A 60,948-nucleotide genomic window follows, 5' to 3' on the forward strand; every position below is an offset into this window, starting at 1 on the left:
TACAGTTATTAATGGTTACTGTTGTTAATGAAATATATGCGAGGAAGGAAAAGAGCCTTCAGTTGATGTTTGCGGCCATCGTCATTTCTAACATTTCTTCTGTTTTTATCATTTGTACTAAAATGTAAAGCACGTTCACATTGGATTATAACTTAACCAACTTATATGTTCAGATCAAATTAAGTTAGTCAGAAACCTTAACCTACAAAACCATGTAAACCTTTATCCTGATAAAACGGATCATAAAATCATACGACAATGGCTTATGTGAGAGAACTGCTTATTTTTGTAATTGTCTCTAGTATTATTCAAACTTAAACACACTTCCGATATTCCAAGACAGGCACATCTCTTTATAATGTACATTCGAAATATGTTCCAAAGAAAAACGGTCACAAAAGGTGTTAGATATTATGTATTGTGGTTTGTTGAAAACTGATCTGAATTTAGCGTGGGAGGCAATTCCAACTCCAAGCCATGCCAAATTGTGACGATTACAAGGCGTTCATACAACCAATACGTTGACGAAGTCTTTTCAAAAAACTCAAACATTATTCTTGGTGACGTTTATAGGTCTATAATAGTTATATTGCCCGCCCTCATGGTAAAAATAAACAAAGCTTTAGATCGGACACACAATCTAATTCGATATTACAAACAATAGTCGAGCCGCGATCTTAAACCGTTTCTCTTTGTGTCCTTTAAAATCTGTTTTCAAAATGAAAGTAAAAAAACATTTTTTATCAGACCACCATCTTCAAGATTCTTTCCAACAAGTACACAGAAACCGATTTCGCCGAACAATTAATTACGCATGTTTAGTACACCCCAGTAACATTGGTCCACCCCGTCTATTGATATTGACAGGTAAGTTATTGGCCGCCTCACCCCCAATATCATAACCCTGTTATATATAGGGGTGATGGACAGGTCAGCGGGAGTCTAGAAGTGTTACATACAGGTATAAACTGAACAAGTTGACAGTCAAAGCACTTCAATGCTAACTATCACTTGGATGATCGATTATTGTCAAGGATAGATTCCCCCCAACACATGACCACTGCTTATTAACTTCAAAATCGATATTGTGAAAAAGTATTAGTTTATCATTAAGTATAACTTTTTTATCTGGGGATCAAGGTGATTGGATAATATATAGTGACCATATCGAACCTGTTAAACGGAGAAAGTCAGGACTATATGACAGGGGCTCTGTAACCTACTTCTGCTTGTGGCTGTATCTGTTGGGCCCCTGTAACTTCAGGGCTCTTGTTTGATTGTGTGATTTCCCTGCTCTTATTCCCTTAAGTCATTCAACGATTACGTCGACTTACGAGGGGACATGATGTTGCAGGATAAGAGCCTGCCGGAAAAAAAGGACGACAGCTAAATTTGAATGTGGGACTGGTAGCGTCGCGAACAATGTGTTTACAACACAACTCTTCAACATTTTCTGGTGTAGGTGTATGAGGACGATATACAGCGGATATCTAAGGGGGGATACTCAAGACGCTATATTCCTTCATTTCCGCAAACAACAGAAGAAAACTCTGCGATAATGACAAATTGTGGAGATTTGAAATCTTACTAGATCTCATATAGTCAGACATTGTTGAGTATGGCAAACAAATCTGTAATGTAACTACAATAACCGTCTGAGAGAGTTGAGGAGAGATGACCGAAAAAACAACGACAACGATACATGTTAGCCTTGACTGAAAATAGGCGCTGAACGCAAAGGCCACCTAAAAAACACGGCTGGAAAAGCTTGATGACAGAGAGAAGTCTTCTACCATGCTATGTCCGGCAAAGAAAAAATTCAAAAGTTTGAAAGATGCATCAACTAGGATCGACGACGGTCATCGGGCACTAGGTTACTTATCTCTGGGATGCCCGGAGATAAAGAAGCCCAATTCAGTTGATCCTGCACTCCTTGGCGGAAGATACTCTAAGCCATCGGTTATATGGTCTGCCGAGGACTACATATACCTTTGTGTTTAAAGAAAATCGGTCGTCGGTTAGGGACAATTTCTTCTGACAATACTCCTAGCCAAAAATTGAGGCCTAACCGGCAAATCGGATAGTCAAATGGATTCCGAGATCTTCGTTCTTAATGGTCGAACAGTTGGAATAAGTTGGAGACTTAACCATTCTGTGAAAAAGATAGCATCTCACGAGGAACCTTTAATTCTACTTCAAAGGATGAGAATTTCAGAACCAAAAAGCTGCGGACAATATTGAAAAATCGAAAACCCGAGCTCAAATTACAGGGTGTGATAAAGATAGTTCTGTATTGAAAGAAACGAACATAGTATTGGTAGCGTTGAAAACAAAGGTCTAACATTTCAGGATGAACAATGCAAGTCTCAGACAGAAATTTCTTCAAAAAAGATTCGAATGGAAATGCCACGGATGAAACATCAATCGCGAATGTCCGTGGTAATGTGAATGGAAATAAAAAGTGATGTTAATGGAGGCCATTTGCAAAGATCATACTGACAACTAAAAAGTCTTAGGATAGATCGCTGAAAAAAAGACAGCTCAAATCCATGTCTAAACTGAGGGACCGAGTACAGCATTCACGACCGTTCTCCTCGAGTGTTTTTGATGGTTAAACCAACAAGTCCTGACTTTTGATACGGACACAACTAAGTCAGAAGGACGTTGCTCAAAAACAAAAAACACAGATTCAGTATTCAAAGTGGTGAAAACGGGATTGCCAGATTAAAGAAGAACCGTCAAAGTACGAGAGGGAGAGGAGATTATATGCTGCAGTACAGGAGTTTGCATCTTTAACCCTGTTCTGAAAATAATCTGTCAAAAAAACGAATAAAAGTGATAAATGAAATAAATACATCTCAGTAGGTTGTGATTGTTATCACTATTCCACCTGATGTGAATCAGAAGCCAAATGGAACGACGGAAAAAACCAGGGGTCGCGAGACAGTCACGCGGCATTGGCACTGAACGACAGGACGTCTCCTACATGAAGCTCTGTTTTCCATTCCGCTAAGGGGAACCGCGTCCATCAACTGTAGCCGCGCGGGGAAAGTTTTGGACTTTTGATAAGCCAGTTGCCGATGGAGAGGACTGGAGTCAATGTCAATATATTTCAAAGGTCAAAAGTTTTACGATATTATGTTCAGTCCACAATAATCGATTATTACAACCAAGACCCATTTGCGGGTATCAAGAACGGCGAGAAAAACTTTTCACAAAGTTAGCAAAGGATTGGACCCAGATATTGTAGAGCAGGTTCGGAAACGAGAGCGTTAAGGTAGAAGTTTCGCCTAATCCAAGGTCTGCAAACAATGCTCGATCAAAGATATTGGCCACAACTCGTTATTGAAAAAACCAGTCAGCGAAGACGAAACAATTTAGAGCACGACGACTCGCACAAAACAGACAAAAATATGACACGGTAGGATCAAAAACTTCATTGGTTCTATATCTTATCTGTGTAGTGAGAACAGATGGACAGAGGATGTAAACAGATGCCACCCGTTGTTAGCATAGCTATGGGCAGGAATTATAATATATATTTTTGATGTGCTATTTAAATGTCGCTTTAATTGATTATTCGGACTTGTTTTAACAATATTGATAAACGAAGCAAATGTGGTGTACTTATTCCATTGTGATTGCCAAGGGAGTGAGGTATCAAGGCTTCTGGGCGGGTTAAAATTGACACCATTGTTCGTGAATATTTATCGTACGCCCTCCTTGCGATATCTCTTGCGGAAATAGCGCACAGGGGTGTGTTATTATCATTAACTTACAAACTGGTTTTTATACAAACTCTTTGTTAAAACGCTATTTACTTCGTTAGCTTTTGATATTAAATAAAAATGCAGTTTAGTTATATCCATTTAATTAAATTTAAAAATATCATGCATGCTCTCTCTTCTTTTCCGATTCTATGACGTTCGATTACTCTAAAGTACAATTTTGTTGTCCTCCTCATCACATTGAATTACACTTCTTTACTTGCTTCTTTTACTGTGTGAATGATGGTAGTCTATTATAACGTTCAGAAATTAAACGATTATGTACTTGTGCTTTTCTTATGTTTGCATTTTTTTATTTACTGCAAAATTCATATTGAGAACTAAAAATACTATTGTATTCTGTATTAGGATATAACTCTTATATTCTTATCTTCGTTTTGAACAAAACTAAGAGTACCTACGGCATTTCCAACATTAAATTCAGTAAGTGCAACAAGGGGAAGGTATTTTGCAGTAACCCAACCAGGGAGGATTATATATTATAAGAATATATATTATTTATATATATAGATATACTATATATATATATATTTCTATATATTTATACTATATAATTTAGCGGTTTCCCACATAATGTTCCCTTGAGAATCATAATTCATTACAGAGTAGTCTCATTAGGGTTACAAAATCATTTATTAAAATTACAGTTTAAGTCAGAAAAAAATTTTCTAAATTTCATGTTTTTCGATTTAAATGATTACAAAGTAGTTTTTAATTACCATACAGATCGTATTGAGTTAAATTGACAAGATCCCAAGGCTTTTGAAAAACCAGTGCGACCTACAGTAAACTTAATCATTTTCTTTCAAATCTCCCTAAACATACAAATAACATTAATTAATTACACTTGAAACGTTAACCAGTATCAGCCTTGAACTCGAATATAGAAAAATGGTACTTATACAATACATTGTACATATTAAATAGTGAATCATAAAATTAGGAGAAAGGTCTAATTAATATTTCTATGAATAATCACCATTAACTTATAGATTTAAAATGTTTCTTTTCTTTTCATTTTTATGAAACGCGTTATTATCTATAATTGTTGCAATTTGGGCTGACAAAACGAAAATTTCTAGATTTCTTTCATTTATTATAAAACTTTATAGCTTACCTTTAACTATGGTGAAAATTGATAGAAATATCCTGTTTTTAAAAACCATACCTCATGTAATACAACTTGAAATACAGGGTTTAATGTATGACATAGACTTTAATTTCTGTCAATAAAACGTTAGACTAAGACATCACATGAACGTTATTTATTATAATGAGAGTACGAAGAGTTATACTACTTTATACTTCAGTCGTTTTATTATGAGGACGATACGGAGCGTGCAAGCTAAAGGTTAGCGTACTCAACTATTCAGCTTTCCACAAGTGGCAACTGGACAGACATGGCGATAGACAATTAGCCTGGGGTCAATATGTTATGACAAAGGAACAACACTATATACCTAACACAAAAGAACCCAACTCACAACCGAGACTTTTGCTTTACCAAATCAGTAAATGCGTCCAAGGAGTTTGGACACTTTATAGTCTGTCTGGCAGAGCATTGAGGATAAGTGTAAAAATATACAGTTGTGAGCTGGATTCATACAGATATCTGAAAAAAGGTTTACGGTAAAAGTTGTTCTTTTTCAAGAATGCGGAACAAATCTGCGTATCAAAATAGACATTTAGTTCTATTTGTGGCTTTTTCAGCTCTCCTCACTACGTGTCTTTAATTACTTCCCTTTTTGGACGAACTCAATCTTAGTCCTTACCGATACAGCGTTTGTTTGATTCTTGTATCTAATCTTTTGAAATTTTGAAAAATAGATCTTTGGCCTGTTTTGCAGCAACTTGTTTGCTCATACCTGTATTATGTAATAATTATTACTTTGTTGTAGCCTTAGAGAATATAATTATAAGGTAACAGAGGACCTCCGCAGTTTTAGAGAAGGAATTTTTTATGATAGATAAACAGAAGGTTAAACGAGACAGCGATGCTTACATATTCGCTCACCGAATGGAGGTGTCTTTGGACGACAACTTTTTTTCTTATCCGGGGTTAGTGCGAGAACATGCATGTTCTCATGAATTCTCGCCCAACAAAGTGAACAATAAAACCTAAGAACAAATGCGGCGTTGGCGGGAGTAGGGAACTTGGAAACATTTAACCCAATTTATCAATTTATAGATGATCTTCTTAAACATTGTTTAACCGAATCGGAAACACCACTTTGTATATACATAAAACAATCCTGAAAAACACACATTTTAATATTAAACGTTAATTGTTTAGATAATACTTTCAGATTCAATGAAATAGATTTCATCTTATTTAGTGTTAACTGATCAGTCAATATATAAATCTATCTATGTCTCTGCTAATACATAAGTGACAGCCAAAGTTTCTCGACATTTCTAAACAAGTGCGAGTACGGTAAACATTTTCGTAAACAAATTTCACAGCATTTTACTCCAGGGTAAGACAAATAAAATCTTTGAATTGCAGCACAACATTTTCGTATCCACATTTGGCTTGATTTCAGCATACATTTGATGACGAACTATCAAAACGTTGCGCCAATGAATCAAACAATTAGCCTGAGTCAATATGCAACTGACATTGAAGTAACCTGGATTAACCTGAGTAAAATATGCAACTGACATTGAAGTAAACAATTAACCTGAGTCAAGTATGCAATGCAAAGGAACACAAACACAAATATTGCTCGAATTCAACATTGATTTGATGCATAACCTCCCCTTAATGTACCTAAGGTTCTACATTGTATCAACTTCAAAACGTCGAATATAGTGTATTTTTTCCCAGTAAGTTCGCTGAGTGAATACACCGAGAAAGATTAAAAATAAGTTTGATTATTTTTGATACATCTCCTGTATCTTTGATACTGTATTTAAGTTGCCTCGTATTAACGCATCTTCAAATTGTATTGGTTTGATGTATTTTGTAAGTAAGAGTAAAATTACTTATTAATATTTTCACCTCGCATCCGAAATGTCATAAAATAATATATGGGGTTTCTGCAGTGGAAACCTGAAGGCAATCTCTAACTTTTTTTTATAACATACCATATTTGATCTCTTGCGTTTGTAAGAGTCTCCTTATAAACATATTTTTGCTATGAGTTGTCTGTTGTATTGATGACAGACTGTATATTTGTTTTAAGCAGATCGTGACGCTATAGAAAAAAGTGGAATTCCTTATGACAACAGAACTTGATATGATAGAAGGGTTATGCACACTTCCATGTTTACGGTCAGTTAACAAATAGCGAGCAAGGCTGTGTCACTAACAGGGTAACATCTTTAGAGAGCAAACGTCAGAATTACCCTTCCTCATCTACAAAATGATGTAACATTTGATTATTGATCCGATATCTTAAATGACATAACGTAGGGAGACCAGAGAACAAGAGATGATCAGAAACAATTCAGCTTAACAAAACGCACTCTAACGTCATCAAATTTCCCCCTCTAAATATCAATGATTGTAATTCGTCATTTGTACTTTTCATGACAGGATTCAGTCCTGGACATCTTCAGGTCTGTGCTGGTGGGCTTGATAAATATCCACTCAGAACAATAACACTTTTACTTGCTTTTAATCGTCATAGTGTGTCACCCACATTACAGGAACAACTACAGTAGGTATATAGTTTTCTAAAATAAAATAAATTGATTTTAACCCTCATCGTATGTGCCTTGGAATTCGCTTTCGTTGATTAACTTCATATAAAATAAGAAAACTATAATAATATTTAGTTAGATAGATTTTAACACTTCTAGAAAGTAAAAAAAAAAATATAAATCAACCAATAAAAAGCAGGTCATTAGAGTTTGCCTCCAGTAGCTATAGTTTGATGGAACGATGGGAGCTAACTCTGATTAGTTAGAATGTAACCATCCTTTTCGATGGATTATTATATGAAGGGGAGCAACTCGTTTAGCTATACATGAAAAGTAATTCTATGCTCATATACGGTAATTTCTCAGTTTTATTGTACAATGCCACAATTATGATAAAATGTTAACAAAGTTAAATTTTCTTGTATGAGTTGTTTTGTTTTGAACTTTAACAGGATCGCGATGCACATTTAGTATTGAGGTTTTGATTAATATTTTTTTTTACCGCTATTGTATATTGATTTTATATATAAAGGATATTAATTTCACAAGAATATACTTGTTTTACTTGCGCAATTGATCTGCAGTTTCATTTAACTTCAATAAAGATAATATTTACCGTGTGAATAACTATGTGCACTATCGGAAAGTCGAATACTATGAGACTGTCTACTGTGGATATGGAGGATATGGATATTCTACCCGAGAGTCACAAAATGCTGTAAAATCATAGGATTGCCGAGGGTTTTACAGCATTTTGTGATTCCTTGAGTATTTTTCTTTCATACCTCATGTCTCAATATTACAATTTTATAATTATGATAGCCCGCCATTTTGAAATAAGTTCGAAGAAAACCGCGACTGAAAATGAATTCTCCATACATGAATGTCATTTAATTATGGTGCGTAGTCTAGATCATGGACTCGTTTTAAGCCCTTTTCTATCTCTTATAATTTGTTTAGCAATATTAAATGCAAAATCGTTTTTCATCTGAAAAAATATTGCATTTTCCAATAATACATAAAATGAACATGATTATGAATATGAGTTAAATATCAATTTGACAAGGGATTGGAATAAGGGTAAATTTCTTCTGGTTCGTGGCTACGTTTTGATTAGAAGGTCCATGGGTTCAAAAGTGATAAGCGTCATCTGTTTCAACGCCGATTCCAGTCATATCAATGTACGTCAAATCCGGGTTCAGTTGTAATATCAAATTATGAAATATGACGATAACAATGTAACTGCTTCACTAGGAATACCCACAAGCACTGAACGCAGGTCATGATGTCAGAATAATTTAGCCAATGGCATAAGGTAGTCTAATTTTTGAATCAGGAATATCTCACTGTACGCCGGATATTTGCTAATTGATACGATATCGATATGCTTTTCAATCATTATCGGGGGAAACTTCGCACCTGTCAAGTGCTATATTGACACATGAAAGATGACACATTTATTGAAACGTTCTTAAAAAGTGCATATTAACAAGAAACTCTTTTACATTTACTCATAATGTAAAACTTGTTATCAACCCACTACCTTTAGACACGTATATTAAATATATACCCCGAAAATATTTTTAAAAGATCAACATGAAAGAGGAAGTTATTTAATTCATAACAAAAGGTATATTGATATATATATGGACACGATTTGGTTGCTAATTTCTGTATGCATTTTCGTCATTAAACTGTTATATATATATATGATGATTTAAAATGCGTCAGGTTTTATTTAAAGAAAACAACATAAAATCCTCAACCACATACACACTACTTTATTTTTTATTTAGAAACTGCTCCATTAGGGTCTAGCAATGTATATTGGTTGACGACGGTCATTGATACATGTAATATCAGCATCAAATTACATAAAGAATAAGAACTCTTAATTGAGAGCAACATTTTAAATTGACTGTATTAACTTTTGATAATTTGTTTTATTTATCTAGCATTTCCCAGTCTTAAACTTCAATTTTCATTCACGTGATATATTTAAGAGTAAACTGTCAATATTTTCAGAGAAAAATCAGGGGGCATCTACACCGTATATTATGGAAATACATCTCTTCCATGCAATATAAGTTTGTACAGTGCTTAAATCATACAGATGATTAAATAATATTTCATGTGAAAATGAATCGATTACGCTTGTCATAGTTGAGCAACTTGACTAACAATGCACAAACTTGGAAAAACGTAATATTTATATTATCCAATCGGTTTATATTGACTTAATAAAAATACTCATTCCATATATTTTAATAAGGATAAACACACAAAGACTTCTTAATTCACTTCCTGTTAAGTTGATACCTGTAAAAGTCACGTGAAATGTGTCACCTTGTTGTAAACATTTAACCTCAGCAGCAGTAGCCAGTGAACCGTGAAGGGAGATAAATCAATAGTGCACTGGAGTGTATTTTGAGACTATTGGGGTGCAGGCTACAATGTATATGTATGTATGATGTGTCCTGTTTACAGCGCTCTGACGTCACTGGGTATACTGACAGGGCTCCGGATGCTGATGTCTGCCACACCCAGGAAGCGATTTGGGATTTAAAAAAAATAGCAAAGTGAGAAAGCGAAAATAAATGAATAAAATAGCATTTTGTGCATTATACAAGATGAGAAGTTTTGCAAACCATCAAGTGCTTTTTGGTGAGTTTTAAAAATAACAAGAAAAGAATACAATAGCTTAATTTTAAATTCATTAGGTTAGCGTAACGACCAGTCTCTATCATGAAAAAAATAATCATAATTTTGAATTCATGTTCAATTGAGGTTTATTCTATTTGATATGTCTGGAGGTTTTCGATCATCTCCAATGTAATAGAATTCAAATGAGCAATATGAATGATAATTTAAATGTTAAATTGTGGTCTGTCTTTCCAACAATCCCATTGAAGCACTCGAAAAACAACTTAAACACCCCAAAAAACAACAAAACTGTCCACATTAGTACTTCAGGGTATACTGGCCGGGGGTCAATAGACAATGACAATACTGTTTAACCCTCTTCCTTGTGGAGGTCATAGAGGGTTTCATCTTCGATAACGAGTAAATAAACAGCAACAAACAGTGTAACAATTCAAACAAATAAATACAGTTGTCTCTGTGTGGCCTCGACATGTAATCGTTAAATTTGACAGTGTAGGTACATTCCATCTCGATAACATACAATTTATGTTACATTTGTCATTTCCTATAAGGCAATTTGTACATAGAGTGATAGTAAGTGATAAACAATTCAAGTTGGTTGCTACATTAGTCCAGATATAGTATACTATGTTTGATTAGTCACAATGAAATATTTTAATGCAGTGTCTCTCTTGGGGATTTCAAATTATTAAAGTATGCACACAAACATGTCTGGTTTTAATTATCTTAAATTTAATATAACAACTATAGAAAAGAAATTTTCTTGCGATACATCCGCGTTTTATTTGTTTATAGTTTCCTTTTGTCAACTCCTGGCAAGCATGCCAGATATTATTTGTTCACGAACACTTACATCATATCCAGTTGATGTCTCAAATTCAAATCGTTTTCGTAAACAATGGAAATCCCCCATCAGGGGTTTCCCCCAACGTTATAGCAGATCGTTTTGGTGAAAGAATTGTCAGCTTCCGATTTATCAAAAAAAAAAAATATAAAAAAAATAAAAATTACATAGCGAGAAAGAAAATAAAATTCACGACCTTATGTACTTTTTTTTATATCAACTATCCGTAATATGTGTTACATTTTAGTATCTTATATGGAATTCATATCAAAATATTGTTCACGAGATATTGTTGGCAAGTTGACAAAGCTACGCTTTCGACACATACACATCTGTTTGACAGGGTGGTGCCACCAGGCGCAATTACACTCTTGGGGTTAAAACACGTGCCAAACTGTTGTATATATCGCATTTCTATCAGTAGTCATCAAGCTTCTTGTTTATTATTTACTTATTGATGTCATCTGAATACAACTTAGTGCGGAAACTTTTGTATTCAATTGTTTAGTATTTGCATTGTCCCGAGCTTTTACAAAAATAGTAAACAATTCAACCAGTCATTCTTAGCGGACATTACACTTTCAGAGCGGATTAAAAAAGGAAAATAGCAATGACCTAAAATAAGTTATCTTTCATTCTTCAAAAGGAAATACTATACTATCTATATTTGTAATCGTGTGTTTATTTAAAAAAAAATCATTTACACCAATATCTAACTAGCAGTAAGCTCCTGGAGTAATCGAGCGAAATTATTACAACAAAACGGAAACCACTAGGCTGTGTCACAAACAGCTGCACAGAACAGAACCTCCCTGGGGAGAAAGGTCACTCGGTACAAAAACTCAAGTTGTGGAAGTCTCGTATGAATAATGACTAGATCAGGTGGAAAACAAACAATGTGACGAGTAATGGCAGTTCAATAAAAGATAGAAAATTTTAGAAACAATACCTTCGGATACACTTTAGTCCGACAGAATACATAAGTGTTTCAAAGATGTTTGGAAGAGGTAATGAATTACGTACGGATAAGTTAATTAAATGAATTAGAAATCTAGTTTAAAATACGATTTTCCTCAATATCAAACAATAAGCCAAAAACAATCTTTGAGTGGAATAGGAAACAGATGATACATATGACGTACTCGAACATTTAGAACTAAGGTATTAACATTCTTTTTTTAACGAAATTCTTTGAGAAAATCAAATATTGCATTTTGCGCTGGTACACGTCGGATATGTTTGCATGGTTTGGTTTCTGGTACATATGTATTTACTATTTAGAGATCCCGAATGATAGTGACATTGGGATGTGTCCAGATTGTACTAGCTAACATGTACAATGTACCGCTGTAGTAGTACTTTCGGTTTTGAAGTAATGTTTTATGATCATGTGCCAGCAAATTTTAAATTACACAATAGGTAGGACGACTTCCCAGAAATCAGTATATTTTTCACACCTTATGCCAGGTAAACAGTACAAAGTTCGCGGAATACTAATTTCTTATTGTCACGTATTTCACTTGGCACCTAACCAATATTATATATATATAGTTTTAAGACTTTTCAATTTTTAATTGTATTTTAATTTTTCTACATTCCTTTGTGATTCCCTAAAGACAAAAGTTTTTACCTTTAAATCTAAAGATGAGTTCTAGAATTGAACCGTGAACCCGACTATGTGTGTCACTATAGTAAAAAGTTTACGTACTCCTGCCATACCACAAGGAATTTGGGTGGTCACCATTATCTACACCGAATAATGCACGTGAGATGACCTGTGGTACATGTTCACTCATACTGTTCTGACAATGAGTAATAACCCAGGTACACAGCCCAAAAACACATCGACTTCAGAACCAAAGAAAAATAGAGCTGCTTTTATAGTAAATACAAATGTAATTACTGTTTTACAAAGTAGTAAAACATCGTGCAAATCTCTCTTGCACCCCCCCTCTCCCCCTCCCCTCCAAAAAAAAAAGGAAGAAAAAAAAAAGAAATTCTGAATAATTATTCACTCGGCAAAAACTTTTACTGTGTGGGAAAGTAGCTAATCATTCATTTCGTAGTTTCTTTACATAAAATATGATAAGGTGGGGCGTTTGCTACTGGTATGGGGTATGGTGATGCTGCCGGGATATGGATGGGTAGAGGCGGTATTATTTCAGATGATTCAAGAAGGGTTCGCATTATATTGATATCTGATGAAGGAAATGGAACGTCACTAAGCTTAGCATAATGTGGTTATAACGAATATATTAATTAATAATATAAAATAGATCTAGTACAGGTTTAATAATGACTAATTAATATATGCACGTTTTAAATAGATGAATAAAAAAAAAGAAAAAAAAAAGATTGGGTCCAATTATATTGGACGGGCTACCAACCGGCACCTATTCAAGGGCGCGATCCCACTACTGTCTGACACGGGGACTTCTGCCTGCTGTGTTTCCACCCTGGGCCGATTCGTCCCTCCTTAGACAACCTGGTCACACTGGGCTCCCCCGATGTGGCCATATTGATACCAGACTTAGCGCGGACGCCCTATCGACATAGGGGACCGGAGGGTAGGACCCCCGCCCTCAAACCGTCCACCAACCTCGGCCTCCAGGTAGCTGGATTACAGGAGCACGCCACAACTCCCAGCCGATAGACACGTGAACATATTGGGTATTTGAATTTACTATGTCCACGTATATGTAATATAAAATTATTAAACATTAAATTCAATCTACATTCTTTTTCTTTTCCTCTATTAATTTTACAAAACAATGTAAACACAATCAAAGCATGCAGTTAAAAATAAAACTTATTTTGCACCTGTACTTGCCACGTATTCTAGTCAACATCTATGACCTCTGACCTGGCACATTACGATTAGATCCTGACCCCAGGGCACGTGTTATCTATCAGTTCTAGTACAGTTTTACCTGCTGAGGGCTTGTGACCAGGCGTAACACGGTATAATTTTATAATGTAACATATTGTAAGATAATAAAACTCTCTGAAAACATTAACAAGTTATCAATATTTGTAATAATAAAATCCCCCTGAATTTAACATCATAAATATTAAAGGTATACATTCGGGATGCATTGCAATATATTAATTACCTATTTACTTATGTTTTATTACAAGAATTACAAGACATACATGTACAGGAACTCCTCAGTATCCACCTTCCATTTTATCTAATATGCAATGTTAAGTACACACTCTAATATTTTGAAACCCTTAGACCATTATAGAAAATAAGTATAGAGTATTAATGCACTACTTGAAACCATCACCATTACAACATGTCAATAAAAAGAAACGTTTTCGAAACATTAAATAAAAGTATGAACACAGAGCTATAATAGCATAGCCATATATATAAGATAAAAGGACTAGTGCATCAACGTAACCTATTCATTTATATTATATATCATGCAAACATATTTCCTCATAGAACCATCATCAACCTTCACACCTAAAATCACTGTGGCATTTCCATAAATGAGTATTAAGATACTTAACCAGACATCCATTGCCTTTAATATAAATAACATATCACATACTTGTAATTATGGTTCTAATGATAAATATCAATCTCAAATATATTTCATACGATATGTCGGAGATAAACCAATTATGATGAATAGCTAATAATCAAAATGAGGCACATACATTATAATGACCATTCTTTTACTTTTCTGCAATTGTTCATGATTGTGTTTGTATGATTTGCCATACATACAACCTACACTGTGCGTTACTCATTCATTACGGATATCATGGTGTATTTTCTTACAGATATTTGATTGCAATATCTGGCTGTTTTATTCTTATCTTTCCATATTCATGAGCTCAATGGCAGGCGATGGGGGATTTCTTCAAAATACCAGTAAACATGGAAGTACTTTAGGAAACTTGCAGGATTTTTCAGATTTCTACTTAGGCCAAAAATGTGTCTGTTTAGGGTTACATTGGCAAAAAAATAGGATCGGGAGGATTTTTTGGGACTTTTATTTTTTTTTTCGTAGAAAAGTGGGGAAAAATTAGAGTCGGGGGTAAAAAATTAGGTTCGGTCGGGTAACCCTAAACAGACATATTATTTTTTTTGCCTTATCAAAACATACACACACATTTACATCATAAGACATAAAAGGAACTTAAAATTATTTCAATCATCCGTTATTCTACCATATCTCTACGCAGTGAAGGAAGTTGGGCTTTTGGAATGCATAGAGATAGATGACCACCATTAGTCTATATTCTATTTAAACAGTTCGCTCAAGCCAGAAACGTTCCAATCGACTTCCTGATAGTTTGATGAGCAAATGCAATGAAATTGGAATTCTGGTACATGTACATGATAGCATATTTTTAAACATTCCATATGAAATTCAATAGTTGATGATTTAAAACCATTTTTAATGAATTCAAATGACGCCATCCTACAAATGAGTAGTTCAGAAAGTACCATATGGACGGTCGTGATAAGGGACAGCCACCATAAATACATGTGATGTCATTGGTGACTCGAAAGTGAAATCAAATTCTTACTCAACATGAGGGATTTCTACAAATTATACATCAGTTACATTTAATCTGTCAAAGACAAAGGCATATATGAAATTCCAGACATTCCATGCATTCTTACTGTTTTGTGTCATGGATATGATGAAACATTTATCGATTGAAAACATTGAAGACATCGTGTGTTTTCACACCACGGAATACACTTGACGAACTCTGCATTAATTATGCAGTATTGATGCGCCGGCTGGATGGGTTCAGTAACCAGACTGTCAGCTCCTTCATAAACCTGTCACGACTTGATAGCTTGATACTTTAATGTTGTTAGAAATATAGCACCTAATACATATAATCTTCTAGTAATAAAGCGAAGAAAAATAGTTCATTCCACACAAACAAAACAATTTGAGGTTACCTTTTTGGATGTGTCTGGTATATTTATTGGCAAACTGTATACGCATTTTAAAAATATCAAAATACAAATAAAGTTTGAAATCGGTGAAGCTTAGCAAACTTGGTAATTTTATGCAGCTGTTGCTGCTGCTGCCATCCCGGGTAGGTAGTTGGGTTTTCCAACGTCGGCAGCATATATGGTAGGCGGCTGTGTCATCTGTATGGGCGTGTGTTGGGCATGTGTAAAATATAACGTATACCTGTAGTAGGCTTAGGCTTATGTAAGGGTAACATATTATAGAATTTATTTTCACACTTAGTATTTGTATGTTTCATATATTTTTTATTGCGTTGTAACAATGTGAGGCCTGGGTTTATGTAAGGGGTACCTATCGTAGCATTAATTTTCACACTTGCTGTCTGTACGTCACAAATATCATTTGATTTCTTAATTTGTATACACAGTAAGACAACTTATTTTCACGGTGACATACTTTTTGGTTTTCAATCTTAACACATTGACAATGCGATTTGATTTAGTGATAACACTCAACTGGTTTGCTTTATTTCGCATCGACGCTGAATTTTCGCGATTTCTAATGGCTAGAAAATTACACAAAAAATGATGGCAACATGTTGTAATACAGTATCGAAAGCTTTAATCAGATATACTTAAATTTAACAGTGGTATATCTTAATCTGTGTTAGATTGTATCAGAGCCGAAGGAATGGCAACATCATGTTTCCAGATTTAATACCAAAACTATGTTAGTAATACAAATAGGAAATAACTCAAATGGAGACATTACTCACATCGTGTGATATGATTTTATTTCAATGCTGATATCTTTATAGGTTTTAATCAGTAACAAGCAGAAACAATGGCTTTATTCTACACAGTCTAGGCAGAAGACAACTCTCACTGATTAGGGCGCCAGTACTGTAGACAGGCGCTATGAAGACAGGCGCCTCAACACCTCGCGGTGTCAAGTATGCCAGTGGAAATTAAAACATTATAATGTACGGAAAGCCACAACTACAGTATTGACTGCATTTCTACTTTGTTGATAAGTACTATAAGTAAACTATGAGTTGGTCAATATGTAAAATGAGCTGTTTTCTGTGGGAAATGATACCAGCATATATCACAAATACCCGATACATTTATTTAAATGTGGCATCACTAATACTGATTATGCGTGAATATCTGTGGTCAATTACTTTAAGTTGTACAGGCGTGGGTTGATATAGTCATTACCTTGAAATCGTATGACAATTTGTATACCATACGTAACTCTATATATCCACAACAAAGACATTTTTCTTATCACGCGACTGCTGTCGTGTGTACTATATTTTTGAACTTGACACAAAAATCGTTATGCAATCGCTGCTATCTATTGTATGAGAATGTGAGTTTAAAGATTATTTTACTGAGAAAATTTCCAGTCGTGACTGTGGCGACGGGTCTGGACAAGAATGGCGAAATGGATATGGTGATGGCAATACATATCAAGTTACGTTACATCACCAACATATTTAAACATATAGATAATATTAACATCCAAGTTATCATAACACAAATTTTACATACATCTACTTCATGGTAATGGATCAAATATCAATACAATCATGAGCAAGATGCATGTTTTGTTTTAGTGTAGTCAATTATAAAACTTTCATTTTAAATTCTTAAAGTTGAAATCTTTAATATAATCCAAGCGTTAAGCATGACTGTGTCTTTTATTTAGTTGGAAATAAGAAATTAAATTAAATGCCAAATTATAGAAATACATGTGATCCTTGTCTCTAAATAGTCTAAGAATCCTAATGACATATTTATAAATATGACGTCATTATACTCCGTTTTTGTTGCGTTACAACCAGAATACCGGACGTACTTCTGTTAATGGTAAAGTTTCGGCCATTGCTGTAGCCAGACGTTAATCTTAGTAATTTGTCATCGGACAATTTGGGAGGTGTCCATGTTAGAGATAAATCTATCTCTGTGTCACACCATTGGTATCGTTCTTCCTAATTGAGGGTGTACCACGTATCTTATATGATAATATGTTGGCTGTCACCCAATGCATTCTGTATCACGTTCTTATTTAAAGGAAAGAATGTATATATATTTATAATTGTTCAATTCAAGATTCAGCAAAAAATCAAATTTATCAACCTCCAGAAAATAAAGTTTAAAGTTTCCACCGTGAAGTAATACATTTCTGCATCTATTTTTAAGTAAAAGTGAGTTTAAAAAAAATCTTTGAAATTATTACAGGATGTTTTATATTGTTGTCTCGATGTAAAAACCAAACTCTAGTTACATGTAACAATCACAATGGTGATTGTTTGAAGACGCATCACAATATTTCTGGATATCTATTTTTGGGATAACCATTTAGTAATATATACATTAATTTCATCTGTACTGTTTTATTAAGTAAACTGTATCTCATATCTATGACATAAACTGTCTAAAACATGATAATTCAATATCGCTTGTAACGTGCATTTTCGTTTGATTGAACAATTGTATTATTATGTATTGATATAATATAATAACGTAAAGATGACGTCAGCGTTTGTAACGTCACCTCCGATTAACTGATAATGATGATTTTGAATTTCTTATGATTATATTGAATTGAAGGATCAACGTGAGCATAAATTTTATGCTACGGATCTATATAATAACACACAAAAAACAGACTTTGTTCTCATCATATACCAATTCAGATTAGGATTACGTACGTCACATAAAACTATGTCCAGCTCCAATAATAGCCCTGCGTCATTTTATCTCTATTTGAATACGATAACCGATATCTATTTGATATATTTATTATGATAAATAGGGTTATTAATAGACTAGCTACAAAACAGTTTTTGGGGAAATTAAATTAAGTTAAATATTACATTACTTAACTATCTATAGCATCTATAGTAGAGAAAAATGACTGACGATTTTGATATGATTGAGACTGATGGCAAAGCCATACTTTCACTTGTTCGCCCATCCCCACATGCTCTGCTGCTCGAATCCCATGATGTTCAATAAATGTGCATCATAATCAGCTAATATTAATTTCATTCATTAATGTACATCATACAGCTTTAAAAGCAAAAGAAAAAAAATGGATTATCATTGTTGAAAAATCAGAAAAAAATTGAATGGGACTTCCCATGCAATCATGACGCTTTATGTTGCTCTTCAATTTCTTATCATTAATTTATCTTAAATTGCTTCATAACCAATTTTCAAATAGACAATTTCTTAGTCTGTGATGGTCAATTATACAACAATTACTCTTAATGATAACTTTTAGATTAACATATATTTTTATCGACGAGAGTATCATGAAGTAGTGTACTTGTGGATTTTAATGAAATTCATATGATATTTCATAAAAATGTATTTTCTAAATCTTTTGCTCTGATAAATCTATACTTCGTCACAAGAATGCCATTATAACGTAACGGTGAATCCACACATCAGGTATTTATTTGAAAATTTTGAAATGTCTCGCACAATTATTAGTACATGTATAATGTCAACACAAATCCTTGAACATTTTCCTTATTCCTTTACTGCTCTCATGTGTGTTTGCACATGGGTTTGGCAATAGAGTGAGACAGATGTGATTATAAAGTATTCTGTTCATAATAAGTTTGGGTTCAATGATGAATATCACGAGCTAATATTAAGAAATGTCTATTATATAATGTATAGAATAAAGCATAAACATTGATACCCTTTCCTGTAATGTTTGAGTTGTATATAAATATATCGCATGACATGAAAATGACTTAGTGAGTTTTCCAGGTTTTATTGTCAAATAAGAACGCTAGAAAAATGTATCTATTCTTCCATATGCATGTATTCATTTAATTGAATTCCATGGCATTATACAAATGTAAATACTTGAACTAAACACTTAGTGTCACTCATAGTACTATTGTGTCCATAACATTTATCAGACAATGTTTTCTGCATTTAGAGTAAAATACGCAGTAGATATGTGACTAGCTGATACATCAACTTATGCTGTCAAATATGTACTTATCTCAAGTGTAACAATAACACGACTACCTATAATCGGCTGTGTCTAATAAGTGATATCCTATATATTTGTTATAAATAGCACATTCGTTTCTATTTTTAGTGGAGAGGCGTTAAATGTTGTTATCCATTAAAGTTTTATGAATCACTATCCATTTTATTTTAGAGATGGATTAATACCCGAAGTATTTATCGATTTATATACTACTTGTGATAGTAACCACCTAGGAATGTTAACTGGTGATAGCTGAACAGCTGTGCATAAAAACAAAAGTCATAGCATTAACGTAGAAGGAATGTTGTTACCGAATGTTGTTTTTTGAAGTTAATTTCATTTTACGCCTTAGAGTTACGAATAATGTTTTTAAATATGATTATAAAACTGAATTATCATACTAAGAGATAGACTTTGATTGTAATATAACGATCGAATTTCATACATTTGAAATAATGACGTCAGAATATTTTTTAAAGGAATAATTTCAAATGGCAAAATATATATCCAGTCGTTATATCTATAAATAGACCATTACTTGGTAGTCCATGGGATCCCCACAAGCTACGTTTCGTAGTATAAATCACCCCTACCCAACAATGCTATGTAATACACCCGTTTGTGTTTATTGTAGATATCTACCGACGTGTATCATGGAAATCCATGAACGTCAATCTACCCGATAGTAAAGACCTTAACACATATGCATGTAATTTACATGCATTTTAAAGGTGTGGTTATATTATGTATGCGTATTATACGATTTCGTTTTGTTTTAAAAGGAAGTAAAACATCTCACTTACAGAAATCATAGATGGTATCACATTTAAACTATGATAGATGATTTATTGTAAAATGTTTAACTAGTGTTTTGGAAAAAAATTCTCAACTGATCTGTATTCTACTTGCATCCTATCACCAAATAAAATAGAAGATATGTAACAGTTTTGTTTAACTGGATTTGATATAAAAATTAAATTAAAGTTTCATTTTTTACATATAATAATAATCACCTGCCAATTTGATTACCTTTCAATCATCAGGTGTTTTGTTTTTGTGATATGTTACGTTAAGTGAATGTCTGCGTGTTTTGTAGTCTGTGATACACGTCGGTTGTGTATGCTATTAGCACAAAAGTGAATTCTCGCCCAGTTTACAATGATATACACTACACTATTCTTTCGGTGACAACAAACTGGACGCCCTATAGTCACATTATTTAAAACAAAAGGCAAACAAGTCATCTCACTCCATTTATCTAACAAATAATTTCAACTGTGACGCCAGAAGTATGAACAGGTGTTATGTGATCTTTTTCTATGATCTATAAATATTGTAAACCAACTTATTATAACGTTACGTACTTCACGGGCGATAGGAAATCGCAAAAAAAATAATCTCCGCGAAATAGTTTTAAATACAGCAAAGGTAAAATCGTTGGTCTTTATAGTGATATTAAATCGTCGTGAATACGTCATTCGGCAGAAAAAGGCGATATTAAATCGTCTTGAAAACGCCACTCGGCAGAAAAAAAAAGTGAAATTAATCCGCTGTGAATACATCGTTCGGCAGCAAAACGCGAAATTAAATCGTCGTGAATACGCCACTTGGCAGCAAAATGCGAAATTAAATCGTCGTGAATACACCACTTGGCAGCAAAACGCGAAATCAAATCGTCGTGAATACGCCACTTGGCAGCAAAACGCGAATTTAAATCGTCGTGAATACGCCACTTGGCAGCAAAACGCGAAATTAAATCGTCGTGAATACGCCACTTGGAAGCAAACCGCGAAATTTTAAATCGTCGTGAATACGCCACTTGGAAGCAAAACGCGAAATTTTAAATCGTCGTGAATACGCCACTTGGCAGCAAAACGCGAAATTAATTCATCGTGAATATGCATTTTGGCAGCAAAACGTGAAATTAAATCATCGTGAATACGCATTTCGGCAGCAAAACGTGAAATTAAATCGCCGCGAAAATATGTTGGTTTACAGTAACAAGCTTCACGCTTATTATGTCTGTCTATGATTTCTGTAGCTTGAGGAAAATGAGAATATAACAATAGGTAATTAATTAAATACCATGTTAAATGGTATCAAATCAGGTATATATCTAACGGATGACTTCTCGGTTTAGAAAGCTTTTTTTATTTTCTGTTAAGATACGTATTTTAATGGATGTGGTGGTTGTAGCTTGTATAAATGCACAGCTTGTGAAGACTGTGTGAAAGTGATATTTCCTAGTGGACTCCAATCGCAGGGAATCTAATAAAGTGGAACTAGGAATCTTATAAAGTGGGACTAGGAATCTAATACAGTGGAACTATAAGGCTTAAATAATAATCGTTTTCTTACTACATGATGTAAACAGCTTATGATAAAAAAAAATCTTTAATTTTCATATTGTGTTGAATTGATAAGATGATCCAGTATAACAACGGTTGTTATGTTCACAGATATCATGTCATCATGATGTACATGTATGTCATACCCATGAACTTTGGCTTGGGTTAAAGAATATTTTCCTAATATCGTTCTGAAGATTGTTTTAATCTTTTTGAGTAACGATGATCTGTTGTATTAACAACAAGATATTTTTTTCTTTTGTAAATTTTATTTTATATATACATTGACACAGAACCTTTTTAAAGGTTACCGACAACACATATAAAAATAAAGAAAATAAAAAATAGAAATGGATTTCGATTTTGATTTAGCTGTGCGTTTTAACAGCAACAAGTTACAAAAAGCAAATCACAACATTTAAATCATAGTATTAAATCACATATATGACGTCATACACATTAAGATTTGACAAACTATGTAGTGGAAAGTATATTTCCTACTTCTACAACATGACAACACGGATAATTATTTGTATACATTGTATGCTAATCAGATAATTGATTAGTTATCCACCTGGCCAACAGGTATTACATCAATACCATACCATACCTTATTTATTGCATTACTTCTGGACAGATAAATCGTACGTGTCCAATGGCACATACTGAAATCCAGGGAAGTACTACAGTGGAATGATTGCGTAATAGAACAGAACAAGATGTCATCGTTTCAAACATTTTAGTGGAACAAATATTATTTTAATCATTAACTTTGCCTCGAAGGCTAAAATAGGAATTTGATTTGGGAATCATCAATGGAAATGTGATTTCACTACATGTATTTCAAAATCACAGTATCACTTCAGCAAGCCAATATAAAGCTTCAGTAAAATAAATAAGAATATGACTTCATTAAAAGAAATAGTTTATTGCACACAAGCCACAAACATAAAAGAATAAACTGCAAATCAATGACATTTTATCAATTAATATCCTACAGATAGACGAGATCTCCATATCAAATAACAGCTTTCTACTGATACATATTTCATCAGTACCTTTATCCCTTGTTCATTTGAGCAATCGTGTTATATTTGTATCACAGAATTCCTTAGGCGTCTCTTGTACATGCTTAGTCGAACACTTAAGCAGTTTTGTTATCATTGTATTCGGTCGTTGTTTGACAACGTAAACATATATCTCTTACCTAGCAATGACTTGCAAATAACACTTAAAAGTGCAAAAATACACATGACATGTTTATGTAACTTTGAATGAGATCAGCAATACATGATATTCACATTAACAACTGAAAATTAAAAAAAAATCACATTAACGACTGAAAATAAAGAAAGAATAGAATAAAAAGGAATATAAATGCAATATGACAATAAGACACTTTGTATGTTTTCATAACCACCAAGTCTAGTCATGCAAACCCTAAGTGTGAAAACAAATGTGTCCAATGTGTTTAGGAAACTAATGGAAAAAAGAATTGAACATCATTAGAACAAAATCTGTATGTTAAGAATTCCATCACAACATCTAGAAGAGCACAACTATAAGAGGAAACGTCACTAATCCAAACATTTACCAATTAAAGAGTTTCAATTTTTATAATAATCTTTCAAACTATGGATTCAGGTCTACTAAAAATGTCAATAATGTTTCTGGATTTCAATGATATATCGATACAATGTTCTGTCCCACCGTCAAATGAAGTCCATGTACAGGTAGACCTGCCCACCAACAACCACTCTGATGGTTCTGGCGCATTCTGGATCTCTCTGATAGGTCGAAAGTTTCAATGTATGCATACACTGTATTCTGATTGGTACAATTTGATGTCAATGTTTACTTTTTATTATTTCAACGTGTCATGAAATAGTTCTTTTTGCATCCTTTCAGTTTGAGCTCATCATGATATACAATTCACAGACGCATACATGTATGTTATAAGCTTATAATGACGGTGAGGCAATATACATTTCCATTTTATACCGCAAGCTTTAGGTGAAACGAACACATGCGCCTTTTATTATCCAGTTGTGCGTACCTTAGCGATATCTTCTTTGATATTTCTCTGTCTGGTTCGGTGTTAACAACACTGGCACGGTATTCGAGGCCGGATTTCGCATATCCTAACCATCAATCGGCTTATACGTTATCCTTTAGAGATTTTGGGTCCTCTTTGATGACTAGCACACACTCAGTCTAGCTCTGAATCAGTTTCCTCCAACACAGAGTCCTGTAACGACATAAGAAAATACAATGTAGTGTCAAGATAGTTTGTACATTTCATCTAAAGAAGAAAAAAAGGGAATATGCATTAGATATTCATTTATTTGTAAAATTTTAACAAAATGAAATTTACTCTAATTTTTGTGAAATCAGAAATTAATACATTGATGGGCATGAGTTTGAAGGGCTGTGAGGAATTGTTCTAGTAAGGTATTAGAAATGTCCATTTGAATTACTTACCCATCCCCCTTTGTCAGTTATCCAGCCTGCAAACTTATCAGAGAAATACTGCAGAGCCATATCCTTAAGTCTTAACGCCACGGCGCCTCCTGCACCCGCCATATGTACTGCTGCTTTGGTGACATAGAAGTACATGGCAACATTATGCCAGCCGACAGTGCCCCCTAGCGACGATTCCACGACATTGGTGAAGCGGCTGTACTGGTCAGTCTCTTTTATCAACTGTATGGCTATAGGCATGATGACCGATGGCATGTTGATCTGTGGGTGGAGTAATGGAATATATCAATAGAGGTATGATAATTTTAAAAGGAATTATGGAGTTGTGATATGACCAATTTACAAAACAATTAGGAATTGTGTAAGTTTAAAGGGAATCATGAAGTTGTACATTTTTTTTTGTAATATGACCAACTTAAAAAACAATTAGGAATTGTATAACTGAAAAGTATTATGTGAAATACGGTGTATTCTAAAAGCCATGGCATGAACATAAAAGCCTAGATAGATAGCTATAACAGAAGTACAAGGTCTTCTTTGTAATCTTACAGACTGATAGTTGCCGTCCTATTTCCAATTTAATGTGTAACAAAATTAAAGAGAATCAAAATTATTAAATGATATATATTGTTTCCATGATTTGGGACAATCGAATCAGGAGTACGAAAAAGAATATAATGCCAACGGCATGAAGGAAATAATGCAAAACACTGACTATAAAATGAACTTTACTTACAGTTTCTGAGAGACGGTCTCCTTCCTTCCGCAGTTCCATGATTATGTCTCTTTCGATTGAATTTAGTCTATCTAATGGACGAAAACAAAATATTCATCAAATATGTCTGTAAGCAATAAGTATTAGTCAAAATAACAACTATTAATGAAACCCTTAATGAAACAAATGGAAACTAGTAAATGGTTGGAATTATAATGATAGGCAGTCAGTTAACGTTTATCTACAGTTAATGATTAGAACTGAAACCAATGCAATAACAGATATTTCTCGAAAGACAATCATTAGAATTAAATGATAGAGAGTCAGATATAATTTATTTACAGTTTACAATATATTTACAGTTTACATCGTAGGAATTGTTACTATTGTCCTCTAAAGACCAGTGGTACCTACCTGGAGGTTTTCTGCCCGGCGGGAGGCCAATAGGTGAGTGACATTCGTTGTCAGATTGACTGCTTTCCGCCCTTGTGACGTAGTTATCAGCTATAGCCGCCAGGCGGTTGGCCACAGTTTCTATACGCTTATTCTTTTCCTCTTGAGACAGTTCATCGAATGGGAGTGAATTCTCGCTTCCCAGTATACGTTTACGACGACTACTTCCACGGCCTGTATAGCAATAGAAAAGGATGTTTGCTTATTAGATGAAACTGATTAAAATGTTTGAAACAGATGCAAATACTAACTGCATATGTACTTTCTTTTTTCAGATGCACAACTTAAATCAATGCTTGTTTCTACCATAGTAGTGAATGGACATTTACCTTTTTTGGCTACAGGTTCGAATCCATCAACATGGTCATTTGGACAGTCCGGCTCTACGTCATCCACTTCCATCGGACATATCCGGACACTTTCGTGTGCATCCATTACCACTTCCATGTGACCATCCGGGCTCCTCATATATTTAGTTCGAGTATTTGTTTCAACATCTGCTTCAAAATTGCCAGTACTCGGTAATGAAGGGACAAGCCCCTTCAGCTGAAGCACTGACCTGTCGCCCTGGCCATTAGCGAAGCCTCTTGTTGCTGACCGCGTTCGCAGAGACACTGGAACATCGTCTTCATCTTGAGAGATTATGGCCTCAAATACCTTGGTAACGGCATTGGGAGGCTGCCGGAACTGGCCGACCGGGCATGGACTGGAAGGAGACGATAAAGATGTGTGACGACTGCGTCTTTTTCTCTGTTCAGTCCCGGAAAGTCAGACTAGAGCTGGATTTGCTTTCTTCTTTCGGTGACTTGGGAGCTGTTTGATAAGAAGATGATACTATCATAAAAAAAGAAAATGTAATTGATACTTTACAATTTAAAATGCTCCACCGCCGACAGAGCATAAATGGTATTCATCATTTGAAGAATGAATATCATGTGTTTAATCGTGTATACATAAGTCTAATTAACACAAAAAATAATATAAAATAATTTATTTAGCCTTTGGTGCATGCGCAATCAGTACTTCATTCCATATAGGATATAGTGCCACGGAACTTTTTCTGGATGCAATTAATTTTTTTTTAAATTTTTTAACTTGAAGTAAAATTAGAAGCTCAAACTTTTCAATGGCGGTAATGGTGTAAAGTAAGTAACTTTTGTAACTGAATAAAAATACTAAATCGTCTGCTGCTGTTTTTGATATTGAAAAAATACCATTTGTCAGCGGTGGAGCATCTTTAAGGAACAAATTGCTTTCATGAAAGCACATAAAAAGAGCAAATTGCGGGTATAAGAAATCAACTTACTTTTAAACAAAGGTTGAACTAAGGAAATATACTTTTTGCTTTGATTAAAGCCACTGTTTTTTTTTTTTTTTTTCTTCTTTTTTTCTCCTTTCAATACATCAATTTATTCTACACGTGAAAAGGATTTTTGGAATATTTCGTAATGTGAAACTCGACAATGGAATATTTATATGGTACATAACCCGAAAAATATTTGCGCTAAGAAAAATAAAATAAAACTTGTCCCTTAGCTGAAGGATATCAGCGAAAGCTTTTGTTAGTTTAAGAAACTGTCTGTTTGCGTTTTAGCTATATTGTATTGTTCATTTCCTAAGAACACGAAGAACATAGCCAAGAAACTACCTCTCATCGTTACATAAGATCAATGTCGTATTGGTGAGTGATATTCTACAGTCTATCGATCCGTATTACCTGGGCAGATAGTATAGATAAGCTAAGCAGACCAGTGCATCACCAGATCTGCTACAGTACAGTGCCGGTTCAATGCCTTGTCTAATCGGCATGGATTGGTATCGATCAACCAGTGCACAACAACATTGGTAGTATATCTGTTGTAACAATAGACATACGCAAAAAACGTGTCCATCTTAATAATTGTTATTGTGGTGAATTTACTATACGCATCTATTAGTGCTAAAGACTAAATATATTTAATTTAGTTTTGGTGTATACGTCTAATGCTAAAATTAAATAAACCTTTGAGCAAGTACAGCTGCAGAACACTGGCAACTGTTCCTTTTTTTACTTATCCAGTTGTAGCTTTGGTTTTTAAAAAGCGCGTAAGCAACGTCTGCTGGCCTTAATGGATTTTTATTATATATCCTATTATTATTAGTCTGATCTTTGGTAAAAAAAACCCATTTGAATTACTTTTGTTTCTAATTCAAATCCCGGCAAAGATTTCTAACAAGAAACATAAACACTTACCATCTGAAAACTTTCGCCGCATGCTCCTTCTGAATGATTGGAATTTTGAAATTGCTGTGGGCTTGGACTTGGCAGAAAGGTCTCGAGTGTCGGTTATCATTTTGCGTGATTCTGTATGAACACAAGGACTAGAAGGGGTCAAGCAATCCTTAACCTCCATTGACTCTTCCTTTCTCACGAGAATGTCACCATGGCGTGTCTGGGTCACGTGTGACATGCAGTGACCATTTTCGTCCATAACTACAACAGCGTCTTCTGTTGAATTTTTACCATCCTTATTGCGGTTTCTTTTAGTCTTCTTCTTTTTAGAAGACTTCTTGGAATTTTGTTTGTTCTTTTTCTTTTCTTCCTCACTTTTCTTTTGTTTAGTGAATGTATGTAAGATCCGTTCCTTCGCTCGCTGAAATGCACTTTTCTTTTTTCTGTCAGTTGTATTGATGCTAATACCGTCATCACTATCGGAGTCATATGAGTTCACACTTCCAGAACGTTGTAAATTGTAAGGAGGTTTGTTGTTGAAGTTTTGAGTTTTGTTGTTATTATTATTGTTCCTTTGAGCTTCTGGCGACTTCCTCTTTCTCTGGTTTTCCCTCCTCAGTGTGTCTGACTTTGGGGGTAACGTTTTGTATTTCCTATAGTCATAGTCCTCCTTCTTAAAAACTCTATCCTCCGTAACTTTAAATGGCGATGGTACAATGTCCTCAGCATTTTCATACACAGTGAATCTGTTGGTCGCCTTACGATAACTGTTGGTTCGTTTAAATGGTTGTTGTTCCTCTGTGTTGTCGTTTGTGTTGTTGTCGGTAGTAGTAGTGGTGGTTGTACTCTCAATCACATGCTGTACGCCAGTGTTAACGTTACGTTCTGAAGGTAGAGTCTTAAGTGTCTGTTTGAACATGAAGTAATCAAACAGATGTTCGGTGTCGCTTTTCCTCAGAGGAATCGTCTGCCTCCTGTCATTTCTCTTCATCCCGGGGGTTGGCATGGCGAATGTTTGGTTGTAGTCACCCCAATCTGTAACCCATAATAACATGTATAAATATATATATACACGGAAAACATATACATGATTGACTCTCGGTACAGAGTGTATACGTAAGTGTATACTGATAAAGTATATTACATTATATATAATTAAGGATTAACTTGAAAAAGTGTTGCTGTTATGGAGATATACGCACAATATGTAACACAAAAATCTGAGTGTACTCTAAATAGACCGCTAAACTACTAACTATATGTTGTTTTAAACATAGAATATAAAGGAGGTATTGTATACACGACAAGTGTGAGGTCTAACTACAGGAGTGATATATATTAAGTGCTTAGCTAAGGTCTTCCGATGCTCGATTATTCATCGGATGGCTTTGTTACCAAGACAGTGTAATATAGCATAGCGCCTATAGATATATAAAGGTAACATGTAATATCAACATCAAAAACAAAATCTTGTTGTGCAGTTCCCTCTATGCTATGCATTTGGATGAAATAAAACGTTTCAATCTTGCATAAACATATGTATTATCTAAACGTACAATGTAAAATTATCTTTCATAGCTGTACATTGTGAAAAGTAACAAGGTAATTTGTGTAAGAAAGATATAAAATCAGTTCAAAAAACATAACTAATATGTAATAGTTTCATAATTGATAATCTCTTTTATCGGTTTTCTAATAGATGACTTTTATTCTGCAAAAGAAATATTTTATTAGTCCAACCAATGCACTACAACACGTTTCTCAATAATACGTACACTACTGTCTCTGGCGGTTATCCTTCTGCTCAGGTGTATACAAACCGTATAATTAGCTTTCTGATCCTTAACTTCGGTGTTTTATAAACTATGACCAGTCCACAATTCAACTCCTGGGTATTCCATAAAGGGTGGAATCAAAATAATCAACAATGATTTCCGAAGTAGTGACGTATACTGGCATGAGTAACTCAACTACTGTGTGTCTATTTTTAGTAGTCGGGGTTTTAGTAGCTGAGGTTAAGGCTGATGTACACGATCTTATCTAAATCTAGTCTATGGTATACAAAAATACATCTTACCCGTGGAAAACGATAAAATTACATATGTATAGATATTCTTCTTGCTCAGTAGGTATTTTCCTCGCGATGCTCAGCTGACTTGATAGGTATACATTCCTTATTCATAGTAACTGTTTCCTTTCGTCATATAACACTTCCTTGTAGTTACCTGTGTGTCGTCACGTAATTTATTTCATCGATTGCGATCGCTCACCTGTGAAAGGTATGCTTGATTTGACTAAAATATATACAGTGTATTGTCATTATGGAGCATTGTAGTTTTTCTTCCTCTGCTTGATATTTCACATGTAAATACTTAAATCAATTTTCAGACAAAATATTTCAAACAATATTTAATTTCAATATTTTTGTGCATTTCAATTAAAAAGAAGTTAAGATAAAAATTACGACTACTTGTGGAACGTGAGCCAATATACAGGCCTACCTGTTTTTAGTTTTTGTTTAAGTCTTGGTAATCGCACATCAATCTACATTCTGATTAAAATAAAACTCCTTATACTCAAAGGATATACATTTTATTAAGATATAAATAGTAAATGGAAGAAGAACGTTTGCATTAGTCGATTTAGTCTCTGATTACTTACATGTATATCTATAGTATACTACATTTTGTAAACTCATTGGAAACTGGGAGGTATAGATCTACACTATTTTAAAATCAAGTCATCCTTTTATAATTAGTTAACCGACAATGCATGCAAATATATTCAAGTTTTAGGGAAAAAAACTATACATATATATATAAATGTAAACTTACACACCTAAACCAAAATGGCTTTAACATTTTAAAATGGAAATTTAAAACTAGTTTGCTGATTTTGTAGTGCCGCTAACGTTGTTATAGCTTACCGTTTATCACCCTTCTGGATGGAATAATGTACTTAGGAAGGAAATGCGTAAATTAATAAAAAGAAGAACATTTTCACGGATTTCAAAAGTTCTTTCGATATCATGAAATTGTGAACATTTTACAATTTGATAAAAGATGCTGCACTAGTAATTGTACTGCTGACGATTTTTTTCTCTCCGTCAAATATAGTAGCAGACAAATAAAGTCTTTTCCTAACGGTTACAAAATTGACTTACTTTACACCATAAGCACCATTAAAAAGTTTGAGCTTAAATTATTTTACTTCTAAGTTAAAAATATTAAAAACACTTATTTGCGTCTCGAAAATACCCATGGTAATATGTCTATATAGAATGAAACACTGATAGCGCATTAACCAAAAGTAGGCCTAAAACAAGTTGTTTATTGTTTTTGTGTTCTAATTATTATAGACATATGTTTCTGTTTAAATATTCAGTGGAAATTCACATCTGGAAAAATAGCTAGCTATCGTGTATTTTTATACTGTATTACATGTTCACTATGATAATAACATAAGGTTTTGAATTGTTAAAATATTTCTTTCGTGTGAAAATGCCTCCCCTCCTCAAGCATGCACACGTAATCGTGTTACTAAAAAAGCAGGGACCAAGTGCGCCCGTAATAATTTTTACTTTCTTATCTTCAACGCTGAAGAGTTCAGTGAAATGGATTCTCGTCTTTGACCCACTCCTTTGACCGGGCATGGCTTTTAGGAGAGTACCACTGAGGCGTTTGTGAGTTATTCAGCATCACAGTAACTGAAACAAAATGTGTATTCTTCATTATTGTTTATAAGTCTTGTAATGTAGTTCGCAAATGGATCAGAAGTTAACGGTTAGCTATAGATTTTAACAATGCTCTCCACAGTCGGACCTCGGTCTCAGTTTCCAAAACCAGATGCAGAATCCTGTGTTGGGGCCCTAATATAAGCTAGACTCACTATATCTACCGGTAGAGCACTAATTTTTAATAAGCAGATGTATAATTAGAGCCTCATTTAGACTCAAACCTCAGTATGTTGTGCTTATTTATTCATTCATTCAAGAATGCAATTTTGACTACCTAAAGGTGCTTTAATGCACGTGATCCAGGGGAAGTAACTCGAAGTAACCCCCTGTTAGAAATAATATGTACGGTATGCGTGACACAAACTCATTAACTGATAAAATCTCATACGAAATAAACACTCATTTAAGATCATAATATGTTTATTAAATTTTATATTGTAACAAGGTGAAGTGTACATACACATATTCACCGTCTTTCTTAATAGTAATCATTTAAATTTTATACGATTATAAATAATCAGCGTATTAAAGAAAATTAAACACTTCGGAAAGTAACGATAGATTTTGGCCAATTAGATCAACTGGTCAGTTTAAACCATAATTCCTTGGTATAAAGAGCTGGTCAGTTCCAGATCGTCTCGAAGACAGCTAGCACGCATTGAGATATATACAATATTCAACCAAGTTACAACTTACCGCTTTTGAAACACGCACTATCTGTAATATCGAACATCAACATATGGCCCCAAAACATAGTGCTAGAGGAAATTAAAAAAAACTCTACCCCCTACATTCAACATCAACATTGAGGAAAAACTATTTTACTGTGTGAACTGTCAGAATTTGGAACTCTCTTCCAGAATCTGTTATATCATCATTTAATATAAACTGTTTTAAAAATAATTTAGACAAATTCTGGGAAAACCAAGACCTACTCTATAATTATAGAGCAGAGTTATCATTATGAACTGTGTTAACAATACAAATATGAGCACCTTGAAATTATCAATATGGAAATCGAAAATTTCTTAAAAACTTAACTAACGAAAATTTATAGATAATTACCTGCAATGCTACATGTACATTATATACTGTATCATGTATGTATTTATTGTATGATTATGAGTCCAGTGTAGAGGACCTCAATCCTGTACTGGAAAATAAACTTAACTATAATGTGAATGTGAAACTCCATAATCCTTGTTTAGGACCAAATGCCTGAATTGTATAGATATAAACACGAAGGAATAAAACCAGTATGATACACACATCTTGGAGTTTGGTGCATTTCTTCAATGTTACATATTGTTTAATTGATGTTAATTGTTGTGTATTTCAGGCCTCTTTGGAAGAAACCCATACCACCATATCCTCTATATGTTGAAGGTGGACCACAAAATCGAGTATTGCTATGTCAGTTCTGGATGAAATTGATTCAAAACACAAAATATGAAATGCCAAATGACAGAGTTCATTTTGAGATACATCCTCAGTGAGTTTGATTACCAATTGCATGTTTCTGAATTTTTACCCTGATTTGGGCTGAATGATGCTTAAAGTGATAATTCAGTGAGGCAAATTCTGTTACATAATCAACAAAATATGGCATAAATGTATTGTTCTACATTCCTTATGAAGCATATGACAAGAGATATTGAAAAATTTCACGACATTGTAAAAGTGTTTCGATTAATACCGTTAAAATTCCAAATCTTTGATCAGGTACAACATGTTCACTGTACACATACCGAACCAAAGTCATGCATGTTAAACAAATGCAATACATAACCACTGAGGAGTTGATGAAATTACTATTATTACTACACTGGCAAGGGCCAGGGTTTGGCATCCGACCACTTTTTGTAATGGCAAACAGTAAGCAAGTTTGAACATTTCACATACATTTCACTACAGTATGTGTTTCTGGCATATTACAGTAAAAGCAACTAATCTAATTTCTATTAGAACTGGTTTGTTTCTGAAATATGTGCAAATTTTAATGCACTCTTAGACTGAATTGTCCCTGTAAATGTCATCATGCATTGTATTTCTTTTAAGTTAATTTCCTTAGTACATGTATGTACAGGATTCTAACCAAAGGACAATATGTACGGTTTGGCCCATTTTTGGCTTCGAAATCCAGCAAATTTTCAATTAAGCGTTTATCAATTAAAATAATACATTTAATTAGTTATTGCAAAAACTCTTGTGTTACCATATATATTTCCTGATTGAACTTTTTTTTGTTGCACTGAATATTATTTTATATTCGCTTTCAGAATGAGCAAATTAGATGTTAAACAATATCTAGAGAAAATTTACAATGTAGATGTATTAAAAGTAAGAACTTATCGGACAACAGGTACGTGTTGCAACAGTGAATCAATTATTACTATTGCTTGATCTTTATCATTGAAATATTTGCTACTAACGTTATTTAATTTAATCATTTCTGTAACTTGTCATTAGGTTGTAACAATATAATTCTATTACTTGTTATTAAATGTACTAATTAAATGTAACAAGTGATCGTTATAAATTATCTGATTAAATGGCAAAATACCATGATATTGATTTTAAAATCAGTACTCATTTTTGTTGTTTTTTTGGCTGAAAAACTTGCGAATAATTTAGTTGTTGAGATACATTTTTGTGTTGATTTAATCCATTTAATTGAGACTTTACATAACCAAGCACATAATAAATACATATGTGAACTTTACCTTACATTGTCTTTTCAGGATACACATTTGAGAAAAACTCCTTACTTCTAAAAAACACTGATAAAGGAAGAATTCCACCTAGTAAAGTTGCCTGTGTTCATCTGGTAAGATTTGATAACATGGTCGACGTCTAGCACCAGTATAGATAAAGTTGCCTGTATTTATCTGGTAAGATTTAATAATCTGGTCTAGCACTCCAGTATATACCGGTATAAAGTTGCCTGTATTCATATGGTAAGATTTAATAACCTGGTCTAGCACTTCAGTACACATAAAACCGTTGCGCTGCGTAAATTCATATGGTAAGCACTTAATAACAGGTCTGGGTCATGATCACCGACCGGCAGGTCCAAGCTAAAGAGTGCAGTAACATTTTGTACATGTTGTCGTGATAGGGTTATGATTAAATACTTGGATCTTAAAGTCAATGATCAATGTATGTATTCAATATAAAAGGAAAACATCACTTGAAATTTCTATCTTTAATTCCTTGAAAGACTCGGTCGGCTTTCCAGCTAATATCTTGGACAATGATTAAATCTAAATGCCTATTAGATACACAATAGACTTGATTTATACCACTTGGAATTACACAAGGTATGATTGATTATTTGATTGTAAAAACATCGTTGTTGAGATCCTCATTATAGTGTCACCGGCAATTCACAAGCTAACTAGGCCTGCGTTGTGTAAACAAAGTGTCAATCATCGTGTCAAACTCCTCTCGCCAGTTAATGTTAATAAACAGAAGGTTGTTTTAAGCAATGATTAACAATAAGGACCGTTTGATTTTGTTCTTCAAGAGTGTTTGGAGGCAATGCAAAATGTTTTGAACGAAGATACAAAAACTGAGATTTTGTTTGTAAATTTTTTTTTTCCAAAATGAAACTCAAAAACGTACCTGCGCACTATAGCGGGTGCGCACTATACGCGCAAAAATACGGTAGTCTAGCACTAGTATAGATAAAGTTGCCTGTATTCATCTGGTAGATTTATAATCTGGTCTAGCACTCCAGTATATACCGGTATAAAGTTGCCTGTATTCATTTGGTAAGATTTAATAACCTGGTCTAGCACTTCAGTACACATAAAGTTGCCTGTATTCATATGGTAAGATTTGATAACATAGTCTAGCACCAGTATAGATAAAGTTGCCTGTATTCATCTGGTAAGATTTAATAATCTGGTCTAGCACTCCAGTATATACCGGTATAAAGTTGCCTGTATTCATTTGGTAAGATTTAATAACCTGGTCTAGCACTTCATTACATATAAAGTTGCTTGTATTCATCTGGTAAGATTTAATAACCTGGTCCAGCACCAGTACATATAAAGTTGTCTATATGTTCATCTAGTATGATTTAATAAACTGGTCTGGCACTTCAGTACATATAATGTTGCCTGTATTCATATGGTAAGATTTAATAACATAGTCTAGCACCAGTATAGATAAAGTTGGCTGTATTCATCTGGTAAGATTTAATAATCTGGTCTAGCACTTCAGTACACATAAAGTTGCCTGTATTCATATGGTAAGACTATAATAATCTGGTCTAGCACTCCAGTATATACTGGTATAAAGTTGCCTGTATTCATCTGGTATTACAAATGTATTTACTAACCTGGTCTAGCACTCCAGTATATAAAGTTGCATGTGTTCATCTGGTAAGATTTAACGGTTGTTTAGATTTATTAGCATTGATTGAGTCACTTAACAAATTAAAATATAAGTATATGTAATTGTGCTTGAACATAACAATTTGAAGAGATATTTAAGTTGAATAATTAATCCCAATGACTGATCTGGTGTAGCATTTCTGTAAGTGTATATGGACAAGTTGGGGGTAAATTTAAGGATATTTTAGCTTATTTGGACAAATGATAATTGTATAATAGATGCAAAAAAGTTAACATACAGTGAAGATTGAAAGGTGACTAGTGAAAATATCCACATTACAGTAGATTAACACTACAGGATTTAACAGGACCAGATGTGCGGTCACTGGCTTTGATACCAATTTTTAGCTCACCTGGCCCAAAGGGCCGGTGAGCTTATGTCATGGCGCGGCGTCCGTCCGTCCGTCCGTCGTCCGTCTGTCCGTCGTCCATCCGTCCGTCCGTCAACATTTAATTTAAATCGCTACTAGTCATAGAGTTCCGCATGGATTGTGACCAAATTTGGCCACAAACATCCTTGGGTGAAGGGGAACAGAACTTGTATAAATTTTGGCTCTGACCCCCCAGGGGCAGGAGGGGCGGGGCCCAATAGGGGAAATAGAGGTAAATCCTATAAATCGCTACTTGTCCTAGAGTTCTACATGGATTTGTTACCAAATTTTGGCCACAAAACATCCTTGGGTGAAGGGGAACAGAACTTGTATAAATTTTGGCTCTGACCCCCCGGGGGTAGGAGGGGCGGGGCCCAATATGGGAAATAGAGGTAAATCCTATAAATCGCTACTTGTCCTAAAGTTCTACATGGATTGTAACCAAATTTGGCCACAAACATCCTTGGGTGAAGGGGAACAGAACTTGTATAAATTTTGGCTCTGACCCCAAGGGGGCAGGAGGGGTGGGGCCCAATATGGGAAATAGAGGTAAATCCTATAAATCGCTACTTGTCCTAGAGTTCTGCATGGATTGTAACCAAATTTAGCCAAAAACATCCTTGGGGGAAGGGGAACAGAACCTTTATAAATTTCGGCTCTGACCCTCCCGGGGCAGGAGAGGCGGGGCCCAATAGGGGAAATAGAGGTAAATCCTTTAAATCGCTACTTGTCCTAGCTTTCTGCATGGATTGTAACCAAATTTGGCCACAAACATCCTTGGGGGAAGGGGAACAGAACTTGTATAAATTTTGGCTCTGACCCCATGGGGGCAGGAGGGGTGGGGCCCAATAGGAAATTTAGACGTAAATATTCAAATTCCTTCAGAAAAGAAACAATGAACCTGTATTCAGAACATTACTTGGCATTACAAACCAAGTGAGCGATACAGGCCCTCTGGGCCTCTTGTTATAATTATTCTTGAAAATATTTTCCATTTGCTTTTCAGGGAGGTGAGCATACATTTACTTTTCCAACCCTGTTTAAAGAGGAAAAAGAAAGTTCTACTCAAGATCAAGTATTCGAAATGGGAGAATTACAAAAGGAACTTAATCTTGCAACAAATTGGGAACGGCCAAGTATACCACCTTGGTTTGGCTAAAACAAGAAGTGTGTTGTCAAACTTACAATTTTTGTGTGTGACTGTATATATTAAAATACTATATTAATTATGAATATTAAAGAAGGTTTTTTTTTTAATGAAAAGAAGTGTTTTCTTTTTCTTTAGGGACTTAAAAAGTTTAAATTGACTCATAGGAATATATATTAATTTTAGCTAATACACTATATTAGTAATTCAAATATAATCACCCACAGGCTACCCTGGTGATCCTAGTTCTTGCAACTGGCCAACAATAGATCCTAAAATCTTGAATGATAGTCAATAGGCCTACTGTCAATTTGAACAAATCTGGTAACTCTCCTTCCCCAGCAGATGCTTTAGACCCAACATCAGGACTCTAGATGGACAAATTTGTTATTGATAAGTTGTTTAAAAATTGTCACACCATATTTGAATCTATTTACCTTGAATGTAGATTGTGATTCCTTCCAGCATACTGCAGGCTAAAAGTCGTTTGTTATTGAAAAGAAGATTTTACCATATTTATTGACTTCTATGACCTTGAATGAAGGTCAAGGTTATTTATTGAATTCATTTGCTATTCCTTCATCCCAGCAAGCTGCATGTGCAAAATCAGGTCTTTTTTTTTTCTTATGAGGGTATGGGGAGAAAATGACAACAGATGGATGTCACACTACAGCATAAACTTCAGGCAATGTGGCTAAAAGTGATTTGTCTTCTTTTAGAAATGTTAAAACCAACTCGGGGAAATACAAATGTACATGATGAAAAAGAACTTACAAATGCTAACACTGTTAATTACTGTTCATTTGCAGATGTGGTTATCCGCTTTTCTGAAAATTTGCACCAATGTGTTTGCTGAATGTTCGTGTTGTCGACAAAAAATTCCAAAAAAATTTGTATTAAGTAATTGCAAAAAGGTAGGAAAGTTAATTTATAGTTACTACCGTATATCTGATCCAATAAGCTCTCAGGGCACTAAATCAAAGAAAGTAAGTAATAAATCAATTGGAAAAGGAAATCGAGTAAAAAGAAATACATGGTTTTCATATTTTCAGTCTGCATTTAATTTTAGTAATAGAAATTGAGGCCTAAAAATTAAAGGGGAGGGGCACTTATTGGACCGAATACGGTACTTTAACTTTGGGATCTGAAGTAACACAAAGAATTCCACTACTGGCAGAAAATTTGTGCAAAACCCAGACTCAATACTTAGTGTTTACGTAAACAATTTAATACTTAATATATATCACTGGATGTGTTTTAGCTTCATTCATATTGTCTTTTATTCAATAGAGAAAATCAAAATTTTACTCTCTAATGGTAAATAACAATTCACTAGTCATAACTTTTCAACCTGTGACTGTGTTTAAGTTTTCAATGTGATAAGTGAGTTCTCATATCGCACCCTTGCAAACTTTAAAATTTAAAAAATACATGCGTAACTGTTTATTAATAAATTACATTATTTTGTAATTCTATATGAAAATGTACATTCTTTAAGCAAGTGGACAATATAAAAGAGAGTAATATTCTGTAGACAACTGTTACAACAAAACGTGGATTAGTAATTAAAATTTATATTTTAATATTGGTCCAAGTAATTGTGAAAATTTGCCTGAATTTAACACACTGATCACACAAGTATCATACAATCACTTCTACACCATATTTTTAGACTTTTAGTAATTTTTTTGAAGCTCTGTCAATTTACAAATTGTCAAATTATTTCATTTTGATATTAAGCACATCCACTGGTATCTTGATGGCACTTTTATTCTGTTTTATCCTTCTTATCTATAGCCTTTATTCTCTCAAGTAATGGCGGATGTGAGTAGCTCCATGCTGAATACAGCCAATCCACAACTGGGAAACCAAGATTGTCTTTGTTAAGCTTGATCAGCGAGGATTTTAATTCTGCAGCCTTCTTCATTTTCTTGGCGAATGCATCAGCTTCAAATTCAAATTTACGGCTGAGGACAGTCATACAGAAGGATAAAACCTGTCAACAGAAGAACAAAAAACCTTCAGCATACCAATATATAAAAACAAGAGATCAGATAGTGGGCTAAAAATGCATTAACATTAGGGCTGGGTATTGGAAGGTCTAAAACGATACGATATGTATTGACAATACACTGAAACAATACACGATACATATTGATGATACAGTGGACCTCTTTTTCAAATTCAGTTGACCAATGTGTATTGAATATCGTGACAATGAAAGACAATTTTGATAAAACATTTTATAACCAGGAAAAAATCTACCAAACATTTGATTCGGTTTATCATCTATGTTAATTAATTTATGTCAATTTGTATTCTTAGTTATTAAAAGGCATTTTTAATCCATCTAGGTGACACAGATGCCTTAAACACTTCCAATTGATTGAAATGCTCTTACTTGAAAAATGTTTTAGAATAAATTTTGTTTGGAATTTCCTATGTGCATCCATACACATTAGGACAAGAGATCCCAGAGGGATCTTGGCGCCCACCAAAGAATGATATATATCTGACAAAGGAAAGATGGATCTTTTCTCTACTTTTTAAACTTTTTCAAACATACTACATATAAAATTTGAGACAGATCGCTTCAGTACCTTTTGAGAAATAGCTGTAACAAACTTCAACTATCAAAATCCAAGATGACTCCTTGGCGGCCATCTTGTTGATCAATCGGTCCCAAATCACAATATGCACAACTAGGGCCCTAGGGGAACCTACATGTGAAATTTGAGAAAGATCCATTCAATACTTTCTGAGAAATAGCGATAACAAACTTTGAATATAAAAATCCAAGATGGCAGCAATTTTGTTGACCGATCGGTCCCAAATCACAATATGCACAACTAGGGCCCTAGGGGAACCTACATATGAAATTTGATACAGATCCCTTCAGTACTATCTGAGAAATAGCCATAACAAACTTTAACTATCGAAATCCAAGATGGCGGCCTGGCAACCATCTTGTTCACCGATTGGTCCAAAAATGCAATATGCACAACAAGGGCCCTAGGGGAACCTACATATTAAATTTGAGAAAGATCCCTTCAGCACTTTTTGAGAAATAGGGATATCAAACCTTAACTATCAAAATCCAAGATGGCCGCCTGGCGGCCATCTAGTTTTTCCTATCAGCCTCAAAATCTGTATGGCACAACTAGGGACCAAGGGTAACCTCCATGTGAAGTTTGAACAAAATTCCTTCAGTAGTTCTCAAGAAATATCGATAACAAACTTCAACTGCCAAAATCAAAGATGGCTGCCTGGCGGCCATCTTGTTTTTCCGATCAGCCGCAAAATCTGTATGGCACAACTAGGGACCAAGGGTACCCTCCATGTGAAGTTTGAACAAAATCCCTTCAGTAGTTCTCAAGAAATATCGATAACAAACTTCAACTGCCAAAATCAAAGAGGGCTGTCTAGCGGCCATCTTGTTTTCCGATCAGCCTCAAAATCTGTATGGCACAACTAGGGACCAAGGGTACCCTCCATGTGAAGTTTGAACAAAATCCCTTCAGTAGTTCTCAAGAAATATCGATAACAAACTTCAACTGCCAAAATCAAAGATGGCTGCCTGGCGGCCATCTTGTTTTTCCGATCAGCCGCAAAATCTGTATGGCACAACTAGGGACCAAGGGTACCCTCCATGTGAAGTTTGAACAAAATCCCTTCAGTAGTTCTCAAGAAATATCGATAACAAACTTCAACTGCCAAAATCAAAGATGGCTGCCTGGCGGCCATCTTGTGTTTCCGATCAGCCTCAAAATCTGTATGGCACAACTAGGGACCAAGGGTAACCTCCATGTGAAGTTTGAACAAAATCCCTTCAGTAGTTCTCAAGAAATATCGATAACAAACTTCAACTGCCAAAATCAAAGATGGCTGCCTGGCGGCCATCTTGTTTTTCCGATCAGCCTCAAAATCTGTATGGCACAACTAGGGACCAAGGGTAACCTCCATGTGAAGTTTGAACAAAATCCCTTCAGTAGTTCTCAAGAAATATCGATAACAAACTTCAACTGCCAAAATCAAAGATGGCTGCCTGGCGGCCATCTTGTTTTTCCGATCAGCCTCAAAATCTGTATGGCACAAATATGGACCAAGGGGAACCTCCATGTGAAGTTTGAACAAAATCCCTGCAGCAGTTTTTAAGAAATAGTGATAACAAGCATTGTTTACGGACGGACGACGGACCACGGACAACGGACGCAGGGCGATTTGAATAACCCACCATCTGATGATGGTGGGCTAAAAACAGTAGGGTAAGATGTAAAACGATACAGCGATATACAACATGTTTGCGTATTGATATTCGATACACTGGTGAAAACCGATACATATCGGTATATCTATATATTGATCCAGTCCTAATTAACATCATTAACCATACCAAGCTTAAAATGACTGACTGATTAATAAAGAGAAATTCAAAATATATATTTTTACTAAATCAATATGCTAAATAAATTTTAGCCACTTACCTCATGATACGGAGAGAAGATGAATTGGAATATGATGAGCATCCCAATCAGGATGGGTCGAGTATTAAATCCAAAAGCTGAATACAAGATTGTCTCCTTAATCAGGAAGGCAAATATCATGAAACACAAAAAGGTGTTCACCTGAAATAGAAACAGTGTAACTTTATCTAAGTTCTCAGTTACTATCAATCATTCTTTTAATAATTAAAAGCCCTTGGGCTGAGAGCTAATTGCCATGCAATTATTCATTACCAGTGCACTGCATCAGACAATTTTTGACATCTACTAACAAGACTCTATGTCATTAAAGGTAAAAGCTAAATAAAACGTTGATAACACAGTCTGAGTTCGGTTTCAAGCGAATAAACTATCAGAGGTAAAGAATATCAGAGCATGGGTCAAATAAATAGATCTCAACCTTCATTTAATAGATGATCAATATCTGGTCAGCATTATCGATCAACAAGCCATGCCAAAACTTGTTAACCAGGTATTCTTGGTTGTAATATATTCCTGTTATCAAGTCAGATTCTTTTTACCACAATCGTACCTGACTAATAATTAAATTCTTTAGGTTATGACTGAGTTTCCAGTGACCCAACTCATGAGCAAGTACAGCTAGGATCTCATCATTGGTACAACCCTGCTTCTTGTGCTTTTCCTTTGTTTCTTCTTTTTCACTTTTCTTTTCATCAACAACTTCAGGTTCTCCTGAACCCTGGAAACAAAAATCATTTTAATCCAAATTTGTTCTGAAAGCAAATTTGTAAAATTCATAAACCATGCTTTTAAGAGATAATGTATGTATAAAACATTTTTGAGACTATTCAAGTTTTGTAAGAGTTAAAGCAGAAACACCTACCATAGCATTTTGTTTAATAAACAGAAAATAACTCTTCCGCTGTCCTTTAGAAATTGATAAGTTAAATGATTCCGAGATTCAAGTTAATCTGTTATTGGCTAACAATTTTGACATCATTGCATGGAAATGGAAGCAAACATTTTTTTGAGTCCATCGAGGGACTTGCAGGAAAATAGTCCACATTCATTGCAGTTATTACATAGAAACAAAGCAAGAGAAACAAACAGATAAACTAAGAATATCTAAAAGGCACTACTTTTGTATTTCACCTTTATGATCTTGACTCTTTCAAATTAAATCATGTGGTAATAGTATTTCATTTAACATTATGATTTTACTATGTCTATACCTCGTGTGATTTCTCTGTGTCCTCACTACTTTTGTCCTTCTCCTCTCCTGGAGGTTTGTAGTCCTCTATCAGAGTGTCAAACAGGACAATCCTCTTGTTTTTGAAGAACCCATAGAAGTAGGCATTACTGTGAGCAGATCGCTTTGAACCTGATACAGGAAGATTTCATTAATATCATAAATTCTGAATATAAACGATGGAAAGTCAAATTCTAATTCAATATCGAGTAAGGATGAACAATGAGATTTTCAACTTCGCACACATTAATACAGTCAAATCTTGTTAGCTTATATTTATAAGTGGGGCAATGGTGACTTGATTTAATTATCTTGCTGATCAGGTTAGTTGGACTTTATTTTTTTAAAGCAATCACAATAAATGTGATTTAATTGACTACTTTTAAATTAGAGTAAGACATCGAGATGCAGTTATTAGTGGATGAGGATTATCTTCATACCATATCCAGTTAAAATAGAAAGCCGGAATGTTACCTTCTACAACAAAGAGTTTTGTCAATGGGAAGTCTATGCTGGCAGCTAAGGCTTCAATCCTGGTGCGGAGATCTCCCTCGGGTAGGGGCGTGAACTTATCAAAGAGGGGAGCAATGTAATCAGCATAGATGGTGATCAACAGCTACAATGGAAGGAATACACAATAAAAGTAAAAGAATTATTATCGAACACAACTCACAAAATCTTTCTTTCAGAAGAGCAAATTCATACATGCCATATTAGCTGCTAAGTTTTTGCATGGCCACTACCTTTCCAAAAAGGATTTTAATTTTTAAAATAGGATTGTAAAACGAAATTGATAACATAGTTTATGCAGGGAATCTTGCATTTGCTCGGTGTTATAACATCCTCTTAGGCCATTCATACACATTTTCATATATTATTGTTATTTAATAAGAAACTTTTAATTTTTGTTTCGCAAAGGTAGTGGGTCTTTAAGCTTTTAACCTATAAAAAGTGTGAATGAATGACTGGTAAAAAAAATACTCCTGAGAAAAAAAAAAAAAAAAATAAAAAAAATTTCCAACTATGAATGAACGTGGTTGACTAAATTACTTATCACATAGCCAGCCTATCAGACTACTGGCTATATCTTTTTGAACACGCATGCAAGTATATCAAATATAAAGTGTTGAGCATTTAAATACCTTTGATATATTAATATTCCTATATCATGATAACACAAAACTAAAACAACTCGCATCAGTCTGATAAATGTATAATATGTTGAAATTATAAAATCTTACCAAAGATACCACAAAGGTAAAGATCCATGCATAAATGAAGAAATAGTCGCCTCCGATCTGAATGATGTAGATCAGCCCTGACACAATGGGTAGGGAGATACACTGCATCACTATGAACTTTTTAATCTGATCCTTCGCGAAAAACATTGGTGTCTGTAATAAACAAAACCAGCAGTTTTAGTGTAACATGATTTAATTAAAAAGGTAACGATAAAATTCATACAGGGTCTAATCAATACAGGTAAAGATAAAATTTAGAGAGTGTCTAATTAATATAGGTAAAGATAAAATTCATACATGGTGTTATTAATAAAGGTAACGATAAAATTCATACAGGGTCTAATCAATACAGGTAAAGATAAAATTTAGAGAGTGTCTAATTAATATAGGTAAAGATAAATTCATACAGGTAAGGTAATGATAAAATCCATACAGGGTTTAATTAATACAGGAAACGATAAAATTCATAGTGTCTAATTAATATAGGTAAAGATAAAATTCATACAGGGTGTTATTAATAAAGGTAACGATAAAATTCATACAGGGACTAATTCATACAGGCAATGATAAAATCCATACAGGGTTTAATTAATACAGGAAACGATAAAATTCATACATGGTCTTATTATCACAGGTAAAATTAAAATCCATACAGAGTTTAATTAATACAGGTAACGATAAAATTCATACAGGGTCTAATTCATACAGGCAATGATAAAATCCATACAGGGTTTAATTAATACAGGTAACGATAAAATTCATACCAGGTCTTATTATCACAGGTAACGATAAAATTCATACAGGGTTTAATTAATACAGGTAACGATAAAATTCATACAGGGTCTAATTCATACAGGCAACGATAAAATCCATACAGGGTTTAATTAATACAGGTAACGATAAAATTCATACCAGGTCTTATTATCACAGGTAACGATAAAATTCATACAGGGTCTAATTCATACAGGCAATGATAAAATCCATACAAGGTTTAATTCATACAGGAAACGATAAAATTCATACATGGTCTGATTATCACAGGTAACATTAAAATTCATACAGGGTTTAATTAATACAGGTAACGATAAAATTCATACAGGGTCTAATTCATACAGGCAAAGATAAAATCCATACAAGGTTTAATTCATACAGGAAACGATAAAATTCATACATGGTCTGATTATCACAGGTAACATTAAAATTCATACAGGGTTTAATTAATACAGGTAACGATAAAATTCATACAGGGTCTAATTCATACAGGCAAAGATAAAATCCATACAGGGTCTAATTCATACAGGCAACGATAAAATGCATACAGGGTTTAATTAATACAGGAAAAGATAAAATTTATACAAGGTCTAACACAGGTGACGATAAAATTCATTCAGGGTTTAATTAATACAGGTAACGATAAAATTCATACAGGGTCTAATTCATACAGGCAATGATAAAATCCATACAGGGTTTAATTAATACAGGTAGTGATAAAATCCATACAGGGTTTAATTAATATAGGTAAAGATAAAATTAATACAGGGTCTAATTCATACAGGCAATGATAAAATCCATACAGGGCTTAATTAATACAGGTAACGATAAAATTCATACAGGGTCTAATAATAATAATTTATTAATACAGGTAAAAATACAATTCACACAGGGTCTAATTAATACAGGTAACGTTAAAATTCATACAGGGTCTAATTAATACAGGTAACAATACAATTCATACAGGATCTAAATTAGACTAATTTAATACAGGTAATGATACAATTAATAACATTTCATTCTTTATTTTAAGAGCTTTTAAGCTAGGTACGTAATTCATTGCACAACAACTAACTAACCGGCATTCACATGCCATGCAGATTTCCATACTAATTCACTTTGTTAACAAATGCAAATCCTTCAATATCCATGTACTTATATATAAAAAACTCTTGTATAAATTTAACCAATAACAATGTCCAATTTTTAGGTCCCCAAAGAACTTTAAGATTTTATGATGTCTTCAACTAATAAGCAATATGCTGTATGCGAATTTTGAAAGCCATCTTGTCATTAGCTTAAAACTACAAATTAATTAACACTACTTCATTGCTGTGCAATACATCTTCAATCATATAGGCATATACTATGATTATACAACACCCATATCATGTACCATCCTGGTAATTTATAAAATGACACCATATTTATTGATTTTTTATTGACCCTGAGTAGCATCTATTGTGTAGTTTACAGTAGATGACAATCTGTAAATATGACTTGCCTGTTTGTTGAATCCATGCTTTTCTTCTAACACAAATGTAGAGTACACTGTCCATGGAAGGGAGGTAACTGTCGAAAATATGCTGGTCAGGAAAAGGAAAACTAAAGACTGAAGAATCTGGAAATGAATTGCAGGATTATATTGTAAAGGTAAATGTAGCCAGCTGGTAATCAATGTATAAATATATCTTTCACACTGTACTCTGTCTGATATATAGATCTAGAATTTTCCATCACAACAGATTCCAATTCAATATTTTCATAATGGTAAGATGTATCGGCAGAGGGATTAAAGGTGCACAGATACCGAAGTATTCTAACAGCGCTCCATATACAGTGTAGAAATACTATTAGTACAAGTAATTTGTATTTCTACACCGTCGCACTGTTAGAATACTCCAGTATCCACCTTTGATCCCTCTGTTAATGCTCCATCCTTCTTTATACTTACATTTAACAGAGTGAGTCTGTATTTATAGACATTTTCATATAAGTCTCCTTTATACTTTACTACTTGAATTAATCTCTACTTGTGATTACACTTGCATATTTTGTTTATCCTTTTGTGAATACATTATCTAATAAAGAGAAACAATCAGAAATTATTTTCATTACAAGGGTAACTAAAATGTATCAAAAAGTACTGTATTAATGATTTTATGATAAATTTTAATATTTTATTAGGACCTAGCTACCAGGTATCTATTTTTGTTCATGATCGACCTATTTCAACATACATTATGTTTCCTTACATAATACACCTACCTCATATTCAGGTCCATAGTCAAATCTACCAGTGATTTCACCAGCATACCACCAAAGAAAGGGAAAACCACCAAATACTAAAATCAGCTACAAAAAAAAATAAAAAAATGATAACTTATTCTATTACTGTACATGAATATGATGTTCCATGAAAAAAAATGAATAAACAGATAATATATATGAACAAATCAAAACTGGTTTGGACTTATATTACCCCAAGGCATTTAAAAGGAATTAAATCTTAATTAAGTTAATAAATAGGGAAAATGATAAATGGAAACAAATAAATGATCATTTAATTATGCATTTGAATTAATTCTTATGTTTGGCAATTTTATTTTTCATTTTCCTATATATGTACCTGTTTTGGACAACCAATGATATTGGCTTGATTGTTTGAAACCAATTAATATATCTGTATGCTAGCATTCAATTTATTTGATTCAAAACAGTGAATATATTTTAAAACATATATACCAGTAAGCATATGTACTGATAGTAATGAAAATAATGTGTTACAGATTCAGGAACCGGAATGAATAGTGATTTATTGTAAATATTCTTACAGTTGATTCTAATTGAGAGTACAGTCCCTGCCAGAAGCCAAATGTACTTTTGTCTAGTTGATAAAGACGTGCTTTGGTAAAAGTTTCCTGGTCCAGTACATCCTTTAATGTGTCTGGTACTGTCTCTACTGTCCGGGCTAGATATCTCTGAAATATATAAAATAAATCTATCTCTGAAATATAAAAAATAAATCTCTCAAGTTTTAAAAGACGCAAAACAGGTTTAAAGTAAAATTCAATGATATCCTAGGAGCTCGAGGACACATCTTAATAGGCATAATATATACACTTTTATTATATATTTAAATAATTTCTAAGGAATCATTTTAATGTGTATCCATATTTACCATTTACACTTTAACTTAAAAAATCTGAATTTCTAATGACTGAGAATGAAAATCTCTCCATTTGAAAGATTTTTTCCTTTTTCTCCCAAAGGAATTTTACTATGTCAGTGTAATGTAGAAGAACAGGGGGAAATACACACAAGATTCCTGTCGAGTGCCCAGACCAGAAATCAAATCCATGTCTCCTGTGTGAAAAACAACGACTCCACCAACTCAGCCAAAGAAGCATGCTTGGTCAGTTGAGTGACAGAGACCGTATTAACACTATGTACAAACCACACCGACCCGCTCCTTTTACACTACACTACTCCTCCTTTTTTCTTGAGACTTCCTACACCTCAACCGGAGACTCTTTTACCACCTACCATGGGTTATTTATAGTTAGATGGGCGCTAATGTACATGTAGTAGAATATCAGAGAAAAATACACTTATGATACCTGTCGAGTGCCCCGACCAGGAATCACACCCGGTTCTTCAGTGTTAAAAACTATGACTCTACCAACTGAGCCACAGAAGCTGGGAGACCTTAATACAGAACCACTATATTACAAACCACACGGACCCACTCCTTTTACAGTGATATAATACAAACATTTGATAACAATGAATGGCATACATAAGACATAGTGGCGGGTGCATAGATATGGTATATAGCCTATAGTATGATACAGTACTCAAATTACTTTAACCAGACTTATACTGTATGATATTTGTGGTCATTTATTGAGAATAAAAATAATTTTTTCGGGGCGTGGGTGGGGGTAGTTGAGGGGGGGGGGGGTCCATGTGATTATGAAACACCATCTCAACTTAGACAATTCAGCCAGACCCCATTTTTGTCAATGCCTGTTAAAGAGTTTTGAGAGTACACACTCTAGGACCCTCACTCATGACAAATAACAATGAGAGTATGGCCCGATTATTGGCCTAACATCAATATTTTAGATTTATTTAGGAACCGTGCGTGTGCATAGAAAAATGGAGATGTACAAGCTAATTTAAGTGATTTATACCTGTCTCGATGATAGATATGATTCCCAACCATACACGATCCACTGAAACCCAAGAACAGCCACAAATATTGATGTCTCGGAGAGCTCCATGTTGTGTAGAAATGCCGGCTTTGTAATCATTAAAAATCGGTGTTAGATCGGCGCTTGTTAAATCTCAAAGCGTCTGATGGATGTAGAAAACAAGTGCGCACGATATTGTTTTAGTAGTTTTCTAGGTCTAATCAGTCATTGAACCGTATAAACGAAAACGGTTAGTTTCGGCGATTACATGTACATTATTAGGGTGAAAATCACCTACCTATGGATGAAAAGACCTTTTTTATTATTATTATTATTATTAATCCGCATAGAAAGTTGTATATAAATTATTCTCCGAAATGGTAAGAGATAAACCAATGAACGTGGCACCATATTGTAGGGCATGAGTTGAAGGTGTGACAGCAGCATTTTCATGTAGTTCCAAAATCCAATATGGCCGCTGTGACTTTACTTCCGGTTTAAAACATTTCTTTTCTGTAAAACATCACCTTCCGATTGGGAATAAGGGTCAGAGTTCAAAGTTCAAAAGTGCAATTTTTAGAAAAAAAAAATATTTAAAAATCTTCTTTCCAAGTCCTAGAAGACCCAGAGATCTAATATAAAGACTGTAGCATGCTAACATAAATGGCGACCAAATTTAAAAAATATGAATTAATGACCTTGACCTTCGTGCAAGGTCACAAGGGCTAATTATGTATATCTTCTTCAAATGACTTGTGAAGTTCTAGAAGGCTTAGAGACCTAGTATTAGGCCTGTAGCCTGCTGACATATACATGTCATTCAGTTTTGTTAATTTGATTGACCTTGGCCTATTTTAGGGTCATAGGGGCAAATAGTTCTAAAATCTTTGAACCACTTCTTATCAAGTTCTTAAAGGCCTTGAGACCTGAAAGTGGACCCGTAGTTGTTAATATGGATGACATTGACCGATATTCCTTGTTGATAAAAAGCCCATTATATTTTCCACTAGCATGCGCAATTTCTAGTTTTTATAATGCATAGAGCGGGGCCGAGTCCGTAAGTTGTACATTTTAAACTAGAATTCTATATCAGATTTAAAGAAAATATTGAAGAAACCAAAGATTTCTCACTTATAAATCTTTCAAGAAACAATCTTTAAAGATGCTCCACCGCTGACAAATGATATTTTTTCACTCTCAAAAACAGGTGCAGACGATTTAGGATTTTTCTTCAGTTACAAAAGTTACTTACTTTACACCATTACCACCATTGAAAAGTTTGAGCTTCTAATTTTACTTCAAGTTAAACATCTGAAAAATAATTAATTGATTCTTTGTCACTATATCCTATATGGAATGAAGTACTGATAGCGCAAAATAAATTAAAAATAAAATAAAATAAAAGGCGAAATAAATTATTTTAAATATTATTTTTTTTGTGTTAATTAGGCATATATATACACGATTAAACACCCACTATTGTTCTAATGATGAATATCATTTATGCTCTCTCGGCGGTGGAGCGATCGATTTTATAGAGAAAATGACCATATTTTTTTTCAAAGATGAGAACATATGTCGTATACATCGATCACTGACACATTACATATACAGACCGGTATATGATTTGTACATACAATGTACACTGTATACGACCAGATAATTCGATCGTTATGTACAGGTATAATGTATGTACTTGTACATATAAGAGATCACCTAACAGTCAGTTAATATATAATTTTGTGTCATCGTGATTATTAATTAATTTGCAACAGCAGAGAACAACGAGAAAAGAAGTGTTTAATCTTCTGTTGTTAGCATAGGAGAATATTGTCATTTAATAAATTAAATATCTTTTTAAAAATGTAAACGAAACTTCCAATTTCCATTCTCTCTCTTTCCCACCTATCTGTACTTATCTGTACCTATATCTTGCATGTTTCCTACCTCATCCGTCCTTCTCCATCTATCCCTCCTCAGCAATGGCTTCTCAAGTGTAAACATTTCAATTTTCTATTTTCTTATGTCTCTCGTTGTAGACTTGCACAAGCCCAGAAACTCGCAATTTTTTAAAACAAAAATTAACAAAAATCTTATACGATTGAATTGAAATATAAGGATTGAATCTTGCTTTGGTCGATTTCATGGGGTGATGAATTGAGTTGCTCTTCAAACAAATTCAACATGAACTGCTTCGCAGTTCATTCAATTTGTTTCAAGAGCAACTCAATTCATCACCCCATGAAATCGACCAAAGCAAGATTCAATCCTCAAGTGCAATGTATATGTGTGTGATGTAAAACCAAAATAAACACGTGGAATCGGGAATATGACAAAAGGAGATCTGATCCGAAATCAAAATCTGACCGAAAGTAAACTGTACATTCATATTGATGAGTATATAAATTTATGTATTATAGAGTTAATGTCAAAGAAACTTTTTCATTTACACTCATTAAAATCCTCTGGCGCGGAAAATCTCCACCCAAAAATATAATATGGGCGGAGAGAATCGTTAAAAACTCCGCTACACTAACTTCTTTTTGTGACCATTTTGGCCTATTTTGTCTCGAATTTAAAACCACAAATGAGTATCCAGAACATACTATATATTGTTATATATATGTGTTTCACAAATATATATTTTATTGACCATCAAGTGTGTATCCGGAGTTCTAATGTCTTTGTATGTTATTTTGTACTATTCCGGAATATGTGTCCGGCCATCACCAGAAATTTTTATGTACCTGTAGGAGTTGAAAATAAAAATTGGAAGAAGACATACGTCTTTTTGTCTCACTCAGTCACTGCAAGCGAGTCCCAAATTTAAACACGACAATATTTTTCCTAAAGATGTGATGCACACCATATGATCATCTAGTGGGGTTTTGTGATGAGGAAATATCTTCCTGACACTGATGCTTTTATGTTAGTATGTTTGAATCCTCCAGGAGTTAACTGTTCTATCACTGACGTTATATCCATCCCTAGAATATGCCATAACAAAACTGAATGCAACGTAATATAAAGGTAGGCTACATGTACTTTTTTGGTCCTCTGATCAGAAACATATGGCCACGGTTTACTTGCTTGACTAAATGGCTTTAAGTTCGCACTGTAATCTTCAAAGGAAGTCTCTGCAGGCCTTTGATTGGTCAGTTTTGTTCTCCTGAACTGTCTCCAGTTTTAGTTTGAGGTAACCATGGGTGGATATAACGACAGTGATAGTTACCATGGAGTATTGTAGATGATATTCTGGCGATTTCAATAACAAGACAAAGAAGTACCATGTACATTTTTTAAAATTATATTGTAATGGAGGATTATATATTACAATGTAATAGGTACATATTGTTAATATGTTATTATACACCGCAAACGATAAAACCAAAGACTATATATACTCAAAGTACATGATAACATCATCATCGATATCCCAGGGGTTAGTATTACTGTCGTTATTTGGATGTACTTAAATTACGACAATGGTAGTAACCACTAGAGTATCGACGATGTGATAAAGAAAAACTATCACGGTCTATAGACATTTTATATCAATCAATATACTACACAATGTGATTCACAATTTCATTCTCATCTAGTTATTGTATTATTCTATTGTATAAGATCTTTTTTCTCATACCTACACGTGTAATACTGGCTGGTCTAGGGCAATACGCTCATGTCGCCTGAAGCTGTATTACATGGCTACCCACCCAAAATTACGTTTTTCTCGGTACAATTTTTTAAAACAATTTTTGTGTCGCCTGCAACGCGACAGGAAATGGTTTCCGTGCGATGACTTTAGTATTTATTGTCCGATTTCAACCAAATTTGGTACATGTATATTGCTTTATATCAATGAGATCTCGGATGAGTTCGATACTGGTCAAAATCCGTCAATATTTGCAAGATCGAGTTACGTGTTCATATTTTTTTTGTGATGTTGTGCAGGCGACACATCCACTTCCGTAGCATTATTATTTCAGAAGCCAGGATGTATTTACTTCAAAGATATAAACAACGGAATTTGCGTTGAAAATATCACGCAATTTTCATGTTTGGAGAAATGACTTTCCGTCCCGTTTTTTTCTCGAATTTATTCTAAAATTGCGGAAAATCAAGGTAGGCCTAGTAAAGTTGCAATAAAACGTCGAGGTATGAGAAAAAATACTCCTTCGCACGTGGGTATGAAGGATATGAATATTCTACCCTCGGAATCATAAAATGTTGTAAAAAGCCCACCTTGTCAAGAGCTTTACAACATTTTGTGACCCTCGGGTAGAATATCCCTATCCTTCATATCACATATGAAAGAATCTTTTATTCCTCTACAACAGTAACCAACGTAAAAGTTTGGTTTTAAATATTGTAAACGTTTGGGGTAAAATTGAACCTTAGCGACCAAGTAAAAGTCATTCTTTTGGTATAGATAGAGACACAAATTTGGAGTTTCCTGGCACAACTCTTGAAGCACCATTTTAATTCATGAAAACCCAAAACGACATCAATAGCTTTTCGCTTAGACGGAGAGAAACCTTTTGTTTTTAACTTGAGAGAATCAGTGCTACTACAAGTTAGATGAGATGCCCATTTACTTCCCGGCACAACCTTTATGTCATACATTGACAGCCAAAATGCCCGGAAGATATATACGCTAAATGTTGATTTCACAATAACCTCAACCTTTTGAACAATCTTAGATGTATGTAAGAAGCTTTCAAACTCAAACCAACTCATCGTAAAGTACCTATAGAACATAGTATATATGTGAGTTGTGTTATCTGAATTCGATTTCGAGCAAACGTCAGTGACATAAATTTAATGAAAAAATATCAAAGTTTGTCCCTACGTAAACAAAATTAAAAAAAAAAAAAAAACCAACACAAAACAATTTTATACAATTTTAAAAAATCACTATAATGGTACGCGGATTCACACAGTTTGGAAACAATTTTTTTTTCATACCGCGATAAAATTAAAAATGGTGACATCAATGCTAAAATGAAGACTTATTATGCGGGTATATTATTAGACATAAAAGAACAGGCGTACACACTTGATTTAAATTGGTGACATCCGAAAGTCTGTAGTTGTCTTTTTAGCATTGCATGAAGAAACAGCATTAACATTGTGATTGAATTCAACTTAACTTAACATGTCTAAACTTTTATGGCAACTTTAATGTCAGTTGACGTTAATTATTAGCACGTAGCTATTTTGTCGCTTCTGGTGTAAATTGTAATCAAATGTATCAAGCTTTTATGTCATGAGAATCGGTATATTCGGTATCAGCGATATATCATCTAAAGCAACTCTACAAAGCATTTACATTACAACAATACATTTAAAAAGATACAACATGTATACTATACAATTATACAATCATATTTACCAACTTTTGTAAGGTCGATGACATCATTACTCCATCTTCCTTCTACCTCCTAAATAAATTACTCTAGTTGTTATTCCGTCTTTGCATATTGCAGAATTAGCTCCCGAGAAGGTAGGTATCGATTGATACGTCATTATTTTAATTTGTGAGCGCAAATCATGACGTTTTCTCCGAAACGTATGACGTTACGCTCGCAAACACATGACGTCACAATCAATACATACCTGCAAGGACAGATAACTCTGTAATATACAATAACAAGACGTAATACATTGTATATCGATTTAACCATAAACCCATTTTGTACAGGCTGTCCTAAATACTCTTAAAGTTCTATGAAAATATGTGAAAATATTTGAAATCATTTGTCTTAAAAAACGATTTATCTAATAGAAATTATCAGACTCATAAAACCATTATGTCTGCTGTTATATCTAGAAATCACGTGCAAAAAAATCTTTCGCGGACTTTTTTGTAATTTTTTTCTCAAAATTTGTGAAATTTTTGCAATGGAATATTGAAAAAAATTACAAATACATGTAGTTCATTTATCTAATTTATACAGGGACAAATGTTAATATGTCTTGAATATTTTTACACTACATTGTGTTTTAAGAAAACGTGTGTTAGTATTACAAATTATACACGGTATACTATTATATATATAGTTGAATAAAGCCAACTACAATGTACATGTAGCAAAAAAACAAAAAACAAAACAAAAAACTCTCGATATGTATCATGGCCATACTGTATTGTACTTATGCTAGCGGTAGTTTTATTGTAGCGATTTCCGCGGTGTATTTGAAACGTTAAAGGGTATCCCTGACATTGAAATTAATGTATATCCGCTCTAATTAATCATGATTTACAGTTTAAAATTTAAGTATGTTTACAGTAACTACCATTGAAGTGGATACAATTACGAACATAATACAATGCAGTTACCTGTCAGTGACCAATGTATAAGCAATATCATCTATTATATATTTTTCTGTTTTTAAAGTATACATTAAGTTGGACCACTTTGTTATCATCCTTTAACTATTCCGTCTTTGCATATTGCAGAGTTAGCTCCCTTGTGGGTAGTTATCGATTTTTATGTCATTATTTTGTGATCGTAATTCACGTCGTTACATTACTTTCACAAACACATGCCGTCACAATGTTAATACCTACTCGCAAGGGCAGATAACTATGTAATATACAAAAACAGAATAAGAAGTTTTGTCCGAAAATGAACATGACGGCTGGACATTACCTGTGGCATGTTCTGATGTAGTTCACAAATCAAGTTCATCTGTGGAGTGTGGAGGGAGGCGAACAGCATCTGAAATGTTGTAAAAAGTTGAGTTGCATCGACTTTGAGTAGCATCGACGAGATTAAAATGCCTGACATACAACTGTATGCAGTCTCATTTTTCATAATCTTTAAAAAAGTATCTTAGCTTGTCACTCTTAAAAATGTCTTCTAGGCATTGGAACTGTGAACAGTTTAGGAAATAAGGTATACTTTATCTCTTTCTTTTGAATGCGTGTGTCATCAGTCCTATGTACCATTCTATCAATTGCCTTTTTTGGCATTTCTCTCAATCACTGCCACGACAGATCACGCAACAATGCAATGCTTATGAACAAAATAATAAAAACTTTACAAGATAGATGAATTAATTATTTGTACCGGCACAAATCAACACGGATTAGGTGATATTAGGACTTATGATACTTACCAGCGTGTTCCATCTGTATCTTTCTTGTATCCTAAAAAGAAACAAAAACTGATCGTACTATTTATCTCGTTTAATATTATTTATCAATAAAACAATACGAAATAGCAATCCCCTGAACACGGGATTCACACGTGCATGTTCTATACAAAGGTAATATAAGCTTTTATTGTAATTTGTCTGGCTTATATATATAGTGTATGCATTTAAATATATGCTCCTTTTTATTCACAGGTCTTGGTGGTCAACAAATATTTTCTAAAATGACATTATGCTCATAAAGCATTTTTTGAGATCGTCTTATCCGATTGATATCCATTGAAAATCAACAAAACTAAAACACTAAAATCATACTTGATTGTTTTCTAAAGAGTAAGATTCTAGAGGCACGTGTTTTGTCAAACCTCTAGTACGCTGTGAATGAATTCTGTTCCCATTCCTTTGATGACATGCGGACAAGTTGGATACCAGCGGGCATGCTCACGGTCAGGATCAAATGGTTTGTCCATCATCTTAAGGGTAAGTGGACAACGGTAGCATGCCAGATTCACGGGGTGATCTACAAGGAAATGTTGTTATTAAAACCGTTTAGTTACAGCTAAGAGATTCATCACCAGCAATAAAATATACAATTCATTATTAAAAGATTAAATATGACTTTTCATCATTGTCCCTAATTAAATTTCCAGGATAATTTATTATCAGCGTCCAATTTACTGGTATATATTATTAGCTTCTTATCGAATTAAACTGACAATATGACATACAGGAACGAATTATTAAAACAATAATCGAAATACCGGTTGAAAAAATATATGCAATTACTCGGAGATCGTAGGTTTCAAAAGAAAATTTTACTTTAACAATGACCTTGTTCTCCATCATAATGTTTGATGTAGAAGCCAGACTTCGCTAGTTGCAAGTTGAATTTTGCATCCTTGCAACGTTTGTCGTGTGCGAAGGTGATTATTCTTTTTTCAGCTGTACTGTATTTCAAAGCAACGTCGGGATGGTTAGTGCTGATCAGACAAGCCAGGCTGTAACTTGCTGACGTTATGCTATCATCGTCGGTTTGGAGAATGTTTTTCTCAGAAATTAGGACCCTGCGTCTTTCTTTGCAGATATATCTTTTGCATAGACATGCACCAACAGGCGCCAATCGAAGACTGCCGACTTCTGGGTAGAGGATACGGTCGGATTCTATTGTATTTACACTTTTTCCTCTGAGAAAAATAACACTTCTATGTTCTTTGTTCTCTCTTCCTCTCGAGACCACTCCTGGCCTATCAACATTATCTAACTCTGACATTTGAATATTTTTTTTTTATGAAAACCGTTTACTGGCTAACCAAGACTACCCAGTAGGTTAATTTATTATGTTATGTCTGTTTATTATCTTATGACGTTTTAAAGCAGTTTTCCGTAACTAAGAAGTAAGACTGTCCAGTTTATCACGGGCACAAGAAACATCTTAATTAAAATAACTCATAGTTATTGTCCCATGCAGTCATCAATTAGTCCGTGGTCTTCACTCGCCCAGATTCCGTAGAAAGACGAGTTAGCAAGCAAGCATCTACTTTTCCCAACCGTTTTCAATAGCCGAAGTTGAGGAGCGCTCTGCTCACAGGTAGGTGTTTGTCCGTTGCTGGAAGGTGTTGTTCGGTGTGATGATTCCTCTTTCAGTACCAATCTTGGACTCATTCTTCAATTCATCTTGAACAAAAAAAAAAAAAATAAATAAATAAATAAATAAATAAAAAAATAAAAAAAATAAAAATAAAATAATACTAATAATAAATAAATAAACTATAAATAGTACAGGCTAAACATTTAGGGTTGCAAAATAAATTGCAATGGGAAAAGATGACATTTCGTTGTTGATAAGTATCTTCTAGTTCAGTTTGAAAGTAAGTTTTCTGTTATTGATAACACAAATGCATGTGATAATTTTGATAGGAATTATCTAGGACGTGTTGTTTCCGAATAGTTTCAGTTACAATACCATTTCGTGACATTAACAAGGAACACACAAATTCATTTACGGTTTTGTTGTCAATGCTTTAATAGTTATTCAGTCACGATACGCATAGGGATAGTAATTTCATTGTTCATGAGCATTTTCTGTTCTAATAAGGAAAGTATATATGAAACACCATCATCACTGCCAAACCAAAAAGATTCGTTCACTTTCTGAACACAGCATATGCAATCTGTATAGAACAAAAGACGTCGTTTATTCTATCATTTGTGAATTATTTTTTTGGTATTCTTATATATTCATTTGGCGCATGGTGTAGGAATCAATGAATGATCAGAATTATACCTTTCTTTGCTAACAGCTGAGTTAGCAAGTACAGTGTAATCGTGAAGAATAGGTCTGTTATCCTCGGAAACCACAGTTATCAGACCGCAACCTAGTGTAGGTGCCTCTATCTGTAAAATGATAACATGCCTATGTTAATCTTATGATATAAAGAATGAAGTATCTTGAAAAAGAGCAATTGTAGTTTATCAAAAATAATATTTGAAGGAGACGTATCTTAATAATACGTTATTTCAGGCTCACATAGGAAAATATATATCAGGATAACGCAAATATTTTTTAATACTTATATGGCGGTCGTCAAATAATTACATGTATACATATAGCTAAGTTGCGAACACCAGAAAAAATACTTATAATGTATTATGTTACCCTGAATACGTAAATTTGATTGATGATGATAGGTCGATTTTATTATTAGAAATGATGAAACCGGAAAATATTTATGTTAATATAGGCCTAAATGAAACTAGTTGTACCGACTGTAAATGTTTGCTACGGGCCTCATTGCTCATGAAATCACCACTTGATTGAATACATAATTTTTACCAGTGACAAATGTAGCCTCCCCTTTAAAATTGTTAATAATTTTCATTTTGTGGTATTAAGTATTATAAAATTTATATATTTCCCTTTCTGATACCCCAAAACCATATAAAACAGGGGAATGTTTCTTTTTAGTTATTGTTCGAAAAAAAATGAAATAATCAACAGGATTGATAGTGATGATGTAATTGCTTTTATAAAATAATTGTACTACATGCGCTACATTGGTCATGAGGTTATGACTCCTTATTGGAAGGTCTGACAGAAACAATATGAACGTTTAGCCTCTTATAAAAGCTGCCCGTACATGTTGCGTGCCGCTATTTGAGAGAAACCTGATCAGCTCCAGATAAACACGTCATAAACAACATAACGTTAATTTTCTCAAGCTATGAAAGCATCATCGTGAACGCTTATTTTTCTTAAGACATGAAATATTAGAAGAACTATGTCAGCTTCTGTATAACAACTGTCTCAAACTTTCCTATAACAAATAAACAATGATGTATGGTAGCATTCTTCGCTTTTTTGCGAAGCTAGTTATATTACTTTTGTAAATTAGTATCACATAATTCACCTGGCATCCGGAGATTTCTCTCGTACATCTCCAGTATCTTTCATACGTCACTAATGTAAAACCAATTGTTTTATGATATTTGACAATGACATGACGTCAGGAAACAATGACGTGATCTTAGGATTCGGGGATTGCTTGAAAAAATGGCTATCTTTACTAGAGTTTTGTATCCCTTATCATATATTAGTTTTATGTAAAATATGATAGTAAAAAATATATCTTAAATATATATGTTCCATTTTATGAGATATTATGAAACTTGTCCAGAAGTTTTAACTTCCAAGACTTTTCCATTCTTCCAAGACATTTCCATTCTAGCATGTCCTACAGAACATATATATAGATAATGTATTACACTTAGGTTTTGATGTTGTCATTCTCCTCCTTCCCCTATCTTTACGAATTTCTTGTGTGTGTAGTGATTTCGTGAGTGGAAATGAACTTGTTTATTATGTATTATTTTTTATTATCTTTGTATATTTACAGTTTGAATTGACATGGACTCAATAACCATGCTTTCTAGTAATATCATTATCAGTGTATAATGGTATTACAACACGTACGGCGATTCTGTTGTTACGGAAATAGTCGCTGGCGTAGCAATACAGCGGGAAAAGTTGAGTCCTGTCCCCGCTTTTGGTGGGAACGTATGAATAATTCGATTAAAATCAGCTGTTCAAT

At 34.0% G+C, this 60,948-nt stretch overlaps 3 protein-coding genes across 6 annotated transcripts; 1 reads left to right on the forward strand and 2 right to left on the reverse strand.

Annotated features, from left to right (window-relative positions):
- Window positions 1-23,176: 23,176 nt before the first annotated feature.
- LOC138331680 (uncharacterized) lies at window positions 23,177-30,376 on the reverse strand. Its single transcript, XM_069279415.1, is given in 8 exon segments — window positions 23,177-24,512; window positions 24,746-25,006; window positions 25,482-25,552; window positions 25,875-26,087; window positions 26,243-26,679; window positions 26,681-26,726; window positions 28,147-29,160; window positions 30,203-30,376. Coding segments are annotated over 7 exon segments (2,052 nt in total). The 5' UTR covers window positions 29,132-29,160; window positions 30,203-30,376; the 3' UTR covers window positions 23,177-24,473.
- A 1,305-nt stretch (window positions 30,377-31,681) lies between these two features.
- LOC138331763 (large ribosomal subunit protein uL23m-like) lies at window positions 31,682-37,886 on the forward strand. The gene is made up of 5 exons (XM_069279529.1): window positions 31,682-31,807; window positions 33,201-33,353; window positions 34,141-34,223; window positions 34,603-34,688; window positions 37,639-37,886. The coding sequence occupies exons 1-5, from the start codon at window positions 31,776-31,778 to the stop codon at window positions 37,789-37,791; spliced, it is 507 nt and encodes a 168-aa protein (XP_069135630.1). The 5' UTR covers window positions 31,682-31,775; the 3' UTR covers window positions 37,792-37,886.
- A 1,148-nt stretch (window positions 37,887-39,034) lies between these two features.
- On the reverse strand, window positions 39,035-57,335 carry LOC138331688 (CAAX prenyl protease 1 homolog). Of its 4 annotated transcripts, XM_069279432.1 has the most exons (12): window positions 57,226-57,335; window positions 56,825-56,855; window positions 56,356-56,424; window positions 48,338-48,484; window positions 47,772-47,858; window positions 47,008-47,124; window positions 44,733-44,885; window positions 43,966-44,107; window positions 43,475-43,623; window positions 42,814-42,981; window positions 42,264-42,404; window positions 39,035-39,775 (listed from the first exon to the last, which is right to left on the reverse strand). In XM_069279432.1, exons 3-12 carry the CDS (start codon window positions 56,422-56,424, stop codon window positions 39,548-39,550), a joined length of 1,401 nt encoding a protein of 466 aa, XP_069135533.1. In that variant the 5' UTR covers window positions 56,825-56,855; window positions 57,226-57,335; the 3' UTR covers window positions 39,035-39,547. The 4 variants fall into 4 exon arrangements, with proteins under 4 accessions (XP_069135533.1, XP_069135551.1, XP_069135542.1 ...); XM_069279450.1 differs by lacking the exons at window positions 56,356-56,424; window positions 56,825-56,855; window positions 57,226-57,335 and adding an exon at window positions 55,095-55,835; XM_069279441.1 differs by lacking the exons at window positions 56,356-56,424; window positions 56,825-56,855; window positions 57,226-57,335 and adding an exon at window positions 51,647-51,851.
- Between the last annotated feature and the right edge of the window lie 3,613 nt (window positions 57,336-60,948).

The sequence above is a fragment of the Argopecten irradians genome, chromosome 1 (assembly GCF_041381155.1).
Source record: "Argopecten irradians isolate NY chromosome 1, Ai_NY, whole genome shotgun sequence".
NCBI classification, from domain to species: domain Eukaryota; kingdom Metazoa; phylum Mollusca; class Bivalvia; order Pectinida; family Pectinidae; genus Argopecten; species Argopecten irradians.

Bases quoted from the DNA above. Each gene is read 5' to 3' on its own strand.
- LOC138331763 (XM_069279529.1), top strand. From the start codon at position 31,776: ATGGCTTTTAGGAGAGTACCACTGAGGCGTTT. The intron at 33,354-34,140 runs GTGAGTTTGATT...ATTCGCTTTCAG, and splicing joins CATTTTGAGATACATCCTCA to AATGAGCAAATTAGATGTTA. The intron at 34,224-34,602 runs GTACGTGTTGCA...TTGTCTTTTCAG, and splicing joins AAGAACTTATCGGACAACAG to GATACACATTTGAGAAAAAC.
- LOC138331688 (XM_069279424.1), bottom strand. From the start codon at position 49,789: ATGGAGCTCTCCGAGACATCAATATTTGTGGCTGTTCTTGGGTTTCAG. The intron at 47,125-47,771 runs GTAGGTGTATTA...ATTCATTTCCAG, and splicing joins ACTATGGACCTGAATATGAG to ATTCTTCAGTCTTTAGTTTT. The intron at 44,108-44,732 runs GTAAGATTTTAT...CTTCCATTGTAG, and splicing joins TTACCTTTGTGGTATCTTTG to CTGTTGATCACCATCTATGC.